General features: G+C 34.4%; 1 long non-coding RNA gene across 2 annotated transcripts; it reads left to right on the forward strand.

Moving 5' to 3' along the window:
- The first annotated feature begins 14,029 nt into the window (after positions 1–14,029).
- On the forward strand, positions 14,030–45,805 carry LOC141502087 (uncharacterized). 2 transcript variants are annotated; one of them, XR_012472395.1, is made up of 3 exons: positions 14,030–14,797; positions 19,920–20,114; positions 45,735–45,805. It is a non-coding gene; the product is annotated as an uncharacterized LOC141502087 (long non-coding RNA). The 2 variants fall into 2 exon arrangements; XR_012472394.1 differs by lacking the exon at positions 45,735–45,805 and adding an exon at positions 41,186–41,756.
- The last annotated feature ends 26,284 nt before the right edge of the window (positions 45,806–72,089 follow it).

Consider the following 72,089-nt stretch of genomic DNA (forward strand, 5'->3'; position numbering starts at 1 on the left):
TGTGTGTAAGTATATTGTTGTTCTGCATATTGTCTCCCCCATTGACTATGAGTTCCTTGAGATTAAGGATTGTTTACCTTTCTTTGAATCCTCATTCCTTAGAATAGTGCCTAGCACATGATATTTACTATTTATTGACTGACTAAACAGAGGTTAAGAAGACTGAGAAAAGACTAGGAAAATCCTCAATTTAGAGATCACTGATAACTTTAGAGAGAGCTTTTTCAGTTAAATGATAACTCATTTATCCCAAGAAATTGGCTATAGGAAATTTGGGAGAGGAAGTGAATAGAAGCAAAATAATTTAATATAGATGTTAAATAAATTTTCCCTAACTTCTATTAATAAAAGTGAGAAGCAAACTAGATAACTATGAAGAAACATAAATACATTGCACTTATAATGATTTTTCTCTCCTCTATAAGGGTGACTTCTTAGCATAAATTAACTAAATACTATCATCTCAATGGTTTTTTTTTTTTATCTACTAAGTTGTGATCCTTTCATACTTTGGAACTCAGAACACTTCTCCATAGAAACATGTGTTAAGGTTGTGCTGAGGTTCTCAGTTCAGTGAACAAAAGACCAGTGAACCCATAATGGACTTAAGTTTTGATACTGTTAGTATTAGCTTAAGTTCTGGGACCTTAGGGCTGGCATCCATTTGGTACAGACTTCAAAATAGAACAGAACAGCTTGAGGAAAAGGAGGAAAAGAAAAATAATCAAGTAAGTGAAGGAGTAGAGGAAAAGGTAGAGAAGCATGAGTTAAAAGAAGAGTATGACAGAGAGGAAAAAGAAAAAGGGGAAGAGGAGGAGGAAAAAGGAGATGAGGAAGAGGAGGAGAAAATAGAGGAAAAGGCAGAGAAAGTAGATGAGGAGAAAGTAGATGAGAAGGGAGAACAGCAGAATGAAAAATATCTGAAAAGAAGAGAACAAAAAGAATAAACAAAAGAAGGAAGAGGAGAAAGAAAACAGAAAAGTAGAGGAGATACAAGGGGAGGAGGGAGAAGAAAACAAAGAGGAAGATGAGGAAAGAGGAAGAAGAAAAACATTTCCTTCCCCTTTTCCTGTGTGGGGGAGCATTTTGAAAAAAGTATGAAACTTGTCTTTGGTGTATCATTTCTTTGTCTCCATGCCTCTATTCCAGCTCATAGAGTCTTATTTGGACAGTTCCTCATCAAACTACAGCACACCCACATTGAGTAAGTCTTTCCTACCATAAAGAGTTCTGCAAACATTCCTAAATTGAAGTTTCCATACCTTCAATGTAGCTATTTCAGTTAAATAATGAAAAGGGGGAGAGGAAATCCTATTTAATGAATTACTCATAAATTATTCCTGGAATATTTTCATTTTAAAGAGTTTGTCAACTAAATAAATATTCGATATGTGCAATTGTTATGGCAGCTTAAAGAATTGTTTCAGATGATGTCATAAAGATATTTTGGGATAGTGTATTCAAAATGTGGATGAAGTTGAACTTGCCCAACAAACAGTTTTTTGGACCAATATCTATTATGCTGAGCATAATATTAACAGCTTTCTCCCTCATATGCTTTCTTTTCTCTGAGTTTGTGTGCCTTTATTTTCTTGTTTTTCTTTTCTGTCCTCATGGTTCTTTCTCAGTGTTTTGATGGATTAAAAAAGATTTTGCAGATTATTTCTAGATTATTTATCCACCCCAGTATTTCTCTTTAGTACCAGTGCTAAAACACCAATAACCTCTTGAGAATTTCATATTGGATGCTTTGTAGCATCTCAAACTTAATATTTTCAAAGCAGAACTCATTAACACCCCCCTTAAAGCCACACCTATTTTCCAAACTTCTCTTTTACTAGAGAATCAATAACTAATCTTTTAATCAGTATGGTTTGCAACTTTGATGATATTTTTTGGAATCTTCGATTAAGATAACATATCTCTAATTTGTCTATGTCTTTCTTTCCATTCTCATAGAGGTCATTCTAGTCTAGCCCCTCATCACTTTTTACTTGGGTTATTACAATAAGTTAATTGACCTTCCTGTCTCAAATCTTTTCTGACTCCTTTTCATTGTCCATATAGCTGCCAAATTCATTTTATTAAATCTCTTTTGCCAGCCCACAATGTATTTTTCAAATCCCAGTGAGTCCCTAATATCATATAGGGTTAAATATAAATTCTGTTGGTTGACGTTTAAAGTCTTTTGCAACTGGATTCCTTTCTGCCTTTCTGGTCTCCTTATTTATTATCTTCCCCTACTCACTCTGCCATATAGTTATACTGGCCTATTTGCTTTCCTCACACATGTGCTATTGTGTACTGCATGAACCCAATGCCTGGAATGCTCTACTTCCTACCTCTTACAACTTCTTGTTTCCTCTGAGACTAAATGAAAAGGCCATTTCCCTCAGAAAGCCTTTCCCAGATCTCCTTCTCACCATTGAGCTGCTATTGCTTTTCCTTGTAATAAAACAGTACCTTTAATCTAGGAGTATCTTCCTCCTAAAGATCATCAGCCACCTAGAATTTTAATTTTTAAAATTGTATTCATTTTCCAATCATATATAAAACAATTTTTAACATTTTTATAAAATTTTGAACTTAAAATTCTTTTTCTCTGGTCATTCCCTTTCCCTTTCTGGAGGAGGCAAGAAATTTGATACAGATTATGTATATGTAGCCATGCAAAATGTATATCCATATTAGTAATGTTGCAAAAGAAAACAAAGAACAAAAATTAAACAAGATAAATAAAGTTTGAAAACTATTATTTGATACACAGTTATTTCTCTGAAACTGGATGGCATTTTTAATCATGAGTGCTTTGGAATTGTCATGGGTCAAAGTATTGCTGAGAGCAGATGTAACTATTATTTTTATTTTGATGTTGTTGTATGGGTTTTCTCTTCCATTTGATTTTATGTCTCCTGAGGACAAAAGGCCTTTTAATTAGAGTTGGTATCTCCAGTACTAACTATAGCACCTTGTACATTTTGAACTGATTGCTTTCTTTTCATCTTTACTTGGAATATACTGCTGCCCCCAAAGTATTTTTACAATTAGAAAACCAAGCATTGTTAGAGATAATATTGGAGACAGGAATATTGGGCAAACACATCAGGAATCCTTTCTTTTGATGTTCGATGATAGACAACTAGATAGATAGATAGCATAAGATATATTCATATTTGTATGGATATCTATTTTTCATATCAGAATGAAGATAAGTTAATATTTGAGAAAAGAGGAATGCAACTATTCCCTTCTGTAATTGTGCCTCTCCAGTCAGATTTGCAGAAAATAACTAAAGGATTCTCTTTTTTCTATGAGGCAGTAACTCTTTAGAATGGGAAGCAATGCTAGAGGGGATGAAAAATTAAAGCTGGACAAATGAGGTTAGTGTAGTGTGACTCAGACCATAAAACGGAAGAATATGCCAATGCCCATGTGATATGTTTCCCTTCATGCTGACTGAGCCCTAGAAATTCAGTCTATTGATTTCAGAGTGTCTGAGCTGGCTCAACTGCCAGAAAAATAGGGCACTGTTGCCATCTTTCTGAATAAGGAATATTCTGCTATAGCAAATTTTAATCCATCCGTATACTATGGCATGAGGGACTTTTGATTCTCTTGTCTATTAATGTACAGTTACTCTATGCAGCTATATTACAGGAAATGTCTAAATTGAGTATGATGGTAATTTCCTAGCTTCTGCTTCTTTAGAAAGGTACACCATCAATTACCTTCTGTAATTCACAATAGCTTCTACCCTGATTCCTAATCATATGATTTTAATCAGAAGCATCTATGTTTCAGGGAGATATTGAATCAACCATGTAACACAGAAGCATTCAGTAGCAAAGATAGAAGTTTTATACCTCTAATGAGACACTGAGGCATGCTGTTCATCTCCAGTCTCCATTGACTTTAATTGTGGGGATGCTATAATGTGGTCAAAGAACCTTGCTTTAGTAAGAAAGTTCAAAAACAGAGGTAGGAAGAGACCACCTTTCTCAATAATTAGGTCAACTGCTGCTCCTTTCTCCTTTAATGTTTCCATGAGAGCATTCATTTCTAGTAAAAGTAGTAGTAGTAGTAGTAGTAGTAGTAGTAGTAGTACAGCAGTAGTAGTAGTTGTTGTAGCAGTAGTAGAAGTGTGAAGGTAGTAGTAGTAATACAAGTAGTGGTGATGGTGGTGGTAGTGGTAGGGGTGGTGGCAATGGTAGTAGGCATAGCAATAAAAGTGGTGATAGTTGTAGAAAAAGTAGTGATATGAGATGGTGGTGGTATTAGTAATAGTGGGGGGTGGGGGTTAGAAGTAATATAGTAGAAGTAGTAGTCATTATTAGTAATAGTAGTGATACTAGTGGTAATAGTAGTACTAGTTGTAGTAGAGGAGTAGTAGTAGAAGGAGTAGCAGTAGTGGTTGTTATTATTGGAGTGAGTAGTAATACAGGTGATGGTGGTAGGTGGTAGTAGTAATTATAGTATAGCAGCAGCAGCAGTACTACTTAATGGAATAATTTATTATTTGCAAAGGACTTAAAAGGATACACATGTTATCTCATTTGGAGGATAGTGACTTACTGTAGTCTAGTATGTGATAGGCAAACCAGGATTCCGGGTTCAAACCTGACTTTCTGCCTGTTTTGTATAGTCAGGGAATTAAGAATGTTTTGTTTGCTTGTTTTACATTTTTAAATACTATAAAAATTTGTCTTAAAATGTAAAACAAGCAAAAACATTCTTAAGCGCAATAAAATTATACCAAAATGTTAAAAAGTGTTCTTAGTGATGGAAGGTCATAGTTTGCAGATCCCTGATTTAGTGGTAATATCATTTGGTAAAAAGACCAAAGATGGGGCAACTAGGTGGCACAGTGGATAGAGCACTGGCCCTGGAATCAGGAAGACTTTGAGTTCAAATTCAACCTCAAGCACTTAATATTTAACTGTGTGATCCTCAGCAAATCATTTACCTGCATTGACTTGCAAAAAGAAAAAAAAAGAAAAGAAAAATTCCAAAGATTTGGGTTTTATTCCCAGCTCTATTGCATAGTAATTGTATGGGTTTGAGGTAATCAATCTTTTTTCACATCAGTTTCTTTGCCTGTAAAAATGGGATCAGATAGTGCCATTGTGGGTATAAAATTATGAATATCTATATGTGTATATAGATATATCCATACATCTATATGTATATATATATATAATATAAATGGTTAATATATATATACATATTTATGAATACATCAATAAATTATACCCCAATCATTTCTGACATGTTTACCCACCTTCTCTGCATTCTTCTTCTGATGAAAGTAAGTAATTTGATGAGAGTAAGATTCAGGTGGTTCTCACCTCCTCACTTTTCCCCTCTATTGAAATAGGTCCTTTGTACCTCTTAATGTAATGAGGTTTACCCCATGTTCTGGTTTCCACTAGGTTGCCCTCCTTATCCCCCATTTGCATATACCTCCTCCTGCTCTCCTCTGTCCCTACCCTACCTCCATGTCCTAGATCTGTGTGCTGGTCTCCTGGTTTAGCACAGGGCCTCTTTCTGGCCTTTCTTCCTTCTCTACCTCCATAAGCAAATTCACAGTTTTACCTCTATGATCTTGATGTTTGTCCTTCATTTCCAAAGAAAACCATGCCATGAGGGTGGTGATGCCATGTCATGCACATGAACTGGATTTGGGTGAGGAATGCTGTGCTAAGTCAACAGTCTCACTTTTTTCCTACAGAGACATCTGGGTCCAATTACCAGATATGATTGGGACAACAGGAGATGGCCCTGTATACGAGGAAATGAAGGTAAAGTGATTTGTCCAGGTTCATACAACTAGTAAGAGGCAAGTGTCTGAGGCTGGATTGGAACTTCAGTCCTCCTAACTCCAAGGTCAGTGCTCTGTCCACTGCTCCACTTAGCTTCCCCATTGAAGAGTCTAGTCTTGAAAAGTGAGAACTCTCTATAGTTCATTCTTTGGAACATATATAACTGTAACCAATTAGCCTTGATTGGTTAAGATTCTATATGTCCTTGGAGTCTAGCCTAGGGCAATGTGCATTTGACAATGTACTAAAAACCTGATAATTTAGGAGGGCAAGAAAAGCTTAGTCAAAGATCAGAATGCTACTGGCCTTCAAGGAGGATATATGTCACCTATAAACTTTCTGAACTTTGGCAAAGTTTCTGAAACCTCTGAACCTCAGCCCGGTTATCTATAAAAATTACATTTAAAAAGAATGGCCTATCAAACTTGTGAGAATCTAATTTAAAGCACTGTGCAACCCTTAGAATTCCAAGCAAAAATTGATATTATAATTATAACATCTATTGTAATCTTTGATTATATCATTTCTCACAAAAACTCCATCAGGTATTAGAAAATAAGGCTGAATGAGACTTTCTTGGATAATCAGAATTCAAGTATTCTTTTCCCTAAATTCAGAAAGCTATTATACTGTTATATGAAAAATCCCTATCACTATCATATTAATTTTACTGTTATGATTAATTCTCTTAATAAGTATTAAGAATTTTAATGTCTTCAGGAAAATTCTAAGATTCTTTATGTTTGTTTAGTCAGGGTTTTTTGCTAGTTTGTTTTTAAACTGGAAGAATAACAACCAACCCAAACCAAGAAAATTTAGGATTGAGCTGATCATGGATGCAGATTCTGTTAACTCCTCTTCTGAATTTTAAAGGCAAAGTAAGAATGATTCAAGGTAATAACCATTCTAGAGAATGATTTTATGGGATTCAGAATACAAAAATTAGAGGTAGCTAGTATCTAGAGTATTCTTGGAACAGGGTGAATGAACTTTCAAATTTGTGAGAAAAAGTAATTGTTCGATTTTTCAAATATTTTCTGGGATGCCTTTCCTATTTATGTCACCAGGAAATGTGAATAAAAATGAGTTACAAAATGGTTCAAAGTCATAGCAAAAGCAATAGATAGATAGAGGTATATGGATAGAGAGATAGAGCAGAATTTATATTTGAATACATTTCTTTGTGTGTGTGTGTGTGTGTGTATGTGTAAAACTCCAAAGCAATTAGGTGAATCTTGGCAAACTCATGACTGCTATGGAAGAGGAAATTATTTTAGTTGGTTGCCTTGACCTTAGTCCTTCCTCTTGTGAAATGGAAAAGTCAGGGTAAGTGAAGTGGAAATGTGTATGGAGCTTCTATTTTGCTCAATATGAAAGTTTTTTTTTTATTGGAAACAGTTATAATATGAGTAGTAACTTTTCCTTATTTATCTTATATCCTTTCCCCTCACTTCATTGAGCGTGGTATCATGCCCATTATGAAAGAACAAGTGACAACTGACAAACAAAATAATGACTACTTTTATAATTTCTTCCTTGTCTTCAGAGTTGTTTTGCAGTGAAATTCAAGGTAAGATCAAAGTCACAGAGACAAATGAAGTTTCTCCAGAAGCAATGAAGCCCATCAGTAGGTACAGATCATCACACTACATCCCTGTATGCCACTTTCCCTTCTATTAGCAACAATAATACCCCTTTTATCAAAGTTATTTATTAATTTTGAATTTTACAATTTTTCCCCTGATCTTGCTTCCTTCCCCCCAACTCTCTGCCCCAGAGGGCAGTCTCTTAGTCTTTGCATTGTTTCCATGGTATATATTGATCTAAATTGAATGTAATGATAGAGAAATCCTTAAAGTTTTAATCCACTCTGCTGCTATTCACTTACATTTTAAGGGAGAGTTCATCACATTCACATTCAAAGTTATACTCCAGTATTTTGTTTCTGAGTACCACCACCTTCAGTGTGTTTGCCCTCCTATATCCAAACCCCTCCCCATTTCTTTCCCCTTTCTTATTGCCCCTTCTTCCTTCCCTTCCTTCTGTTGGTTCCCCTTTTCCTTCCGCCACCCCATTTCCCCTTGTAATACATGAAAGGTAAGATAAATTTCTTAACTTAACTGAGTGTGTGTGTATATATATATATATATACATATATATATATATATATATATATATATATATATATATATATATGTTAACTTTAAGTCAAATCTGATGAGAGTAAGATTCAGGTGGTTTTTCACCTACTCCCATCTTCCCTGCTATTTCAATAGATCTTTTGTACCTCTCAATGTAATGAGACTCACCCCATTCAATGTGCTCCATCCTCCCATCTCTTTACTGTCCCCCTCCCCCTTTTAAGGAGGTATTGTTTTTAAATCTTTTTATTTAAGTCACAGAAAATCATGAGTGTCCATCACTTCTGGCTAAATATATTCTAATGGAGTTACAATTCTCAAAAGTTATTAAAGTCTTTCTCCCAGGAAGGGATATAAGCTGTTTCATCTTATTGGTTAGCAGTTCTTTTCTTTACCCTTTTTTTAAACCTTTCCATGTGTCTCTTGAGTTTCCTGTTTGAAGTCCAAATTTTCTATTAAGCTCTGCTCTTTTCATCAGGAAAATTTGGAAGCCTCCTATTTCACTAAATGTCCATCTTATCTCCTGGAAAGGAAGACTCAAATTTGCTGGATAATGAATTCTTGGCTGCATTGTAAGCTCCCTTGCTTTTTGGAATATTACATTCCAAGCCATTCAATCCCTTAATGCTGATGCAGCCAGGTCCTGTGTAATCCTTACTGTGGCTCTTTGGTATCTAACTTGTTTCTTTCTAGCTACTTGCAGAATTTCCTCTTTAATCTGATAGTTCTGGAATTTGGTCTCAATATTCCTTGGTGTTTTCATTTTGGGATACCTTTCCAGAGGGGATTGATGTATTCTTTCCAAAACTCTTTTGCCCTCTGGTTCCATGATGCCAGGGCAATTTTCCATCCCCAAATATTAAGTCCAGGCTTTTTTTCTTTTCAATAATTTCAAGGAGACCAATAACTCTACTTCTATTCTCTAGGTCAGTAGTTTTGCCAGTGAGGTATTTTACATTTTCTGCTATTTTTTCTACTTTTTGGTTTTGTTGAAAAGATTCTTTATTGTCTCATGAAGTCATAAGTTTCCACTGTCTCCATTTATTTTTGAGAGAAGAATTTTCTTCATTTATTTTTTTTTTGCAACTCCTTTCCCAATTGGCCAATTCTATTTTTGAAAGAGTTTTCCATTTGACCAATTGAGGTTTTGGGAGAATTATTTTCTTTTTTGCATTTTTCCAATTATATTTTCCAAGGATTTCTTTTCTTGTTTCAAGGTAGTAATCCTTTGGGTTTCTTTTCCCAAATTTTTGAATCTATTTTTAAACTCCTTCCTGATTTCTTCAAGGAAGTCTTTCTGTGCTAGAGATCAAATCATATTCTCCTCAGAGGTTCTAAATCTCTCTGAGTTAGGGCCTTTACCTTCTAGGAATTTTTCTATGGACCCCCTTTACCCTGTCCTTTCTTAATTTCCTAAGATCTTGTGTTGAGGGAGGGGCTAATTTGGTGTTGGGATCCCTAGAGGTTTTACTCACTGAGTTTTATAACTTCAAATGGGGCAGCCAAGAGTGGTGCTAGAGGCTTTGCTCACTGAGCTTAATAACTCCAAGTGAGCTGGTCAGGAGGGGGATGAGGCCCTTTCCCTTGGCCTGGAGGGTGTGGGCGAAGCTGCTGGATACTTTTATCCTTGAACAATGTGGGCTTTGCCCTGGGACAAGATAATTACTCTCCCTATTCACAGCTGAGGGAGCTCTTCTGCCCATGCCTGAGCTTGGGGGTGGGGGTGGGGAGGTGGGCTGTTACTGTGTTTGTTCTGGGAAGAGGGTTCAGCTGAAATGAATGTATGGGGGCTGCTAGGTGGCCCAGTGGATAAAGCACAGGCCCCGGAGTCAGGAGTACCTGGGTTCAAATCCGGTCTCAGACACTTAATAATTACCTTGCTGTGAGGCCTTGGGCAAGCCACTTAACCCCATTTGCCTTGCAAAAACCTAAAAAAAAATCCCAAACAAAAAATAAATGAATGTATAGAGTCTGAGGTCCTCCAGACCAGAGGAGCCCAGTGGATTGATGTCTGCAGCTCTGCTCTGGAACTTACTCTCTAGTCCAGCCAGTAAGCTCCAGACCATCAGTGCCACAGCCAATGCCTCTGTGCCCCAGTTGGCTCTTGGACTGGGCTCCCACAGTCAATGCCTCTGAGGTTGATCCTAGGCTGTTTCTCACCCATCCCAGCAGGATCTCTTCTCTCTGTGACCTGCTCACTCAGGATCCCAGAAGACAAACCTTGAGGTAGACATTCTTCTCCTAGCTTCTTTTTCTGGGTTTTGTCAATCAGATTTCTGTTAAAAGGATTGTTTCATATAATTTTTAGGGAAAATCAGGAGACTTTAGCACAGTGCCTTTCTTCTCTCTGCCATCTTGGCTGGAAGTCTCCATAGTCCCCTTTTAAGAACTGTTAAGTTAATTAAAAGGGGCTTGAGCAAGGACCCTCTACCTAGAAAAAATTAACTCATGTATTTACTTTGAGCAGAGTTTTTAATTAAAAAGGGACATATCCCTATAAATGATCTATAAAGATTTCATACTGTGAGTGCTGACATTTGAAACATATTGGGGGGAGGTCTAAGATATGCAAGGCAGAAAAAAGAAATAACTTGAATAAAAACTCAAAATAGTGAGTAATGGGTAGGGATATCTATTCCTTGACAACTGCTATTTAAATTGAGGTGACAAGTTACTTAAACTTTTGAAAATATTAAAAAAAAAGAGCTTGCACAAGACCAAATCTAGATTTGAAATGATTTATCCTCTGAGTCTTCCATCATTCCACAAATTGTTTATTTGTTTGCTTGGGGTTTTTTTTTTGTTTTTAAATTGATAAAAATATTTTAGAAATATTTATTGATATCTCAGGTTAGTTCTTACAGCAATAAAAAAATTGAACCTCCAGAATTGAGTTAATAATAATACTAACAATAACTGACATCTCTAAAGCACTTTAAACTTTGCAAAGTAATTTATTCAAATTATCTATTTTAATTCATAAAACCAAACTTTATAGGTTCTATTATCCCATTGAACATATTAGGAAATTGAGGCTCTCAAGGCTAAAATAATTTCCCTAGGGACACAAGATCAGTGTCACAATTATTAAATATCAAAGGTGGAATTTATACCCTTGTCTTTTTCACTCTAACACTCTACTTTGCCACAAATATTAAATAATATGTATTTCTTTCTTTGTAACTACATCCTACAGCCTTGAGCCTTTTCATCCAAAATCTAGATCCCATTCAACTACAATCCAATCTTCTTGAGAGCAGTCTTTTTTTAAAGTTGTATCAACAGTGATTTGTATAGTGATTTGAATATAACTCTTAAAAATCCTTTCTCCACCCCTTCAACTCTTTCATATAAAACTCTTCTTCCTAACCCTGAGACTCCCTCCCTCAAAAATGTACATAAATATCTTTGAGAAGAGTGATCAGGAATCTTAAGGTTAAAGATAATGAAGCATTCATAGAGGGAACTCATGAGTCCAAGGCAACTTCCATGTTACTGCAAAATCGTATGTCTTTTCTGTCCTTGTAGACTTCTCACATTTATCATTCAATAGATATATAGTAGCTTGCTCCCCAACTATTCAACTATTAGATCTGGTTCTATGTTGAATGCAGAGTCACCTTTTTTTCTATGCAGTCCTATGTCTCATCCCTTGAAACTATTTCCTTCTGGGAATGCCCTTTATATTTTTTCTCCATATTGGAGTGTATCTTTTCTTTCTCATGGGTACTTATCAACTGTGTCTACCTCTCTAGAAATAATGAATTCTTGCTGTAGGCAACTGTAGGACTATCTTTTTAAGAACCATTTGAGACAGAAAATTTTGGGCCTAACCAATTTACTGGACCCCCTGTTAATTCACTCAGAAAAGTTTTTTGTTTATTTTTTCCCATACATCCTAAGGAAATAGAGGGGGGTATGCAAAATTTTGTACTTAGTTTATAACTTTCAAATCTCATAAATACATCCAAATTCAGAGAGATCAGAGATTGGTTCTTCATACCACTCTCTACACACTATTAATCTCTAATTCTCTAATATGCATGGTATGATGCCAGACATTCTGGAAGAATGCAAGAAAGTATACACAAATCCCTGTGTTCATACTACATGTATTCTACATATTTAAATCCACCTAGCTATTTATAATAAGCAACATTTATAGGGTCCATATGTGCAGGGCACAGATGTTCTGTTTGAAATGTATAGATAGGGGCAGCTAGGTGGCACAGTGGATAAAGCACCGGCCCTGGAGTCAGGAGTACCTGGGTTCAAATCCAATCTCAGACACTTAATAATTACCTAGCTGTATGGCCCTGGGAAAGCCACTTAACCCCATTTGCCTTGCAAAAACCTAAAAAAAAAAGAAATGTATGGATAAAATATAGTACTTGACCTCTATGGAATTTACAAAGTAAACACACACATTTCATTATAACATATATTATTGCATTATAAATGCATGCACATTTCAATATAAAGTGCTACATATAATCCAAAGCTAAAGATCATTTACAGTCAATGAATGTCAGGTCACATAAGGTCATGACATTTGAGTTGAGCTTTAAAGGATGGCAGGCAGGGAAGAGAGAGGATGGAGATAAAGTTGAAGAAAGCTACAGAGATTGAAGCCCCAGGATCACAAGCTGATAGGCATAGGAGTAAGAAGAATACTGAGAGGCCATGGAATCCACTCTATTTAAGAAATGAGAAAAGTAAACTTCAAGACGTTATTTGGCTGAGTCCACAAAGGTAGGGTCAGGAGTAAATTTGAACCCGAGTTCTCTGAAGGCAGAACCAATTCTCTTTTTACAAATAACTCTGTTGCCTCTTATTTTTTGAGCATTAAAGGTGTGAGAGAGAAGGAATATAACACCAACTTTGTACTCAAGGAATGGAATGAACAGTGGTAAATTTAGAAGAAAGAGGAAGTCAGAAAGAGGGAATGTTTAGGAGAATATGTTAAATTTTAGAATTAATGAATTTAAAATGAGGTAGGATATATTGGACAAATGCAAGGTCATCAAAGATGTGGTTCTGAAGCTCAAAGGAAAATTCAGAGAAACACTAATTTGGAAGTCATTCTGTTCAGAGTAGTTGAGCTTGGAGAAGAGGGAAAGGGAGAATGACATTATCAAGAGGGGGAGAAAAAAAAGCAATAGAAGCAGAGCAAGGAAGGATGAAGAACATCTACATTAAGATATGTAAAAAAGGATGAAAGGAAGAAGATAGAAAAACTGTTAGAAATAGCCAGAGACTAGAGTAGAGTCTCTGAACTAAAGGGAGATACACATAGAAAGAAGGGGCCCACAGGGTCAAAAGCAGCAACATGATTAAGGCATATGCAGACTGTAAGGGAGTCATTAGATAAAAAGAGTAGGAGGTCATTGATTAGGAGGTTCAGTGAAATGGTAAAATTTAAAGTGAGAATTCAAGAGACTGAAGAGATGACAAGGAAGTAAAGACTGTGTATAGATAATATTTTTTTCCTAAGAAGTTCATTATTCAAAGGAGTTTGGGGATAATGAATTTCTGATTTAGAAGGCATAATAAAAATGTTTTCAGCAATTATTTTAAAAACAGCTTTAAAAAATTCTAAAAATAGGGGCAGCTAGATGGCACAGTGGATAGAGCACTGTCCCTGGAGTCAGGAGTACCTGAGTTCAAATTTGGCCTCAGGCATTTAATAATTACCTAGCTGTGTGACCTTGAGCAAGCAACTTAACCCCATTTGCCTTGTAAAAACTAAAAAAAAATTCTAAAAGTAGGTTTTGGGATACTTGGGCACGTTTGACAACAAATAGGTAAGGAATTATTGAAAACTATCTGGTTTTAGGGGAACATATTATAAGTAGGAAACAAAACCTGAAGGAGTCAGGGAAGAATTGAAAATCCAGTTCACAAATTGGTCTTGTGATAAAGAAATGGATAGTTTTGCAAGCACTCATTGAGAGAAATTAATATGACACTGAGAAATTCATAGGAATAAATGTATAGAACCTCACTTGGCTCCTCCTAATCCTCACTAGTATTGGAAAGTTAGATTCCCAGAATTTGGGAATTCTAACACTGTCACTAATGAGCTTCCATCTAGTGATCTTCATTTCATGTTAACCATTTGATAATTTCCCTATATCAATTAGCAGCTGTTATTAAATAGCTGTAACAAAAGAAAATGTATGAGAAAGTACAGCAAGGAAAGAAGGAGGAAAACATACCCCTTACCTGAACATTCTTTCTACTCTAACTTTAGTAACTTCAGGTTGGGGGAGGGAAGGAAAGGGAAGAACATGTATTTAATAAGTACCTTTCAGGAATGTGCTAAATATGCTAAATCCTTTACAGATATGTCATTTGATCTGAAGATGATCATGAGAAGTAAATGATAATGTTTTTGTTAGGTAATGTTAGGGTTATGTGACTTGCACAGGGTCACAATTGGTAAGTATCAAGTATCTGAGGTACTATCTGAATTTAGGTCCTCTTCACTATAGGGTCCGTGCTTTATCCTCTCACCACCTAACTGCCCCGGCAAATGATATTATTGTCCATATTTTATAGTTGAGGACACTGAAATGGACAGAAGGTCCACACATCCAGTGTCAGAGACTGGATATGAACTGCTTTGAAAAATTTTGCCTACTAAGGAATAACAGTATCAAATATAAAGAAGTCAGTACAAAATACTCTCCCTCACATGGGGGATTGGTTTGGGGGAAGACTTCCTGGACCTGCTAATTTTCTTTCTTCCTTAGAGCACTCAAGTTTACTTTGCGGAGAGGAACAGTCAATATATGAACCCCTTTGCTCGACAAAACTGACTTTTTTCTGGGCCAGGTAAGCAAATCACCCCTTAAATCTGACTCCTCTTAATTGCTATGAGCAGATTCTAATAGATTGTCCAATTATTGAACATCTGGTGCTTCTGAACATTCTAAGTTCAAAAGGTAAGAATTTGATCCCTTCCATCTTTAAATATGTATTCATCTAGGTAAAAGAAAGAATAAAATCACCGAAAAAAGAAATCAGTACAATGCATTCAGAGACCCACTGGAGTTCAGTAGAAAATCAGATCCAGTTCCCCTCATCACCCATAAGCCCATAGTCGAAGTTTATTTGAAAGGAAGGCAGAGATAGTTTCTACATATCTTTAGTTTGGACCCTCAACTCTAACCTGGCAGCCAATTAAGAGAATTATTTTAATCACGATAATCACCATGCTATAAAGTGGGAAGAGAGATCCACTGTCACTATACATGTTCAGAAGAAGGATGATCAAACAAAATGGTTGCAAAAAAGGAAAGATTTATTGTGTTAGCTCTAATTTTTTGGTCACTATCTCATAACAGAAGTAACAGTTAGGCAGCCTTTTGTTATGTGCCGATAAATTTCTTAGTGAAGAAAAAACTTAAGTGGGAGCATTCAAAGTGAATTTAGATGTGATATATATAGTTATGTTAGTGATAATAGTTCCCTAGAAATTTTCATTTTATTCTAAATGTTATGAACATGGGAACTTAAGGCTTTAGAATAGATGAATTTTGTCAATTATACTTAATAATATTCTTTTCAAGTCTTGATTTCAAAGTATATATATAAATATAGTGCATAGCAATAATAGACTTTAAGCATATTGAGAAGGTTTGGTTCATAGTCAAATATATAAATTATTATTCATTAAAAGGAAAATTAATATAGACAAATAATTGCTTTAGGACTAAGTTTTAATATTAATAATCTCTAATTATGGAACATATAAATAATGATCAAGGAGGAAAAACACATACACAAAATGAAGAAAGGAATATAAATATGGCTAAATGTTTATTAAGAGGGATATAAAAGAGGAAGAAAGCAGAGTAAGAGAAACAGTAAGAATCTGAGACAAAGAAAGGACAGACTGACAAAGACAGAAGCCCAACAAAAATTCCTGAAAGAGCTAAAAAAATGATTTTGAAAAATCAATAGTTCTAAAGAATAGAGATAAATGAAACAAAAGAGGAAAATTATGAAAAGTAATTAAGAGCTTTGGAAATGATGCACAAAAATGTTGATGATAACACCCTGAAAAGAACAAATATAAAAAAAGAGTTAGATGAAAGATCATTCCTTCAAAGATGAAAATCATTCCTTCAAAATTAGAATTGGGCAAGTGGAAGCTAATGATTCCATTAATCATCAAGAAACAATAAAACAAAATCAAAAGAATTTTTTTGAAAAAATAGTTCAATACCACACTAGAAAAAATTAACTGATCTCATAAATAGATTAAGGAGAAAAAAAATTATAATTACATTACTTGAAAGCCATGATCAAAGATAAGGGCACAGGCATGATAGTTCAAGAAATTACCAAAGAAAAACGATTCCAATATCCTCGCACTAGTCTGTAAAAAAGAAATTGAAAAAAAGTCTACAAATTACCACCTGAAAGAGTTTGTAAAATGAAAATTTCCAGGAATATGATAGTCAAATTTCAGAACTCAAAGATCAAAGAGAAAATACTTTAAGGAGCCAGAAAGAAATCAGTCAAATATGGAGCTGCAGGGGAATTTAAGAATTCATCAAGTAACACATTAAAGGAATGGAGGACATGCAATATGATATTCTGAAAGGTTATTAATCTGAGATTGCTACAAAGGAAAATCTATGCAGAATAACAGGATATAATTTTTTCAAAGGAAAAATATTTTTGATACAGCATTTTCAAGAATTTTTGATGGAGACCATAGTTGCATAGAGGAGACAAGAAGAAAAGTGCTTTTACAGTGGAGGGGGAAATAGTGGGGGAGGGTGGAACAATGCTTGAACCTCTCAAATTTAAGTTGCTGCAAAGAGGGAAATATTTTCACATAGACATATGCTTTAGATATATGTGCATGTACATACTTAATTGATGATAGGAAATTATGTCACTCACCACATAAGTAAGAGGGGAAGGGAGCAAAAGAAAGGGGCAATTAAAAGAAAAGGAAGATAAAAGAAGACAGTATTAGAAGCAAAACAGAATTAGGGGCGGCTAGGTGGTGTAGTGGATAAAGCACTGGCCCTGGATTCAGGAGTACCTGGGTTCAAATCCGGTCTCAGACATTTAATAATTACCTAGCTGTGTGGCCTTGGACAAGCTACTTAACCCCATCTGCCTTGCAAAAACCTAAAAAAAAAAATAAGTAAAACAGAATTGAGAAGAGAAACAGGATAAAAAGGATAAACAGAAGAAAACAGGATGGAGGAAAATGCACAATTAGTAATCATGACTGTGAATGTGAATGGGATTAAATCACCCACCAATTGAAAGTGAGTAACAAAAATGGATCAGAAACCAAAATCAAACAATATGCAAACACAGACTAGAAAGAGATACACATAGAATAAAAGTAAGATTCTAGAGCAAAAACTATTAAGCATTGACTGAAGCAAACAATGCATAGTTATCATGATCTCACCCAAAATAAATGTAAAAATAGATCCAATTAAAAGGGATAAACAAAGAAACTCCATCTTGCCAAAATGACCTAAAAACAATGAATATCAATAATATTCAAATTCTTAAAGGAAAAGCTAAGTGAATAATAGGAGGAAATAGACACTAAAACAATACTACTAAAGTACACCAACTTTTCTGTATCACAGCTTGTTAAATCAAATTATAAAATAAGAAAAGAGATGAATAACATCTTTAAAAAATGAGAAACCTATAAAAACCTAGAAGTATGACTTCTCAGATATATAAGTCAGCTTTCAATAAATTGACCGTTTATTAAGGCAGAATGAGAAACTATTACAGAAAAGCAGAAATATTAAACACACTTTTCCCTAACCATAACACAAGAAAATTACATTTAATAAATGATTATAGAAACTTAGATTAATAGTTAATTGGAAATTAACTAATCTAATCCTACAATATAGTTGAGCCAAAGAACAATTAATAGGAAAAAACATCAATCATTTCATTAAAAAAAGAGATAGCCATGAGACAACATTCCAAATTTTTGAAGATGTAACTAAAAAAAGTACTTCAAGGAAATTATATAACTCTAAATTCTTATAATCAGTAAAAGAAAAAAAGAGCAAGTCATTAAATTGAGCATGCAATTAAAAACTAGAAAATCCTCAGTCAACACAAAGGTAATCCTGAAAACCACAGGAGAAATTAATAAAATTGAAAGAAAAAGAAAGTGAACTGATAAATAATCTTAGGAGCTGGTTTTATGAAAGGCAAAATCAGTAAAGAAGATAACATTGGTTAAAAGAAGAAAAGAAAACCAAATTACCAGTATCAAAAATAAAAGTGAATATATGACCAATGAAAAAGAAATTAAAGTAATAAGAATTATTTTGCCCAATAATTTGTCAGTAAATCTTAAATAAAATGAACACTTGTCAAAAAAGATGAGATTACTTGAAGAAGAAATAAAATATTTAAATAATACTATCTTAGAGAAAGAAATTGACCATTCAATGAGCTGCCTAAGAAAAATTCCTCAAGATTAGCTTTATAAGTGAATTCTACCTGATACTAAATAATCTATTGTGGGGAAAATAGTAAAGCGGGAGTCCTAACAAATCCCTATCATGATATAAATAAGGTATTGCTATCTAAACCAGGATGAGAAGAAAAAAAAACATAGAAAGATAACTTAAGACCAAATTCCTTAATATCTATGTGAAAAGTACTAGTCAAATAATTTAGTAATATATCAAAAAGATGTCCTACCTCTGTACAGGTAGAATTTATACCAGGAATGTAAAGCTAATTCACTATTTGAAAAAGTATCAGTATATCTGATCATATAATAACAAAAAAATAAAATCACGATTATGTTCATTTTTTCAATCATTTTTCAATTGCATCTGACTTTCATCCCCATGTCAATAGATGTAGAAAAAACATTTGAGAAAATATGGCACCCATTCCTACGAAAAACAATAGAGAGTATACAATTCAATAAAACCTTTCTTAAGAACATAAGTATTATCTTTAAGCAATAGTAAGCTTTATCTGTAATGGGGACAAATGAAGTAGAAAAAAGAATTCCATTAAAAATAATGACAGGCGATATAAAATACTTGGAAGTCTCTACCAAGATACTCAAAGGGGCTATATGAACAAAATTACAGAAACACTTTTCATAGAAATGAAGACTTATCATCTTGGGAGAAGCTAGGTGATAAAGTGAATAGAGCAACAGTCAGGGGACCTAAGTTCAAATTTGGCTTCAGACACTTAATTATCTAGTTGAGTAACCTTGGGCATGTCACTTAAACTGATACCTTGCTAAAAAACAAAAACAAGATATGAATACTTATCTAAATAATTAGAGAAATATTAATTGATTATTGTTAGACTGAGTCAACAAATTTAAAATGACAATTCTATTTAAGTTTATCTATTGTGGACCAGACTAATCAAACTATCAAGAATTATTTTATGGACCTAGTTAAAAATAGTAGCAAAATTCACCTGAAACAAACAGAATATCAAGGGAATCAATGGGGCAATAATGTGAAGGAAGGTGGCCTAGCAATTGCAGATTTCAAAATATTAAAAAGCAGTAATTGTCAAAACAGCTTAAAACAGGCTAAGAAATAGAATGTTAGGCCAATGACCAGATTAAGTATACAATACACAGGATTATATGACCACAGTAACCTAGTGTTTGAGAAATGACCAAATCCAACTTTTTGGGATAAGAACTTGGGATACAAACTCACACAAAAAAATGAGGAAATTAGAAAGAACATTGATAGAAACTGAGTATTAATTAATCTTTCACACCATATACCAAGATAACATCAAAATGGGTACAAAATTTAGATTTAGGCAGTTAGGTGGGATAGTGGATAGAGAACTGGTTTTCCAGTCAGGAAGATGGAAGTTTGATTAGGGTCTCAGACATGTGTTAGCTGTGTGACCTTGGGTAAGTCACTTAACCCTGAATAATCTCTCATCCAAGGGCATCTCCAGTCATTCTACTTCATATCTGGCCATTGGACTCAGGTGAATCTGGAGAAGAAAATGAGACTGGTGACTTAGCACAACACTTCACTGACATCCAATGCATCTGCTTCCTCATGGCGTCACCTCCCTTGATGCCATGATCTTCAATTATGAAGGACAGAAGGTTTGATCTTCAGATTACAGGACTTGGGTAAAGCATGGAGATTGGAGGAGAGGGGGAAAATATGAGGGACTTAATGAGGATGAACAGTATGTATTCCTGCATAGAAAAATGACACTGATAATACTCATATGAAACTTCTCAGTTAATAGAGCAGGTAGAGGGAGGTTTTATAGTTGAAGCACAGGAGAAAGCTGAATTCGAAGATAAAATATGGTGTAAAAATGGAGTCAATAGGAAAAAAAGGGAAATGGAATGGGAGAAAAAAAAGGAGAGGGGGAATAGGCCAAGATATCTCATATAATAAGTTTTTTTTCTTTATTACAACGAGCTATTGCAATGATATGGAAGGGGGGAGGCAAGGGGGAATGAGGGAATCTTTGCTCTCATCAGAGATGGCTAGGAGAGGAAACAGCAAATATACTCAATGGGGTATAGGCATCTGGAGAAAGGAGGGGGGAGCAGGGGGAAGGGGTGGGGATGTGAATAAAGGAGGAGAGGATAGACCATGGGGGGAGAGTGGTCAGATATAACACATTTTCTTTGTTACTTCTTGCAAGGGGCTAGGATTGGATGGCCTGTCCAGGACCACAGGGCCAGGTGGATTCTGGGCCTAAGGGGTGGTATGGGGGCTCAGGGCCTCTTGGCCCCATGACCAGGGATCTGTTTTTCTGCGCCACTCAGCATCCCTACAGCAGAGTCAGAGTGAAAGGAGAGAGAAAATATAGTATGTGGTAGTGGAGAAATACGAAAGGAGGGAGTTGTGATCAGCAATTGCAATGGTAGAAAAATATGGAAGTAACTTTTGCGATGGACTTAACCATAAAGAATGTGATCCACCCGCAACAGAGTTGCTGGTGTTGGAACAAAGACTGAAGCATATTTGTTATTGTTATTATTTGGGGGGGTGCAGGGCAAATGGGGCTGGATGGCCTGCCTGGGGCTGCATAGCAGGGTGATCTTTGGGTGTCTGAGGCCAGATTTGGACCCAGGTGCTCCTGGCTCAAGGGCCAATGCTCTGTCCACCACCCAGCCACCCCTACTATTATTACTATTTTATTTTATTTTGGGTCTTTTTTTTTCTTTTTTTTTCGGTTTTTGCAGGGTAGTGTGGTTCTGGTGGCTTGTATGTCACACAGCTGGGTGATTGTTGGGTGTATGCGGCTGGATGTGGGCTCGGGTGCTCATGGCTCCAGGGCTGGTGCTCTGGTCATTGCACCACCTGGCCATACCTACCATTATTACTATTATTATTTTTTAATTTTAATTTTTTTTTCCTCTCCCATTTACTTCATCGCTCAAGCAAGTCTATATTTATGGGGGTATTTCATTTACTCTTAAACAAGAATATTTTATTAAAGTAAAAATAACATTATTTGTACAAAAAGAGAATAAATATTAAAATCAAAATTATAAAGGACAAGCATAATCATCATCATCATAAAGAGTGTTAACCATTAATTAACTAGGAAACATGGAAATTTGTACCTGTCAGATATGTGGATAAGGGAAAATTTTATGGCCAAACAAGAGAGGATCACAAAAAATAAGAAGGCATAACCATGAATAAGAGAGGGAAAGGAGAGGAGGAGTCTTTAAAACAGTTTTGGGATGGGCTTTCAATAATTGGTAGCATTGGAATTAGAAAGGTTGATTATAGTATACAGTCTACACTTATTCATTTGTTATTTAGAATTTGCTACATATTGCAATTTTTCTTATCTCCATGTTCTTTCTCTTTAATTAAAATTAAAGTACTCAGATGGCAGGGATATATTTGTGTGTGTATGTGGGCAGTGTGTTGTATATAACAACAGTATCTTACACAAATGATGCACCTTTAATTTAAATTTATCAATGATGATAATAATGAGGTTGATCAGTGTCAGAAGGAAAAGGCTGATGGAAGTGGGGAAGATTGAGCATTTATCTAGTGCCTACTGTATATCTCATTTACTTCCTCACAATAACTTTGTGAGTTAGGTGCTGTAATTATCTTCATTATATTTTGCAATGTCAAAAAAATTATCACACTGAATATGTAGTAACAACTCCCAATGCTTTTGCAAACTGGCTCTAACATACTCTTGAATGGAATTATCATAAAATTTCAATAGTAGTAGAATTATGATTACTCCTATAGGAGAACAAGAGAACAAATGAACTGGAAAAATGATCAAAAATGCAGTTTAAAAGAAATAAATGGATGAAATTGAAAGTACAAATAAAAAAATTGTCATTAGGGACTGAGAAGAGAGGTGAACATTTAAGTAGCAAAAAATAATAAAAGTTCTTCGACCAGGTCATTGAATTGCTATATTGCTCCTCTCTTTCTGTGGCACTGTGACCATTCCTGGAAGAACTAAGACACGCAGCTTTGAAATTGTGTTTCTAGGCCTATACTTTAATGATAAGTGAGGAAATGAGTGAAGGCAAACTCATATAGTTCATACATATATGTGAATGTAAGTCTGGGTATACATTTCTCTGCTAGTTGAATGTAGAGGACTTAGAGATATGGTTGGTTTTACTTTTTTCACCAAAATAAATTCCCAATATTCAGTATAGTGTCTGACACAAAGAAGACACTTAGTAAATGCATTGTGTTTGGTTGTTTTAAGAAATAATTAAAAAGAACTGCCTCAGCTATTAACTTGAGGATTAATCTTGGACAAATCCCTTTATCTCTCTGGACATCCATTTCCTTGAGTGTAAAACAAGAACTTAAATATTATTTATCTTATAAAGCTACTGTGAGAATCAAATCAGATACTAAAAAGAACATTTATAAACCTTAGAATACTAGTTAAATGTGTGATGATAGTAGCACTGATGGTAATAGGAATAAACAAATGAAGGGATTGGATTAGATTAACTCTCTGCTCCTTTCACTCTTTATAAGGAAAAAATCTTCCAGCATTCAGAGGACTTTGACATAATGGAGACAATAGATACCATCTAGACTCATCTTACTGATAAAATGAGTTGGAAGAAGCTAAATGACTTCTTTTTGTTCACACAGGTGATAAAATAGAAAAATTGGAATGCAAACTGAGTTCTTTAGATTGCAAAAACAAGTATACCACAGGCTTATCTTCAGAATTAATCCATTTACAGTTTATTTATTACAATCAAAGTGAAGAACTAATGATGAACTGTTGAAGGAAATCTTTGTTTCCATTGACTTTTTGTACTATAGGCCATAGAAAAGTATAAAAAAATTAATTTTATTATAAAATAAATTGAATGGGTATTTTAGTCAAATCCAAGTCTCAGTGAATTAATACCAGCTCTTATAATTAAAAAAGAAGCATTTGCCCTGAGTTACTCTTTTTCTTCCCTCCAAGTTTGTTCATGCAGAAGGAAAAGGGACATGTCAAGATACCTTTTCTTTGCTATATGTGAAACTGTGTTTCATAGGTACCCTGCAGTTTCCAGATGTCTAAAGGGCAATAAGACTGTATACTGATGAAACAAATCTGAGCACTTGGGAAATCTCCAAAGGAGAAGTCCCCTGAAGGAAATGAATGTGTGGTTACACTTCTGCTCCATAGCAGGGCACTCATGGAGTCATTTCACAATTGACAGTGACAGTGTGTTGTAATCCCTGTGGTGTGTTCCACCAGGCAGGAGGACTATTTAGAATATATGTACGTGTGGCAAAGTCAGATCCTATGTATCCTTGAGACTCAATCCTCAAGGACATTGGGAAATGAAAGGATGGCCTGTTTTTCCCACTATAAATTTCTTGGAGTCAAAGATAATTCTAACTAGAAATAATCAATTTTTAATGTGTTCTACCAAATACAAATTCAAAGACCAAGGTAGACATTAGGTAATGGGGGTAAATAGGAGACATTGCTAAGTTAATCCTCTTTAGTTTAAAAAGAGATGATTTGATAACTTGAACAGTCTTTATTATTTTTAAAATAGTCTATGAATTCAAAGTGGTTCTAGATTACAGAGCTGCTTAATCAAAGGTTGTTTTCTTCAAACAATAAAACCTAGAATAAATAAAGAATAAGAGACAGTGTAGATTCTTTTCCATTTGGAACTCTCAGAAAATGCAGTTTGGTACTTCTGCAAGATGTAATTTTATAGAGTTGGCCAGAGCACTGAAATTTTAAAAGACTTTCCCAGGATGATATATCCAGTATGTTTCATCTGAAATCATTTCCTCTTGATTTCCAGATCAGTTCTCTATCTACTATGCAATTCTGCCTTCAAACAAAATTATATGAGTGAAATAATTTTGTTTTATTCTCAGCCAGTAAATGTGTTCTAACTCCAGAGTCAAACTCAAAAGTTTAAATTTTTATAAAATAATGTTGATAACAAAAGGCCATCAGTGGAAGTAAAAAGCAAATTTTCAGAAATTTTAATGTGAGACTCAATCAGTTCAGGTCTTGCATAAAACATTTAGAGATAATATTAGAAGGTGAACAACAAATGAATTAAAGAAAATCTGTTCTTCATAAATGACAGTGGAGTTACATTTGAGCTCAACATTATATTCCCTTATATGTTAAAGGAGGATTTTGGAGTGATACTAATGGAAATTCTTGATGTATTCTACTTCTATTAAGTTTCAACCAGTTTCATTGATTTCTTTATTTTTCTTGAAGAGATCTCTTCCATTTCCACTCTTGTTTTCTTTAAGTTTTTTTTTGTAATGTTCACAGAAAGAAAACTGTATCTCTTCTTGCTATTGTCTAGAATTTAGCATTCAGTTGGTGATATCTTTCCATTCCTCCCTTACATTTACCTTTTCTTCTTTCCTCAGTTATTTATAAAGCCTCATAAGGCAACCATTTTGTTTTCTTGCTTTCTCTCTTTAGAAAGGTTTTCCTTGTGGCCAAACCTCTGACTACAGATCTTTGAGTGCTCTATCTACCAGATCTAAACCTTTAAATCTATTTATTACTTTCAGTTCATATTCAGAAGGGATGTTACTTAGTTCATACCTATATGGCCTAAAGATTTTCCTTACTTTCTGCAATTTAAGTGTGAATCTTACCAAAGAAGCTATCACAGTCAGATCCAGGTCTTGTTTTTATTTACTGTATAGAGCTTATCCACCTTGGTTTCAAAGCATACAATCAATATGGTTTTGATATTGATATTGATATGTGTTGTCATGTATAAAGTCACCTTTTGGGTGGCTGAAAAAGATTTTTTTATATATTAACAGAATTCCATTAGTCTCTTCCCTGTTTCATTTTGTATTCCAATTATCTTTTGATTTCTACTTTAGTATTTTATTATCCTGTGATGAATGTGACATTTTTTGATGTTCTTTCTAGTAAAAAGTTGTAAATCTTCTTCAGTATCAGTGGCTGGAGGACAGATTTGTATTACAATGATATTGATTAGATTTGAAGAGATATCATTCCATCATTTTAGAGATTTTTACCCCAGTACTACTTTTCTTACCTTTTTATTAAACATGGGGGCTATCCCATTTCTTCTAAGAGATTTTTGCCCATAGTAATATATGTAAATATCACCTGAAGTAAATTCAGCCATTCCGGTAAAGTTAAGTTCATTTAAATCCATCTTTTTATCCCCTATTTGTTCACATCCAATTTACTTTGGCTCATTGAAGAAGAGCAATGAATTAAATTACCTTAAAAGTCTTTTTTTTTCTTTTCTATCATCCCTTGAATCTCTAGTAACATAAGTACTTTAGTAAATATTTCCATGTGCTATGGAATATATTTTAATATATTTCTGTGTGCATTATATATATATATATATATATGTACATACATGAAAATACATTCTTTTTTGTTGTTTCTTATTAAAGGCAAAAGAGAAATTCAAATTTAAGAACCATCATTATTCTAACCCCTTAGTAAATGTCTAACCCATTAGTAAAGATCTATGGATAAGCACTCTTTTTATCGTCTTCATGTTTTCAATAATAAGGTAGATATTTATATTGCCAAACAATATAAGATAAATAACAAACAGTATTTTCCATTCGGTGATGTTCTGTTAAATGAATATTTATTATTCATGGTTTTACACTCTAACTGTGTTATGTTTAGTTATCTAAAGTACTGATGCATCTTTTCCTCTTCTTCCACTACATCTCCTTTCTGGGAAAAAAAATAAAATGACCAAAGACTCCATCTTAATTATAAGGAAACTTCTGATATACTTAAATGAATAACAAAAAAAGGCATACCCTTGATATTTTCATGAGGGGAAAGCTGCAGATATATACAAGACATTTATCTGTCTTAAATCAAGAAGAGAAACACAACCCTAAATTAAGGCAAATAGTTCCCTGAGCTATAGCACTTTGTAAGTGAAATAACTGATTACTTACACTCCTAAACCATTTCATATGACTACAAGGAATCACAATGCCACCTCTGGTCTTTATGAAGATGCTTTCTGTCACGCATGATCATTTTCTGTCTTTGTGTGTAAGCATCTGCTATGATAACATCTTTGGAAATGCATACACATGAATCAGGCCCAAAATCAACAATGCAGAGAGGCACTTTCCTTAGATGTGATATCAAGTGCCTAATAGAATAGCATCTAAGCAGTGGGAACTCAATAAATATTAATTGAACTCACTCTTTTAGATCATAAAATGCAAAATATTAATTTATTTTGGGAAATATTTTCAACCATGAATTAGCTTTACATGTCTGTATGATTTTTTTGTGTTTCTATCTATTTTCCTAGTGCATTGAATAAAATAGATTCAGTAAGACTCAAAATGTAAAATGCTTTGTTTTTCATGCAAATGATATGCTTTTCTACTATTGTCTATCCAAAATTCACATAAGAGCTCACATTTCTCACTTTTGTCTTTGTAAAGCTTGTCTGATAATGCCTTGAATACTCCTTCTGTCTTTTGGAATCCTTTCTATTCATAGTTCAGATAAAATATCATGTTTTCTGATTGTTGAGATTTGCCCTCATGCTCCCCCCAACTCTACTATCTTGCTATTTTCAAGTATATATTTTATATTTACTTATCTATATGAACATTATTCCTGCCAATAAAATATAAGCCACTTGAAGACAGAGACTGGTTCCATTCTTTTCTTTGTATCATCAGTTCTTTCATTTTTGTTTTGTCTCCTCAGTTTATACTAGCACAAGTCTTCCCTCTCCATAATCTCCCTCCCCACATGCAAACATTTTAGCTCTCTTTTTGTATATTGTCTTCTCATGGGCAATCGAAAGAATTTTGTTGGAATTTAATTAAATTTAATGTAAGACAATGAAAGAGATACTCTTTAGAATTTAAGTTTTGGGAGATAGCAATATGATTACTTTCTCCAACACTTCATCAAGTAATAATTTATTTATTGCTCTTGATGAGGTAAAATGACTTCCTTTGAGACACATAAATCCCTTTTGCCTAATTAGAATTATTGGGATTTTGTTTTTTACATCAATCAGGAATTTGTCTATCTTCCATTCATAGCTTCTGACTCTGTGGGTCTGCAAGAATAAAGGAATTTTTAATATAATATGTTTCAAATACTTGAACAGAATTATCATCTTCCCCTTAAGTTTTTTTGTCTTCCCCTAAATTTTTCAACTAATCTATGTGTGATGAGATCTTTGATCCCGTCATTATCTTCTTGGTCATGTTCATCTCAAAAATGTATTTGCCAATTTCCTTCCCAAAATGTGAAATGCAGATCAAAGCTCAACATTAGAGACTAGAATAGCAAAATTATCAACTACTCTATAATGAAATCAATGCTTTCCTTATTGTAGTCTAAAATTTGGTTAATTTTTCCAACTATTATATCACATTGCTTAATCATAGTGATCTTGCAGGTACTAAAATAACCAGACTTTTATCATGTTAGCTATTGTCTATTCGTGATCACTATATCTTAGCCTTTTCCAATTCATTATTTCAACCTAAGAATTAGACTACTCTTATTCAAATTTATGTTCTTTAAGCCCAACATTCTAGCTTTACTTATATACTCATTTGCACATTCTCTCTCTATATCTATCTATCTATCTATCATCTATCTATCTATCTATCATCTATCTATCTCTCCCTCCCCCATCCCCCCTCTCTCCTCCCCTCTCTCTCCATTCATAAATATATTTTATTGCTTGTATTGTATTGTATTTTATTGTATGATTTATTCTCAATACACTGAAGTTCTATAGGACAGAGCCTTTTTCTTATATATTCAATATTGCATATAATCTAATAATGAATGCATGCATATTTATATATTATTACAAATAATGCCATGCAACATTTTAGTTATTCCCTATACATTAATGTTGCTGTTAAATATGATAAATTACCATCTATATTCATTCAAGTTAGCAATGAAAACGTTATAAGGGTCTTCTTATCACCCTGCCACATGTTGCAATAGCTATAGTCTACTGTGGAGATTTTTTTGTAGTACCTTACAGGTTAAAGAAGCTACAACATAAAAACAAATTTAGGTAAAATTCTATATACTAGATTGTCACTTTTGCTTCTATACATAGCAAATCACACTATGGAAAGTCAGGATTGAATTTGTATAGCCATTGCCAGAAGCAAAACCTTTAAACATTACCATTCTACAAATATAAGGTAAGGGATCCAAGATTAAATTCTCACAAAATTACTTTCCTCACCCTAGAAAGGATGCGTTAAGGAATTCTACATGCAAAATAGACACAAAACTTTATTCTATCCCTTGAAAATCCTGATCATTTAACAGATTTTTGTGATTCACAGTCAAGCCATTTTATTTCTCTTAAAGGTAATCTTGAGACATTTAATCAATATTCATCATTTCACCCCATTATTCAGTAAAGTTTGATAGTTCTCTGAAATCACTGTGGAAAAGAAGCCCCTCAACTATAGTCTTTAGGGTTGGGATGTAGGAATTTGGTGATAGAGAGACTTTTGTAAAACTTTGCATCAGGAAATTGCTAGTCTTTCTCATCTCAGAGAGATATCAGAAATGGATGGGTACACTTTGAGCAAAGATTTATCTTGTGCCCTTCCAGAAGCAGTTTGAGATAGGAGATTAACCAGCTCCCTGCTCTGTAAATATATTGCATAGTAATATGCAATTTCTGGCCCACACTCCAGATCCACAATTGGTGTTTCTTTATTTGTCATTGGATCAAGTACCCACTAACTCTCTTTCCCTCATTGTTGGGGAAGTGAATAGTAGTACTCTAGTTCCATTAAGCATATATTATTAGATATTTTTAAGAAAGGGATATTCTCGTCAAAGATAAATATGAGGAAATTTACATATGGGGTCTAACTTTCCCCTATACCATCTCAGTCTAGGTGTTATAGGCTCAAAACTTAAGTCAAATTCCACATAACAGGTCTTACTAAGTAAAGTGCAAAGTTCTCATCAGTGTCAGATGAATACTCATTATTACCCATAAAAGAGAAATATTTTATACAGTACTTGTTGTTTGCTCTTTTTGTTCATCATTCTTGAACTGACTCCATAATCAGTCTAGACACTAACTCAAGAATTCCTGCATTCCTTTCTTGAAATCTTTTGGAATGCCCAATATTAGAGCTCACCCTCTCATCACATCAAATACAAAAGAAAAAAAAGCCAAGGACCAAGGCTTGTACTTGGACCCAGGACTTCAGAGAAGTAAAAGTCCCAAGACTTTTCACTTTACAACATAGTTTTTCAATGTTCTTCAAGCCAAGGAGTTACCAAAGGAAGTTCTATGAGGTTTAGGAAAAAGAGGAGATAGCTGGCTCTATCAGTTATTTCTGAATGTTTCTGAAGCCATTCAAAGCCCATCCCTTTCACAATAGAATTAGCCTATCAGAACTAGTGATAGAATGTATGTGTATATATATATATATATATAATATATATATATATTATATATATATATATATAGAGAGAGAGAGAGAGAGAGAGAGAATGTGTGTGTGTGTGTGTGTGTGTGTATGCTCCATAGTCTCTCCAAAGCACTTCGCTTATAATTCATCATTATTCTTTAAAATACAAATTCTCTAGCAAAGAGGTTGTATTTGACCTACCAAGCTAATGTGATTGTTACATGTGACATTTCTATTACATAGGATATCGTTAATTATACATTGCTGTTGATGATGATGATGTTTGCCCTTTATTCTCAAAGAAGACCATGACATCAGGATGGTGATGCCATGACAAGCAAGTAAATTTGATTTGAATTGAGGGTGTTATGCTAAGTCACCAGTCTCTTTCTTCTCTGGAACCATCTGGATCCAGTGGCTAGATATGAATCAGGAAATCTGGAGAATGGTCCTGGATGAGAGAAAGTCACTGTTAGGAAAAGACTTATCCAAGATCATATAGCTAGTAATGATCAAGGATCTGAAGCCAGATTTGAGTTCAGGTCCTCCTGACTCCAGGGCTGTATCCACAGCACCATGTAATCTGACATTTTATTTATATGTTTCATATATATATATATATATATATATATATATATATATCCTTACATATTTTATGTATATATATCCTATATATATATATATATATATATATATTTATAGCTATCTTGTAATAGACTAGGTTTATCACAGGAGAAATGAACACACATGTAGAACCCCAAGAGCTCATAAGCTATAAAGAAGTTTGCATTTTTGTAGCAACAGGAGAAAGGAAGGAGGAAATACCAGAAATCTTTACCTAGAGGAATGTGGCTTGGGAGGGAGAAAGGTTCAATAAAGATGGGAAAAGGACAAAACTTCTTCCAAAGGGGAAGAGCAAAGCAACAGGAAAAGCTATATTCTTTTTTCTTGGGAGCTGTTACAGCATGAAGATGGCATTTTCCTTATCTACAAGGATCTCAAGCTGCAGTTTCTCAGTCTAGTGCATACTGACTGGAACCTATCTTTACTTTCAAGGACACAGGGAGGATAGTTTGGAATGCAAACAGCAGTCTCTAGCAATTGGTAGAAGGGGTGGAGGGGGAGAATAGAGACTTGGTCCTTGACACATTAAGGGTCTCTGTCAAGCTCTATTTAGGGTCAGTGATTCTGGAAAATAAGGCAACAAAAAAAAAAAACAAGGTCAGGGAGTTCCTTAACAGTCCTTAACCTATAAAATAGAATAATCCCTGGTATTTGTACATATCAATTGGATAATCAAACAGTTATTCAGAATTATTGGATTCAAGGGGGGGTGGAATGAAGCACTAATATTTCATAAAAAAGTTTTTTTAAAAATTTAAATTTTAAAATAATTAAATCAGATTAAAGGAAGGGAATTGTGATATTGTTGGACTGTGAATCACTAAAGGCAACCAATATTTGGGACTATAAACTATAAATTATACTTTTTACCCTTCAGTCACTGTTCAATTACTTTTCAGTTCCATTCAGGGTATTGTGATTTGGGCTTTTCTTGACAAAGACACTGGAGTAGTTTGTCATTTTTTTCCTCCAATTCATTTTACAGATGAGGAAACTGAAGCAAACAGTATTAAGTAACTTGCCTAGAGACACACAGTAAGTATGAGATCAAATTTTAACTCAGGAAAATGAATTTTGCTCACTCTAGGTCTAGTACTCTATCTAAAACACCACTTAGCTTGTACCATGAATTACACAGATCAATTTATGGAATCATAAAATTTTGGACTTGGAAACAATCTTAGTGATCATTTAGGCTAAAATATACCTGGAAAAAAGTTTATCCAGACTCTTTCTGAAAGACTTCCAATGAGAGGGACATGATTATCTTTTGATTCATTTTATTTTATTTTTTATTTTTTTAGATTTTTCTAGGCAATGGGGTTAAGTGGCTTGCCCAAGGCCACACACAGCTAGGTAATTATTAAGTGTCTGAGGCTGCATTTAAATTCAGGTACTCCTGACTCCAAGGCCAGTGCTCTATCCACAATGCCACCTAGCTGCCCCATGATTATCTCTTGAAAAGTTATCCCAGTATTGTACTATTTCCCTGCAAAAAGGTTCTTAGTAATACTGAACCTAAATATACTTTGCCATACTGTCTTATCATTGATTCTAATTTTGCTCTATGGGCAGATCTTAATTTCTCTGTCCTATGACAGTCATTCCCATTCACTAAAATTGCCCTCATGTCTTCTTCAGGTTAAGCATTCTCAATTTTTGTAACTAATTTTTCTATGGTGGTATGATCTTGAACCCTTGGATAGTCTATTCCTGCTGCTCCTGATGCTCTCAAATTGATTTATTCCCCCCCCCCCCATTGTCACCTAACCTGAGCAGAGCACAGAACTCTCCCTCATTCTGGATATTTTGTTTCTCTTTTTGAGAAAAAAAATACTGATGCATTTTCTTTCTATTCTACAGATGCTACTGAATAAACATTCAAAATTCTTATATATTCTTCTGAAATGATTAAAAATCCTACTTGTGTGTGATTACAACTTTATTTAATTTTCCATCTTTTCTACACTGTTGTCTTTAATTCAGTTCAAGATCTCACATTCACTTTTTTCATTGACTTATCAGATCTTATAATCCACTAAAACTCCCAAATCTTTTTTCAGATAATACCCTATAGGTATAGTTTCCTAAAATGACACTTAATTTTTTAAATTATATATATAATACATATTATATTTCATCTCATTAATTATTCTGTCCAAATTTCCAGATTTTTTTGGACTTTGTCAGTTAATGCAGGAACTATTGCCCTCATTTAAAAGTAAAATTATAAATTGTATAAGCATATTTCTTGGATGTTTGTAACGTCCATATTTTAATGTTTGGTTCTATCTACAATGGCACATTTCAAAGATGGTAGTTACTGATATATCTGATTAGTTTCCTTTCCTTCTTATGATATTAAAACATGAATCAATAAGACTCAGTCTATGTTCCTTCAAGTTGATCACCATGATGGGACTCCTTTTCCCAATTTCAAATTTAGCTAGCTGTGTGACCTTGGACAATTTACTTAACCCTGTTTGCCTCTGTTTCTCCTTTTTTATATGAGTTAGAGAAAGAAATGGCAAATCCTTCTAATATCTTTACCAAGAAAATGCCTAAGGGATCACAGGAAGTCAGACATGACTAAAAAGACAAACAACAGCAAAAACATCCAATACCATGCTGCCCCATCTATGCTTTAGCCTATAGAATTTTTGTTAGTTATTGCATTACTAAGAAGAGCAAAATACACCAGAAAAGTGGATGGTTTATTCCCATATGAATTCCAAGGAGTATATTGATTAATCATATGAAGATCGGAAAAAAGAACAATGCCCACTGCTTAATGTTTTTTCCTTTCTCAAAACATTGTTAGGCTTAGATTTTGTTCTATCTTCATAGAAATATGTACTCAAGGCTAAATTACATCCTAAAAAATGGAAATTTATGTGGGGTAGCTACAGGACACATGAGAAAATTGGTGCTTGGAGATATTTAATGACTTGTGTGAGATCACAAAACTTTTACATATTTGAGGTCTTTGAAATACGGGATCTTTAATTCTAAGACAAGGAATATTTCCACTGGACATTGCAGACATAAGAAAACCACATTTTCATAAAGAAAACAGAAAAAATCCGAAAAAATCCTATATAACATAACTATAGTAGACTCTTGATAGGCCATGTAACAGACCACCTCTTCACCTCTGTTCTAACAGTCTTCTTCTTTCATTGGTTACATGACCAGTGCTATGGCCTCTTTCACTGATTATTGTTCTCAACTCCCTCGACCTGCATTTATGGAAAAAATTACCCCAGTCATCATCATGCTATCTTGAAACAATGACACCTCAGAACCTTTATATTTCTGGTCTCCTGATATATATTCCCTTTCCCCACATCTTGATTTCAGTTCCCCTTAATGTGTTGTCTTCCTCCAAGTGCCTTGATGGCAAGGACTATCTTTTACCATGTATTTGTATCCCTAAGTGTTTATTAGCACAAAACAAACTGTTGCTGCTGCTTGATCCATTCAGTAGTATCTGACTCTTCATGACCGTATTTGAGGTTTTCTTATAAAGGGTACTAGAATGGTTTGTCATTTCCTTCTTGAGCTCATTTTACAAATAGAAAACAGAAGCAAATAGGCTTATGTGTCTTACCCAAGGTTATATGGTTAGTATTTATCTATCTTGAGTACTCTGGTCTAATTATACTGACTATACTGGGTTCCTTAATTGAGGCTCAGTATATTATATTTCACCTCTCCCCAGAATTTTCAGTACCCTTAAAGTATAGACACTTTATCAATGACTCAAAGTCATTGTTTCCTCAATGGTGGGATTGGGTCTTATGAATTCCAGTTCCATTTAACCATTAACAGATTTGCTTTTACAAAGATTTACTTAAAATACATACTAACAAATATACAAATAACTTATCCCACCCCACCTTACCTTATCCCCCAACATGTGGGATTAATCCCCTTTCCACTACCTTATATAGCCTCAGTCTTTCTGTGTCCAGTTTTAATAGAGGAAAGTCCCATGTTCCAAGTCCAAAATTCTCTTGGGTTTGAATCCCAGGTAAGCTAGCTTTTCAGAGTTTCCTTTCCATACTGATTGATTGCAGCATCCCATCTGGAAGACTGGCTCTTAGAATCTAAGATTGCTGGCACCTGAAACTGAGGAGGAAAACAAAATAGAGCAATTAAAAAAAAATAGGCCCATTTCTTGGAGCTTGAGTAAAAAAAAAAGAGGGAATAGTAAAGGTATCCTACTTCCCAGTTCAGTTCTTGTAATTTATGCTATGGGCAAACTTTGTTTAATCTTCACCTCTGGAAACACAGGAAAAAGCTTCTAAGAATGAAATTGTCAGTATCTGTCCGTTTTTAAAAATAAAACTTGTTCTGACTATGCACACAAGTAAAGGAGGCTATTTCCAACAACATGGTAAGGAAACACAGGGAAGCAAGTTAACTGCAAATTACAAAGCAAGCCCTTTATCTAGCTTTATCTATCTATCCAGCCAGCCAGCTAACCATCCAAGCAACTATCCATACATCCATCTATCCATCCATCCATTCATCATCTATCTTTATCTCTATCTATCTGCTTATATATTTATCTGTTTATCTATCTACCTATCTCTTAAGGATGGGGTGTAGGGGAGTGTACAGAGAAGACTGCTATCACTGGTAGGAGGGCTGCCAAAATCTTTAAAGGACTGTTTTTCAAACTTGCTGTAAATCTGATCCACCTAATTCTTAACCTGTGTCTCCAAGAAGCTGTGGTATGAATAGCAGCCATAGCATTATTTAAAAAAAACAGGCTAAATCAGCTTAAAGATTAACCAAAGAGTTTCAAACCTATTTTAGAGGTAGGGGAGTATCTACCCCAAGATTGTGGAGACTTCTGGTGGTGAAATGGCAAGATGAGGGCATTTTTTTTACCAAAGTTCATGAAGGCAGCTGAAGCAGGTGACATGGAGTGCTTGGAGCTTGGTTAGATCACTTACTGGATTTTGAGTTATCACCAGTCATCTTCTCTCTGTCCTACCATTGCACTGTTATGACTGAAGGAGAGAGTTAAGTAAATAACTTCATGCAACTCTGCCTCATTTAAATCTAATATACCCATGAAGCAAAATGCATTGCCTATGTCATTTAAAGATTTTACCTATCTCAAAATCCTGTAGGATTTTGTACTGATTCTATTCCATCTGAGATTTAAAATGTGGGGAGTTTCATTGCTTATACAAAAGCTTACTGAAATTTTCTGATTTAAATGGCAAGAGGAGATCATTCCCCAGGAGTTCTATGACCCCTCCATTGTCCATCTCTATAAAGGCAAAGAGAATAGATTATCCTGTGACAATAATTCTATCTCTTCATCCTTGCAGGCAAGATTCTTGCCAGAGTCCTCCTTAATAGACTTATTCTTCACCTAGAAGATGATCATACAAGAGAGAACCAGAGTAGCATCAGAAAGGGTCAAGAAAAACTTAATATGTTGTTTGCTATTCAACAATTTCAGAAGAAATGCCAGGAGCAGACCAAAGAGCTATGCCCAACATTTTCAGATCTGAGCAAGACCTTTTATTCTGTCAATAATGAGGTTTATGAAAAATTATATAAAAATTTGATTGCCCAGAGAAGCTCATTTGTATTGTAGGCCAATTTCACAGGGACAGACTTTGCCCTGGTTCTGGATAATGGATGATGTTCTTGCCCTTTCCCTATTACCAATGGAGTGGAACAAGGCTGTGTCCTTGCTCCTATGCATTTAAGCATAATGTTTTCAGCTATGGTATCAAACACTTTTAATGAGGACAAGCATGAAATCAAGATCCTCTATCACACTGATGGCAAATTCTTCAACTTAAAAAAGGCTACAAACCAAGACCAAAGTGGAGGGAGTGTTGGTGCATGATATTTTTGTGTTCTGGTAATTGTGCACTTAATGTAGTTTCTAAAGCTGAGATGTAGCAAAGCATGAATCAATTCTCTGCTGCTTGTGCTAAATTTGACCTAACAATTAACAACACTAAAAAAACACAGGTGCTCCATCAGTCAGCATCACACCCTCCATATGTGGAACCTTTGGTTACAGCCAATAGAAAAGTATTGAATGCTATGGATAAATTCACTTACTTGTCAGTATACTTTCTAGGGATGTATACATTGATAATGAGGTTGGCACTCACATTGCCAGAGCCAGTTCAGTGTTTGAGAGGTTCAGAAGAAAAGTGTGGGAGAGAAGAGATATTAGACTGACTACCAAATTGAAGATGTAGAGAGCTATTGTGCTGACCTGATTGTTGTATGCTTGTGAAACCTGTACCATGCATGCCAGGAAATTGAATCGCCTCCATTTGAATTCTCTAGGGAAGATTCTGAAGATCACCTGACAAGATAAGATATCAAATGATAAGTTTCTTTTTTCAACTAAACTGTGAAACATTCAAACTCTACTTCAGAAAGCACAACTCCAATGGACTGATCGTGTTAAATGTACATTTGCTAGAAAGACTATTTCATGGATAACTCAAACAGGGAAGTTCTCACTTGGTGGTCAGAAAAAGTGATACAAGGACACTCAAAATCTCTTTTAAGAATTTTGGAATTGGGGGGCGGCTAGGTGGCATAGTGGATAAAGCACCGGCCCTGGAGTCAGGAGTACCTGGGTTCAAATCCGGTCTCAGACACTTAATATTTACCTAGCTGTGTGGCCTTGGGCAAGCCACTTAAACCCATTTGCCTTACAAAAAAAACTGAAAAAAAAAAGAATTTTGGAATTGATTGTGCAACATAGGAGACTGGCACAGGACTACCCAGGATGGCATGTCCTCATTAGCAAGGGTATTGTGTTCTTATGAGCAATGCAGAATTGAAGCACCTAAAAAAGAAATGATAGAGGTACATATTTAAAAAGTCCATAACAAATGTTTACATGGTCTATTTTTGCCCAAGCTAGGATAGAATATTCCGAGCTCTGGTCTGGAATTGTTCTGATCAGTCACAGTTGTATACATTATAATTCTACCTAACATGTCATTTTGGTCCTCTTTGAGAATTAAGGAACAACAAACCAAGCAACCAACTCATCTGTTAAGTATTGGTTTCATATCCTTTTTTTAAAAAGTAGATTTTATGTGAAATATTTGTGAACCAAAAACATGATACTAAAATTTCACTTTCAATTTCTAATCCACTGAGTTTTGGGAAAGTCAATTGTAAAACAAAATCAGTCTATTGAAGCACATAGGCTAAGGTAGAATAAGGAAAAGATTGTTGGAATCAGGATAAGCCTGGGTTTGAATCCTTCTCTGACAGTTACTAACACTGGTTAAATAACATAACCTCTGTAAGTCTGTTTCTATATCTGAAAACTAGAGATAATAAATATGATGTTCCAGGGGTTTCTGTGAGAATCAAACATAATGAATATAAAAAAATCCTAAGTATTTAGTGAAATGTTAAGTTGCTAAAATTTAAAGCAGTCAAAGAATAATAAAAAATTTATTAAGTACTTTCCATGCATTAATCACTGTGCTAATTGCAAGAGACACAAAGAAAAGCAACAGACAATCTTTGCTCTCAAGGAGCTCATAATCTAATAGAAGAGACAATAAACAACCAATAAAAAACTATGTTAAAATTATCTAGAGGATAAATTTAAAATAATTAAGAGAGGGAAGGTATTAGAGTTAAGGGAGATGAGGAAATGCTTCTTGTGAAAAGTGAAGTTTTAGCTGAGACTTCAATCCAGGAAGCAGAACATTTTCAGGAATGGGAGAGTTTTTGAAAATGCTTGGAGTAATATGGTTGTCTTGTTCAAGGAAGAACTAAGAAAACTGAATCACTTCTGGATTCCAGAGTATGTTTGGGAATGGTAGATATAAGAAAACTGGAAAAATGGGGTTGGGGGCAGTTTATGAAGGACTTTGAACACTAAGTTGTTTTATATTTGATTTTTCCATTCTGAAGGTGATGGGAAGCCACTAGATTTTAATTGGGGAGTGTGAAGTAAGAGTCAGCTAGGGAATGATATGATGATACATACTTTAGGGAAATCCATTTGTTAGTGAATTAAGGATGAATTGGAGTAGGAGAGAAGTAATAAGATCACCAAGTGAGAAGTATAAGAGGAGGAAGAGAAGAGGACTCAGAACAGAGTCCTTTGGGATACTCATGGTTAGCAGGAATTATTTGGATGAGGAGAGTCAGACTGATAAGAAGAGAACAAGTTGAGAATAGTGTTGTGAAAATCTAGGAAAAAAGAGACCTTGCAGGATAAGAAGATGGTAAACTGCCAAAGGCTACAGAAAACTCAAAAGAATTTAAACCATGAAAGCTGAAAACTTTTGGGATACTCTTATCACACTTCACACACTTCAAAGTTACATGTGAACTCGAATGCCCCACTATTTCTGTCATCTGCAATGTCATAATGTACTGGGAATATTTGGAATAGTTGGGGTAGAAATCATGGACAATTTAGGAAATCACTGGAAAACATGTATTGTAAAAATGAAGCCTCTTGGTATCAAGTGTTGCTGCAAATACTTTCTGAAATTTTCCAGATTGTTTATTAGATTACTGGAGACACAGAAAAAAATATCATGAAAAATACATATTACCAAAAAAGAGAACTCCAGATAACAACCTTGCAGCATTGCAACCTTACAATTTCCCTCTTTGAATTGTTTATTCATACACTTAGATTACAATTGCATTTTGTATTCAGAGAAGATCTTTGGCAATATTTTCTATAAATTCTATGTCAAGAGATAATCTTAGTCTATAATCTTTAAAGAGAAAAATTTATGCCTAATCCATCAACTTTTCACAACCCTACCTTATCTGAGAAAGACAACAGGGTACGAAAAGGATGAGCAGTTTGAAAGTACAATCAGGGTTATACTTTTCAGAAGATTCCTGTTCTGACTTTCTTACTCTGTGGAAAAAAAAAGAAATGCTCAGAAGTTTGAAGTGTCTTCTCTTTTGGAAGCTTTTAAGCTGTATAAGCAGCAGGTTTTTCCTCTGAACTCCTTGGTCACTCATAATCCCTTGCTTGTTCCACATACAGAAACTTGGGTTGGGGTCAAACTGTTGTTGGGGAAAACTGACCATTCTTTGGTAGACCAGTTGTCAGTGCTCTTGGTGGTGCTGTTAATAAAAGTTTAAATTGGAACAACTTTTAACTATCTTATGTCAAAATGCCCTCAGAAATGGAGTCATTATATGTTTCATGAGGTAATGACTTTTAGGAATATGTTTCACAAAGGTATTACAATACTGTGTCTGCCAAACATTAAGCAGTCTTTATGACCCTTTAAGGACTTTAAATGACATAGGCTAATGTAGATATGCTTAGGAAAATTCTGATCTGTAGTAAATGCATGCTGGGTTAAGGTAGCGTATAACAAACTAATGTGATAGCTAATAAATACTTCTAGGCAGCCTGAGTAATTCTTTAAAAGTCTTTCTGTCTTATTTAGATGAATTAATCTATATTGAAACCAATTATCTATTACTAACAAAATAGGTTTTAGGTAAATGGAAATGTTCTTTCTGTTTGGTCCCAACAAGGCTTCATGATTTAAAAGGGCTTCCCCAAACCACAAAGGTCATACAGTGATTCGTAACAATAGTTAAAACTTCAGTAATAGTTCAAAGATTCAGCGGTAGGTACAGAGTGAATATTTGATAAATAACAACTGACAGATTTCAGATATTCTATATTTATATTTCACTATGGAAGAAAGCTAAAGGTAGGCATTTGATCTAGTCAGTAGGACAATTATAGGAGTCTTTTGTTTATAAATTTAGAAGTCGCAATTTTAATATTTTAGCATCATGTTAAGAAGTTACCCAAATTTTCCACTAATATGGACTTTTAATTTCACTATTTTTTTAAACTGTGATTGGGAATCCCTCAAAGACAATGTATGGCCCACATAAATTAGGTATTATCTTGAAGTCTAACTTCCAAAGGTAATGTCCTCTCTCTGGCTTATTGATCCTATCTGGAGTTTTTCTTTAAAAAAAGTCATCTAAACATTGCATTTTAACTATTTCTATATTGCCTCAAATGGGGACAATAGGGTTTGAGTTCTTATATAGTAAAAATAGCAATGCTTAAGGGCAGCATGTCCATTTTATCACATAGAATAATGCTGAAGATGATTTAAGAGCCTATAAAAGAAATACTTGAAGTACTCAGAGAGATTGCTTGCTCCATATGAAAGAATCTAAACAGGTGTTCACTAGAAAAATTATTTGACATTCTGGTAGATACTAACCCTTATTGATAGAGTCTTGCACCGTTCTTAATAGAATATCAGTCTGAAGTTTGGATTAACCTCAGAAGGTAAACACTTCAGAATGCTGAATAAGCACTAGCCTTCATATCTGACCTCCAAATCTCACTAGCTTTATTCCTCAAGTGAGATGATTCTTAGGAAATATGTGGGAGATCCTGTTCTTGCTCCAAGAACACAACATAAGGAAATATCTTTTTTTCTCTAGAAAATCTGATTCCCAAAGTTTCGAACTTTAAAACTTTCAAATTAGCATCAATGAGGTAATATCCAGGACTATGACTATCTAACATCTAACACCCTCCCCCTAAGAAAAAGTTCCTAAAATATATTTTAAAGTATATTAATCACTATTTACATTTTCTCCATCCTTTTCCTAGATGTAGACAACCAAGAAAATAATAAATCAAATCCTGGTTTGAAGCATTTGCCAATTTTGAAGGCATAAATGCACACACTGAGCATTTAAAAATTAGCTCTCATCATCTGGTTCAAGCTAGCTCCAGGACGCTGCTGGACACATCCACTTTATGACTAGAAAACATGTTTCAGTATTAAATTGCTCAGAAAATTGAAAATTCCTCCTATAAACAGAAGTTTGGGATTCAAGAACACTGCCTAAGAACCAATTGCTCAGAGAAGATAGACATATGCATTTCTTCCACTTTTACATTTCTGTGGAAATTCTGTCAGTGATCTAGGAGCTATCACCTCATGGACTGAGAAAGAACATGCCTAGATTGTCTCCTTTAAGTCACCTTCTAAGCAAATATTTACCTGTTCTTCAGGGCAGAACTTTGCCCCTCCTGGAAGGAAGAACTCTATAGTAAGAAGTATGACTATGCTAAAGATAGAATTATGCAAGAGAGTATCTTCCCTCATTCCCATGGCCAAACTCATTGTGTTTCATATTGGCTATCTTCTGAAGCATGAATGAAAAATAAATGTCTAAAAGAGAGCCAATTCCAGTCTGTTCGATTACTTTCATAGGCCACAGAGGGTCATGGTTCCCCTTCCTTAATCTTAGCTAACCATTCATTTTGATGGTGGTGTTGTCCAGTGGTGTCCTACTTTTCATGACTCCTCTGTCATGAAAGAAGCTATACTTACTATCCATGGGGTATTCTTGGCAAAGATAGTGGAGTGGTTTGTCATTTCCTTCTCGAGTTGTTTAACAGAGGATAAGTTGCCAGGACCACACAGCTAGTAAGGTTCTGAGACTTGATCTGAACTCAGGTCTTCCTGACTCATCCCAGTGTTCTATCCTCTGAACAACCCAACTACCCTATTCATCTTGAAGTTGACTCTTGAATCACTAGGAATCAATCAGAAATTCTATGTCCTGTCAGTGAACATTCCAACACCACTAATAAGAGGTGCCTTTCAGATGCATTCAGAGACTCAGGCTCTGAACCATGGTCAGATTGATTAGGGAAATCATTATACTGATCAGTAACTACCCTGGAGTCAGAGGACTCTGGTTCAAGTTCTTGTTCTGCCATTTATTTACTAGCCATGTAACCTTGTACTAATTTTATAACTTTGTTGGCTTGTTTCTTCATCTGTATGAGGAATTTTAATATTGAACTGAGATCTAAATATATCATCTACAATTCTTTGAAACCATTTTAAACATTAGTTTGTCTTTCCTCCCCAATAGAGAATCCTAAAAAGAATTAATTTGTGTCAATACCCCAAATAAAAAGGTAAAAGTTTAAGTGAAGCTTTATGAAACACTTCAGCTTAGAAAAAATGTTCATGATCATTTCATCTCCTGAAATAAGTAGATGCAGATGTTCTGTTCCACTAAAAATAGATGTGTTTAATTTAGAGACATTGAACATTTAAAATGAACAGAATCAGTTGCAAAGAGATTGACTCTATTTCTCACCTTATGGGAATATTTCCTTGATTTATCAAATCTTTATTGCCCTCCTTGGTTCTGTTGGTTGTTATTGGATCCCCTAATACTGGAACCAATTAAATTTCCTCTGAATGATATGTGAATGTTGGTTTTCTCAAATGAGAAAAGGACAGACCTTGCTTAGGTGAATTGTAGCCGTCAAAGCCTCATGTTAACATATTAAAAGTATCTAACTTTCTTTCTGTTAGGACATTTCCTGAGAAGGCTATTATTAGGTACGTTTAAATACAGTTGGACTAAATTAGATTTCTAAAAAGAAATTATATAGTTTGGTGTTGTTTGTGTGGCTTTAAATTAGATTCTTTTGATAGGGCCTTTCTCCTAGGACAGTATAAAGGGTACCTGGAACAGTTCATTAGGTAAATGGTCTTCTATGTCATTACATATATGATAGCATTGATTAGCTTGCTTTCCCCATATGGGAGAATGAAATTGCTTCTAACTAGTTCTCCCTCCAAATACAGAAATCTGTAAGTTCCTTGAGATACCCAAGGAAACATCTGTAGCTCAGTGCTGCTATTAAGTCAAAAAACAATTAATGAGGCTGACATACTATTAAGAAAATATATATATATATATATATATATGAAATCTGATACTGGCTTCTAATGTTTTATCCTTCCTATTTTTGGACTACTTAGAAGAATGAACTGCCAGCACTGAACATGTGAAACTTTTTTAGGGTTTAAAATGGGAAAGCAAATAGTTTTTTTCTTCCTATGGCACAGAAAATATCTTCCCTTTATTGCAAACAGATTAAGGATAGGGACTAATTTTAGTTTATGTACATTTTTATGTTGCCTAGTGCTAAGTTACAGAGATAGAATTTAATAATCTGTCAAATATGAACTTTAATTATGAAAATGTTTTCTTTGAATAACCAGGATGTTATCCCTTTGCCTTTTCTATGTTCTGTGGATATCATACAATGTAGTCTTTGTACAATTATCTCTTCAGAAAGAAGCTTCATTTTTAGTACCCAAAGGAAAAATGTTCTTGACATATGGGGATTATATTTGCACTTTGATTTTTTTTCTCCATTGAGATGTCTGCCAACTTCACTAAACAATCCTGACCTAACTACAGTCTTGATCCAAGCTTTCAGTATCCATGTACCAAAGTATTTATCAATTCTAGAAAGACAGAGGGTATGCTGAGTACAATCCACAAGAGTAAATAAATTTGACATGGTTATTTGTCTACAAGGAAGATACCTTTGTTTTTGTTTTCTGTTTCTCTATGAGATAGAATCATAAACTTTAGTATCAATATTTCCCATGATAAGCTTGGGGGTGAAAGGTCTGAAGAATTAAAAAAAAAGAAATTCTCATTATGTAATATAAACTTAAACATAGTCATTATTATGATAATTTGATTCTAAAGCTAACCAAGGAGAAAGTGACTTGCAAAATAACAAGTGAGAACAATGACAATATGTATAATGGAGAAAACTTTTGCATAGTGAACAATAAATTGATGGTAATTTTAAGGATTTAACTATAGCCCACCTACCTAGACACACATTTGATAGGTATGAGGGAAAGAAACAGACCCTGACAGTATAAGAAGGGAAAAAAGGTAAAGATTTATTTAGACATAAAGTTATTGGTCAAAACACCCAGAGATAATGTATTGTCACAAAGAATGCAAAAGAAAAGTTGATATATTAGACAGAGCAGACAGTTTAATCACCAGGAAGCAAATAAGAATCACAAGGAGTTCAGGTAATCCAAGTCTAAATATAGAGCACTCACTATAATGATACTTTGGAGCTTAAACATAGCCATTTAGTTAAGAATAAATAAAATAATCACAGTTGGGTAGCCCACTGGAATTTGAATCTGACCTCAGACACTTGACTCTTACTGGCTGTGTAATTTTGGGCAAGTCACTTAACCCTGACTGACTCACATTCAGGCTCATCTCCAGGTGTTCTGATTCATATCTGGCCACTGGACCCAGATGACTTTGGAGGAGAAAATGAGACTGGTGACTTAGCCCAACATCTCCCTCACTCAAATACAATTCATGTGCTTATCATGGCATCACCTCCCTGATGCCTTGATCTTCAAAAATGAAGGACATTCTAAATAACATTATAGATCCTAATACATTAAAGAAAATATATCACAGTATAGATACATAAATCTAAAGACACATTCTCCCATCAATACACTTAATAGCTAAAAGTGTAGGTACACATTTAATAGAAATCTTGTAGGAACCATCTGCAAAAAGTAGATTAATACACTTATTTCTCACACGTTTCAATGTCATTGGTTCATTCAGGAACATCTGCTCCAATTTAAACTACTCTGCTCACAGATTAACTGCTCTTCAGTCAGAGCTCACAGCTCTTCAGTGAAGGAGATCCTCTTCTCTACAGGGACAGCCTTTATAAATTATTTCAATAAGTGATCATCTTTAAAATGACATTTAGAAAATGTTAATTTTTGATGTGAATACCAGTTATACAATTGACTCAGTAATTATTAAACACTTACTAGATATCCAGAAATGGAAATACAAATTCAAGTAGATAGTCCTTAGCTTCAAGGGGCTTATATTCTATGATCAATTTTTTTAGGTTTTTGCAAGGCAAATGGGGTTAAGTCGCTTGCCCAAGGCCACACAGGTAATTATTAAGTGTCTGAGACCAAAGGGGCTTATATTCTAATAGGGGAAAATAACACAGGAAAGGAAGTAGAAAGGTGGGGAGGCGTCAAAAAGATAGCCAGTGTAGAAGCATAGTAGAGGAAGTCTAACATGTAGGTTAGAGAATGAAACATGGTTAGTCCAGATGCCCTCTTAAATGGAGATTCTGGAAAGAGTCAACGAATCTCAGGGAAGATTCAGGAGTGCAGCATACTTCCAATGTATAGATTCCAGATGTGGAGTGAGACTTTAGGATAAACATCTGGTGCATGGTAGATGAAAGTCAGTGGGCAGTTTGGAGAAGAACATTCAAGATAGCAAAGTCTCCTTTTCTTTCTTTTCTGAACTAGGTGCTGCAGAGAGTAGTAAATGCTTATGACAAGCTTCAGTTTTCTCCAATATTAGGGGGTTCAAAAGAGCAATAGCTCTTTCAGGAGTTTCTGGTCAATGATGGAATTCTCTTCAATCAGCAATCACTCATCTGAAGTCTCCTGAATCTAACTGCCACAGGTTCAAGAAGATTTTTGTCTACACTCCATATGCTGTCAATCTTTAAACTCTTCTTGTTCCTCTTCTTTTCCTAGTATTCTTTGGAATTAAACTTTTCTTGTCTTCTTCAACAGCTAAATTGAGTGACTTTTTGATTAATGATTTAAAATTGCATCTCTTCAAATTTCACATCTTTTGATTATCTTTTGAAAAACATGTAATTCAAGGGAAGAAAAAGATGAAGCAAAAACAAGTACTTGCCTGAACTCTTCCCTCAAACCACTCCAAAACATCTTTGAATAATGACTCTAAACAAATTCTAGAGCAGTAGAACTCACAAAAAGAGTGAAATAATTTTATTGCCCAAAAAGTTAGGCAAAAAAAATTCTGTTGGATCAGAATGAGTGTGCAGTGCAGACTGATCCCAGTAAACTAGATACATGCCTCTAGGCTTGGTTGGTTCTTGTCCTTCATTATCGAAGAAGACCAAAATGATATCCCTATATTTGAAATAAATTACTGTGTGTCCGACTGTGACTGATCAGACCAATATGAGCTCAGAATACTCTCATAGACTGGGTACAAATACACCATGTGAACACCTCATTACAGTATTCTAAACTTATGGATGTCATGTCTTCTTTGAGCTGCTTCAGTTCTGCCTTCCTCATAGAGTGCAGCACCCTCGCTGATGAAGGCAAACCATGCTGGGTGTTTCTGTGGTAGTGACTCCCATTCTGTACAATCAATTCTACAGTTTTTCAATGAGACCATCAGGTTGTCTCAGTATTGCTTCTTCTGACCCCCTTATGAATGCTTGCCCTGTGTAAAATAGTAAAATAGTCTTCACAATATAGATTTTTTTTTGACAAGCGTACATATAACAATGTGTCCAGCTCATCAAAGTTGCATGCTTTGTTGTACTGTTGCAATGCTTGCTAGTTTAGCTTGAGAATGGACTTCAGTGTCTGGTATCTCTTCCTGCCAGATAGTTTACAGAATCTTCCTAAGACAATTTAAATGGAAGCAATTCAGTTTCCTGGCATGGTGCTGGTAGCTTTTCTAGGTTTCACAGGCATATAGCAATGAGGCCAGTACAATGGCTCTATAGACCTTTAGTTTGGTAGTCAGTCTAATACATCTTTTTTCTCACACTTTCTTTTGGAGCTTCCCAAATACTGAGTTAGCTTTGACAATACATGTGTCAACCTCATTGTCATTGTGTACCTCCTTGGAAAGGACACTGCTAAGATAAGTGAACTTGTGCACAGTACTCAAAGTTTCTCCATTTGCTGTAATCAACAACTTCACGTATGAATGATATGGTACTGACTGATGGAGCACCTGTGCTTTTTTGGTGCTAATTTTTAGACCAAAATGAGCACAAGCAGCAGAGAATTGATCCATAATTTGCATCTCAGCTTCAGAGGTTGCTTTGAGTACACACTCATCTGCAACAGAAGATCATGCACCAACATTCACTCCACTTTGGTCTTGTCCTTTTCAAGTTGAAGAATTCACCTTCAGTATGGTAGCTTACTTTGAGATCATGTTCATCCTCAGAGAAGACATTTGATAACTTGGCTAAAAATAGCAGGCTAAAAAGTATGAGAGTAAGGACACATCCTTGTTTCACCCCATTGGTGACTGGGAAATCTTGAGAACATAGTCTACTATCCAGTACCTAGACATATATGCTATCATGAAATTGATATATAATATTGATATACAAAATTTTCTGGGCAACCAAGTTTTGACTTAATTTCCCATAAGCCCACACAACTGATTGTGTCAAAGACCTTGGTCAAATCTACAAATTTTGCATACAGACCTTCAATCTGTCCTGGCATTTTTTTCCTGCAGTTGTCAGGCAGCAGACACCAAATCAAATGTTCTGAAGTCATACTGACTCTCAGGGAGGTTACTGTGTTCCAGGTGAAGAATCAGTCTTTTGAGAAGGATTCTGGCAAGAATTTTACCAGCAATGACTAACAGAGAAATACTCCTGTGGTGTCACAGGAAAATTTATTCCCTTTATCTTTATAGAGATGGACAATGGAGGCATCCTTGAATTCCTGTGGGAAAATCTCTTCATGTCATATAACCTGGAAAATTTCAGTCAGTTTTTCAATGAGAAATGGACTCCTTACTTTGTAGCTGGAAGGAAATCAGCATCTGTGCTTTGTCACTTGAAGCCTAATGATGTTCAATACCCCTTCTTCAGTTAGAACTTCAACTAGGGCCTGATTGACTTCAACATGAGGAAAATGGTCAATAGCTTTTGCCATTTGATTGATGATATTCTGTTAAGAACACTATGTAAATGTTCAACCCATCTTCCTAGGATCATGTATCTATTGTTAATCAATGTGGATCTATCAGCACTGAGTAGTTGAGATGCATCATATGTCTTTGGTGCATAAATAGCTTTCAGGGCATAATGAAAACATTTTAGTTTGTTCTTGTTTGCATAAAATTGAATTTCATCTTCATTCTTCCTGAGCCAAGAGTCCTGCACCTTTCTAAATTTTGCTTGTACTTTACTTTTGATGGAATTAAATACTGCCTTCTCAGAAATGGATGAACTATCTTGCTGGTAAATCCTTGTTTTTCATTTAGCAGTTTCTGTATTTACCCATCATTTTACTCAAACCAGTCTTGGTATTTGGGAGTATTCTGGCCCAGATGAGCAAATACAGTGCTGTATATTAAATCTCTGAAAGCTGCCCTCTCTTTTTCTGCTACACTATTGCCAACTGTGTGTTGACTCAGTTTTCCTTGATCCCTCTCTGAGAGACACTCTAATCTCTTGAAATTAATGCTTCTAGAATTTTTTTTCCTTGGGGCTGCTTCAGTTAAATATGAATATTTAGCCTAGAGAAGATGAATCTGTGATCAGCCCAGCACTCTGCACCCCACATTGTCATATTCTGTCTATCTCTTCTCTTTATAATGACATAGTTGCTATGAGGATGCATCCAGGAAGCTTTATTGCATTTAGGAAAACAGAAGACAGTATTTATGATGAGAAGATCATGAGATGCACAAGTCTTCAATAGTAGGTGACTATTACTGTGGCTGTTTCCAAATCCATTCCTCCCCAAGGACTCCCTGCCCTATCTGGTAATCTGAGTCTACTCTAGACTTAAAGTTACACAAAATTATAAACTTATCTTCTTTTGGTACCTTGATGTTAAGAGTTTCCAGGTCTTCATAAAATTTTTCTTTAACTTTATCAGTGTTTGTCATGGTGGGATCATAGGCACCAATGGTGGTGGAATGGTGTTTTCCTGGAAGTGGTAATCTCATTGTGATAAGCCTGTAGTTCACTCCTTTTGACAGGAATTCAACTTGTTGAGGACATTAGTTTTTATTGCAAAACCTACCTCAGCTTCATGGTGTTCCCCTTCACTGCAGGCACTCTAGAAAAATGTGTATCCAACTCTGACTTTAGTAAGCTGACCTTCATTTGCAGCCTTGTTTCACTATATGATACTTGTTGAGTTCTCTTGAAAAAAAGAGTTGTTTATCTTTCTTGGATTGTCTATGAATGTGCACATGTTCCATGCACTGATGGGAAGTGAAATCTTTGAATATTTTGTAGATTTTTTTTGTGTCTCTATTTCACGGTGGGATTCCCTGCCTACCTTGGTAATCAGGCCAGGGTTGGGTAAGCAAAATATTTTTAGGGAAACCTTTCTAGTCCCTTCCTTATGTCAGGAAATGAGCAGTTCTATCCTTAAAAGGGCTAATCAGGCACCCAGGGGACTGCCAAATCTCATTACTTCTTTCAGTGGGGAAATGACTCTATGGCATAGGCTGCCTTTATGTAGGGTTGTGACTACAGCTCCCAGTGTATCCACACCTGCTGCTTCATCACTTACCTGTTGCCACAGGACTTTGAGGAATGGTTATGAGTGATGTCTTTTGTTGTGTGGGTAAATTGAATTTAGGTGAGGCAGAGCTATACAAAGTCATCCACCGCACTCTCTCTTCTAAAGTTGCCATGATCCAGCTTATCAAGACAGAGTCAAGATAACTGATAATAGCTTTAGATGCAGTGGCTGACCTTAGTGTCTTTGATGTCTCACTCTAAGCACTCTACACCATCTTTTTCAGCTGTCTTCATGGCCATTGGAATGAATTGTTCTCTTCTGCTCATTCCACCAGTGGAAGATTTCACATGCTTGGGGTAGACATTACCCACAACTCACTGAAGACCTTGAGACTCCCCAGGTTACCCTGAACCTGGTTTAACCTGCCTACCAAAAGAGTTTACCAGGGTATGGCCACTGTGCATGTTACAACTTCTTGGAGTCACAGGTGAGAGATAGGTGGTTCAGGTGGACATCAAAGGTGGAAAGCAGTCCTGAAGAGGGCAGCCCGCATACACCAAAATATTAGTCTTCCTTGAACACATAGCCTACAGCCCCACCTCTGGGTTAATGAATCAGTGGCAGCAGAGGATGCTTCCAGACTTGTCAATTAGAGATGCCAAAGACATCTTTGAAGGTCAGCAGGAAACATCTGTCTCATCTGGGTAACAGTAGAGCACAGACCAATGCAGACTGGTCCTAGGAAACTAGGAGCAATCAATGGGAATCACTGAATCATCACCAATAGCACTGAGGCAGGACTCTGTTGCTTTGCTGACACTCAGATATGGATCTGAGCCCTGGTTGGTTGTCCCAAGCAAAGGAGGAGCAATACATATCATAGTTTATAGCTGAAGAGGAGTGATGACCCTCCTTGGGGTTCCAAGGCAAAAAAAAAGTGCTTGTGGTTACTTATTTTTCAGGTTACATGCCAGAAAAGTAATAAACACATTTTCCTTAGAGCATAGTACCTTGAAAGATATATCTATGGAAAGAGTTGCTCAAAATCCTTCAAGCTTGGGACAGTATGCCCTCCACCCTGGAAGCAGGGGCCTATTTTAACAGAATTAAAATCAAATCATAGCCTGAGAATGTAAGCAAACAACAGAAAAAAAGTAACTGACCATAGAAAGTTACCATAGTGGCAAGATCCAAATACCCACTCAGAAGAAGATAACAATGACAAAGCTCCTCCAACTAAAGCTTCAAAGAAAATTATGAATTAGGACAATTTGGGGCTTTGAGCTCAGAAAGTGCTCAAAATCAAAAAGGATTTTGCAATGAGAGGTAGAGAAAAATTGAGAAGAGCATTGAGAGTAATACAAGAAAATCATGAAAAAAAAGTCAACTACCTGGTAAAAGAGGCATAAAAATATTGAAGGAAATAGCACCTTAAAAAACAGACTGGGGGCCAGCTAGGTGGCGTAGTGGATAAAGCACCGGCCCTGGAGTCAGGAGTACCTGGGTTCAAATCAGGTCTCAGACACTTAATAATTACCTAGATGTGTGGCCTTGGGCAAGCCACTTAACTCCATTTGCTTTGCAAAAACCCAAAAACATACTAGGTCAAATAAAAAAAGGAACAAATGTCAATGGTATAAAAACACTTTATTTATTTTTTCTTTAGGTTTTTTTTTTTTTTTGCAAAGCAAATGGAGTTAAGTGGCTTGCCCAAGGCCACACAGCTAGGTAATCATTAAGTGTCTGAGACCAGATTTGAACTCAGGTACTCCTGACTCCAGGGCCGGTGCTTTATCCACTACGCCACCTAGCCGCCCCTGAAAATACTTTAAAATAGAATTAATTGAATAGGAAAAAAGGTATAAAAACTCACTGAGCAAATTGAAGCCAATGACTATATAATAAATCAAAAGAAACAACAAAACAAAACCAAAGGAATTAAAAAATTAGAAGACAATGTAAAATATCTCATTGGAAAAGCAACTGACCTGGAAAATAGATCCAATAAAGATAATTTAGAAATTAGTGAACATATGAAAGCCATGATTTAAAAAAAATAGGTTAGAAATCATCTCTAAAGGAAACTCTCCTGATATTCTAGAACCAGAGTGTAAAATAGAAATTGAAAGAAATCACAAAATGAAATCTCCAAGAAATATTATAGCCAATCCCAGAACTCCCAGATCAAGGAAAAAATATTTCAAGCAGACTGAAACAATTCAAAGATTGTAATACAAGCAACCGGATTCTGTTTTTTTTCCCCCTCTACTGTACATAGCCATGGATGTGTGCTATTACCTATGTGAAAACAAAAAAATATGTTTTTAAAAAATCATGTGAATGTTTGAAATCAAGAAAGTTGAATGAGTGAATGTAAAGAATTGACTATTTTAGCAATTTTAACTAAAAGTTCTTTTTATACTAATATTAAATATCAAAGTATTCATCTATAATAACAACAAATTTTATGTCTTTTGACAATTAATATAAATTTCCTCCTTTACTGATACCCATATTTAAATAAAATAGCAATAAAAGTATTTTTTGTACTTTCAGGATCTTAAATAGACAATGGATCTTAACAATTACTTCCAAAAAGCTAATATTCTAACAAAATGCAAAAAGGAATATATTCAAGATTTGTAGAATGAATATTAATAAGTTAAATTGAAGTGGTTATTAATGTTAATGTAATAGAGGTCTGGTGCAATATATATACGTGTGAATATTTTGAATATATATGAACATTTTATAACTTTTTTTAACTTGCTAGCCACAATATAAAGAAGATTGACTTTAATTGACTCATTTTCATTCTTCCCAAATTGAAAGGAATTGTGCTTTCCTATAAGAGCCTTGGAAAAATCCCATAATAAGGAAATCACCAAAATAATAATGACCAACACATTTCTACTTCCTTTCATAACATAAACCCTTTCTCTACCACTGCTTGCACTGCCCTAGAGCTAGAGAGACTATATTGCTGTTAAAACTAGATGGATTAAACTAACCAAACTGTGATAAATCTATGCTTGAGACTGGAAGGGAGAAAAAGCAAAGGAATTGTAACTCCTTCTTAGAATGATTAATTACATTCTAAATCAATATGTGTGTGTGTGTGTGTATACACATATATATATAAAACTATAGTAGGCTTGCATGTATATATATATATATATATATATATATATATATATATATATATATATATATATATATATATATATATAACAACTATAGTATGTGCTGCAACTACAATGACATGTTTCACAGTATTTCCCCTCAAACAACTTACATTCTACTGGTTCTCAGCAGTACCACCCTAGAATGAATTGCCACTTCCCCTACACTTCCCTGACCACCACCACCACCATGACTACCATCACATCCCTCCTCCAGAGAGGGTCTGTGTATTAGAAAACATTGTGGTTCCTGCCATTCCAGTTAACTCTAGCTCTGCATAATATATAAACAAAGCAGAGTATCAAAGGTTTATTATGAGTGTAAGCTGAGGTTGTCCTAATGCTGACTAAATGTATCATACTGTTGTGTGCCTTAAGAATAGAAGATCTGAGAGCAGAGATTGTATTGATGATTAGTACACCAAGAGACAGGTTTGGATATCCTGGATTATTGAACTCTGTTACCAGAAATCATATACTGGTGATTACTTGGCATTGTTTGTGCACCCAGTTACCTTGCTTAAATAGAAGGAAGAGAAACCAATTCAATGGCTAAGAGACTCCTACAGCATCCACACCATCATTATTATTCCTGTTTCCTACCAATTAGGTCATAGGGTGGAATGGTTCTAGAAAAGGCAACTCAGAAGTTTATCTTTGCACAACATTCTCTTAATTATAATATACATAATTATACAAATAATGTCATCAAGTAGATATAGACATAGTTGTCTTCCATTAGAAAGAACAAACATCATCATCATCATCATCATCATCATCATCATCATTCATTTCACAATATAAACCAGAAAGCACATTGAAACTGAAATCTTATTTAAACCTTTAAATTTAAATCTTTCCCTAATCATGTATATGAAATGCTAATCTAGGTGAATAAAGCCAATTAATCACTAGAACTCTTTATCTAGGATTTTATTAGGTAAGGTGAAGAATGGACCTTGGCCTCAAGAGCATTACAATCTAATTAGATAATCGAAACTAATCACATTTCAATTCTGAATGTAAAAATTTAAATACCTCTTGGCTCTCCAGTTCACAACTTCCTTTAGCGTGCAATTGGATACAACTTTTAATGAAGTTTGTGGAAATAAAATGAATAACATAGCCTTGAATTCATCCAAATCTTCCCATAAGACCTGTTAGTCTATTTGGAATATTCTTTGTTCACTTTATTCACTTCAGAGAAGGTCTATTTTCTGTTTGACTCTCATTTCCATCAGGAAAATGAAGTAGTGACAGTTATGTGTTTCCAACTGGGAAAAAATTTTGAATAAGATCTCTGCTCTTAAAATGCTTTGTCAATCTCTAAACCTAAGTGTTAAAGACTTTTTGCTTGTTTGTTTGATCTGAAGTAGAATGGCTTTTAGTGTTACTATGAAAAGTTGTAAATACTGTTAGCAAGCCCTTTGCTATTGATTCAGTTCCAGAGCTCCAGGTAATCTGGTTTAATGATTAAAACTATTCAAGTGTTTCTTTTGTTTATGTTGCTTGTTGTAGAACATTAAGAAAGAGAGAAAAGGAATGAGTACATCAAAAAAATTTACCTTTTTTCTTCCTATTTTAAAAAATTGCTTCTTTGAAGAATATTTTTGAATTGTATATATAAAAAATTTTTTTCTCCTCTCTTCAATGTGCACTTTTGATTCCAGGAAGTAACTTTTTTTTGATGATCATCTGAATGAAAGATCTATCTTTAGTTAGACATTGGTTTGAGATTTTCTTTTTTAAGCTTGTGTTTCCTGAGGGAAAAGTTGGATCAATTCAATTCCAGATGATTTTTTTTATAAAGTGCATTGCATATCTTCTACTTCAGCCATATGATACTTTATTAAGTCCTCATGTCAATGGAGCAAACATCTTTAGTTGTCTATTACGTGCATGCCATGGTGCCAGGTGTATATGTCATATTTTACCTAGGAAACAGTTCGAGCAATGGGCACATCAGCATTATAGCTGGCAAAATGGGGAGATATCTTGGCAGAGGCTTCTTTGCCTTAACCTCTTCAAAGAATAACAGCACTTCTTCCCTTGCTTCATAAAACCAACTTTGGTAGGATATATAAGAATAAGAAGAGAATTCTTTATACCTGGTGGAATGAACAAGTTGAATTTGTCAACCTCCAGGATGCTCTGCATCCAGAGAAATATTGTCAGACTTCTACCACTCACCCTCTATCTAAATATCCCAGTACTTTTCTCCCCTGGCTTACATGAGCTCAGTCCCCTGGACATAGGTTGGAATATCAGTATCAATTTGAATTTCTCTAGAATCACTTCTGGAAAGAAGCAACAGCAACACTTATGGATTATGGCCTTTGTTTTCCCACCTGCCTGAAAAGCAGGTGTTTCTCTCATGTTAGAGAGAAATAAAAAAGCATGACAAATTTAGCATCACACATAGATATTTAGCAGCAAGTAAAGACCAACTTTCTGGTTTCCTGATTCTCCCCAATTTTAGACTGACTAGTTACAACACATAATTTGCATAGTATATTATTTCACAAAGAGAGTTGAGTGAATTATAGACTAGGTAAAACAGATTATTATACTCCTAATCGTTCTGTCTTCCTAATAATGTGTCTATCACTTGGCAATATAAAAACTGCTGACCACATTCAAATTAATGAATGAAAATAAATATATTAGGGAATATTATTGACTAAGCACTGTGCTAGAGGTTCAGGATAAAAATGCAAAAAAGTAAAGGCTATGCCTATCCCCCAAGGAGATTTTATTTTAATAGAAGATGACAAGTGAGAATGGAGTACAGGAATTTTTAAGAGAAATATGTTCTATACCCTCTGCACTGACCATGTACTTTATATTAACACTGCCACTGCCTGCCCCACTTCCACTCCCAATCGCATTGTCCTATGAGATAAGTTAATGAACTTTTAGAAAAGTACTTTGTGCTTCCCTGGCAAAAATTCCCCAGCCACAAGACAATACACTATCAACAAAACAAGGAATCCCTGCCTTAACCCGAAAGGATTAAGTCTTTGAGTTACCACTTCTCATACATATATTGCTAATTACCTTATTAGATAAAATTAGCACTGAGAGTTACTGTCCCATCTACACATACTAAATTACCTCATCTTCCTGCCCCTCTAAAAGTTCACTCACTCCTCAGTTGGGTTGGTCTTGAGGAGCTTGATCCTTCAAATAACCTCTCATGCCCCAATACTTTTCCTTACTGGTTATCCTCCCATGGATCTCTCTCTCTCTCTCTCTCTCCTCTCTCTCTCTCTCTCTCTCTCTCTCTCTCTCTCTCTCTCTCTCTCTCTCTCTCTCTCTCTCTCTCTCTCTCTCTCTCTCTCTCTCTCTCTCTCTCTCTCTCTCTCTCTCTCTCTCCTCCCTTAGTTTCTGCTAACCACAGCAATACTTAAATACATCTTTTTGTCCCTAAAATTTCTTTTGGATCAGAGTCTGTCTCTTACTTTAATTCTTTCATGTTCTTCCCAAACCTTTGGCTGGCTATATTTTTCCCCTGCATTGAAATTAACAGGCATGGGGAGGGGACCGCAGGCATGTAGATTGGCATACCCTTGAAATAATAGAATATTGGAATAATGAAATCTTGGAATAATGACAGAACTGATTTGATCTTAATTGAAAGTCATAGAATAAAGAGTGTTAGCAAAGAAGAATGAGTATGGGTCCTCATTTAACGTTGTTGACAAAAAGGTTATAGAGGACTTTGGAGAAGATGTGTAGATGAAGTAAAGCATTACTGGAGCTTTCATGAAATAGTAATAAAGGAAAAGCAGTCATCAATCTGGAGATTAGTACCCCAAGGGCAGTGGCTCTTCAAGAGAATGGTCTCTAGGGAGTACAGCAACTTGCTGGGCCATTGGTGATTTGATAGAACAGATCACAAGACAGATGAAAGAGGACTCAAATTTGGCAAGTTGCTTGCAATTTTTGAATATATATAGTTTCCTTTTTCTTTATTTTTTTCATCCATATGCACATGTATAATTTTAAGTTACAAAATTTCCTTCCACCCTCCCTTCCCACCCCTCAGCAGGGAACAGTCAGGTTAGCACTGTACATACATAGCTTTGATAAACTTGCTTACAGTTTAGTCTATGGCTAGTTACATAATTGTGGCACTTAAAAAATCTATATTTGATTTTTCTATAATATATTTTAATCTTAGTTTCTAGGCTTCCACTGACCAACAAATATGTACAGGGACATACATTTTTAATTGATGTTTTATTTTTCCAAATACATATTATGAAAGTTTTATAACATTCATTCATATGCCTATGTAAATTTTTTATGTTAAAAAATTTCCTTCCACCCTCCTTTCTTACCCACCTCCCCTCAGCCGTGAACAGTCAGTAATATTTTAGTACATATCTGTGTTAAGCATGTTTACAGATTAGTCATTTTCAGTATTAGAAATTAGGATTAAAGGGAAGAAATACATAAGATATTTGTTTAAAAAGTGAATATGGTGTTCATCAGATTCATCAGCAGAATTTTTGTTTTGTTTTGTTTTGTTTTCTGCTGGAAGGGGATAGCATTGTCTTGTTGGTGTAATAAGGTTGTCTTAGTTCTCTGAACTGCTGAGAGTAGCTGCATCCATCAGGGTTGATCACCTCACAGTGCTGTTAATGTGTATGTTGTCCTCTTGGTTCTGCTCACTTAGCTCAGTATCAGATCCTGTAATTCATTGCATGCTTCTCTAGAGTTCAACCATTTATGGTTTCTTATAGAACAATAGTATTCCATAATATTCATGTATCATAAATTGTGTAACCATTACCCAGTTGATGGGCATCCCCTCAATTTTCAATTCTTTACACTACAAAAAGAGCTGCTATGAATATTTTGCAACATGTGGGACTTTTCCCATTTTCAAAAAATTTTTTCAGAATATAGGCCTAGAATTGGAATTGCTGGGTCAAAGAGCATGAACAGTTTTGCTCTTCTTTGGGCATAGTTCCATACTGTTTTTCAGAATGGTTGGAACAGTTCAAAACTCCACCAATCATGTGTTAATGTCCCAATCCTCCCACAACTTCTCCAACACTGATCATTTAACCTTTTCATCATCTTAGCCAGTCTGATAGGTGTGAAGGTTTACCTCAGAATTGTTTTCAGTTGCATTTCTCCAATCAATAATTTGGAGCACTTTTTTCCTATGATTATATATACAGCTTTAATGTCTTCATATCCTTTGATCGTTATCAGTTGGGGAATGACTTGCAAGATTTAAATCTGATAAAGTTCTCTATATAGTTTAGAAATGAGACCTTTATCAAGATTCATTGTTGTGAAAATTGTTTCCCATTTATCTGCTTTCCTTCTAATTTTGACTGCATTGACTTTTTAGTGAAAAACATTTTAATTTAATATAGTCAAAATTACTTATTTTGCATTTCATAATGTTCTCTATTACTTATTTGATCATAAATCAATCCCCTTTTTTTAGATCAAATAGACAGAGTATTTTTTGGTCTATTAATTTATCTATCTTATCACCTTTTATATCTAAATCCTGTACCCATTTCAACCTTATAGAGTGTGAAATCTGGGTCTTTGCCTAGTTTTTGCCACATTCTTTTCCAGTTTTCCCTACAATTTTTGTCAAATAGTAAGATCTTATCCCAGAAGCTGATGTCTTTGGGTTTGTCAAACAGTAGATTACTATAGTCATTTCCTACTGTTTCTTTTAAATCCATCCTAATCCACTGATCCATTACTCTTTTTCTTAACCAGTTTTGATGAGTGCTATTTATAATTTTAGATCTAGTAGAGCTAAGTCATCTTTCTTTACATTTTTTTCTATCAGTTTCCTTGATATTCTTGACCTTTTATAGCTCCAGATGAATTTTGTTACTATTTTTTTCTAGCACAGTAAAATAATTATTTGATAGGTTGATTGGTATGGCACTGAATAAGTAATTTAATTTGGGTATAATCATCATTTTTTATTGACATTTTTCCAATTATTTAAATCTGACTTTATTTGGGTGAGAAGTACCTCATAATTATATTCATACAATTTCTGGGTTTGTGTTGGGAGCTAAATTCCCAATATTTAATGTTTTCTATGGGTACTTTAAATGGAATTTCTCTTTCTATCTCTTGTTCTTGGGCTTTGTTATTCATATACAGAAATCCTGATGATTTATGTGGGTTTATTTTATATCTTGCTACTTTACTGAATTTGTTATTTGTTTCAAGGAGGTTTTTTTTGGATAATTTTCTCAAGTTCACTAAGTCTGTCATCAAATCATTTGCAAATAGTGAAAGCTTTGCTTCCTCATTGTGAATTCTGATTCCTTCAATTTCTTTTTATTCTTTTGTTGCTAGAGCTAACATTTCCAAAACCACATAGAATAGAAATGGTGATAATGGATATCCTTGCTTTATCTCGATCTTATAGAAAACGCTCCTAGTTTATCCCCATTACATATATTTATTGATGGTTTTAGATAGATACAATTTAGTGTGTTTTTTTTAGATTTTTTTTCTGCAAGGCAAACAGGGTTAAGTGGCTTGCCCAAGGCCACACAGACACTTAATTATTAAGTGTCTGAGATCGGATTTGAACCCAGGTACTCCTGACTCCAGGGCCGGTGCTTTATCCACTGCGCCACCTAGCCGCCCTCCACTATGCCACCTAGCCACCCTAATTTAGTGTTTTAAGGTCAACTCCATTTATTCCTGAACTTTCTAGTGTTTTTAATAGGAATGAATGTTGTATTTTATCAAAGACTTTTTCAGTATCTATTGAGATAATCATTTGATTTCTCTTGGTTTTGCTATTGATATGTTCAATTATATTGAATTCTTTCCTAATATTGAACCATCCCTGCCTTGCTGGAATAATACTACCTGATCATGGTGTATTATTCTAGTAATAACATTTAAGATTTTTTCATCAATGTTCATTAGGGAGATTGGTCTATAATTTTCTTTGTTTTGATTCTTGTTGGTTTAGGTATCAACGTGTCACAAAATGAATTTGGCACAACTCCTTCCTCTCCTATTTTTAAAAATAGTTTATATAGAATAGTAATTAGTTGTTCCTTTAATGTTGATAAGAATTCATTTGTAAATCCATCTTGTCCTGAACTTTATCTTAGGGAGTTTATTGATGGTTTTTCAATTTCTATTTCTGAAATGGAGTTATTTAAGAATGTTTTTCCTTTTCTGTTAATCTGGCTACCTTGTATTTTTGTAAATATTCATCCATTTCATTCATATTATCAAATTTATTGGTGCACATCAGCAAAGTACCTCCGAATTATTTCTTTAATTTCTTCCGGTTGGTGGTCAGTTCACCCTTTTCATTTTTGATACTGGTTATTTGGTAATCTTTTTTTTAAATCAGAGTAACCCAATACTTAGCTATTTTGTTGGTTTTTCATAAAATGAACTCTTAATTTTATTTATTAAATCTTCCTTTCAATTTTATTAAACACTCCTTTGATTTTCAGAATTTCTTATTTGGTATTTAATTGTGGATCTTTAATTTGTTCTTTTTCTAGGTTTTTCAGTTGCATACCCAAATCATTGACCTCCTCTTTCTCTATTTTATTCATATAAGCATCTAGAGATATAAAATTTCCATTCAAAACTGCTTTGGCTGCATTCCATAAATTTTGGTATGATGTCTCATTATTATCATTTTCTTAGTTATAATTACTGATTATTTCTATGATTTGATGTTTGATCCACTCATTTCTTAAAATTAAGCTATTTAGTTTCCAATTACTTTTCATTTTCTTTTTTCCATGACACCATTACAGCTAATCTTTATTGCACTATGGTCTGAGAAGTATGCATTTATTATTTCTACCTTTCTGCATTTGATTAAAAGATTTTATGCCCTGGCACATGGCCAATTTTTGATATAGAACCCATGTACTTTTATAACTGGTTAAATTTTCTCCAGAGGTCTTCAGAGAGTATCTAGCTTTTCTAAGATTTCTTTGACCTTCTTAATTTTCTTCTTGTTTATATTGTCATTAGATTTATCTAATTCTGAGAGATGGAAGTTGAGTTGCCTATTTTTAGAGTTGTGATTTCTATGTCTCTTTATAATTTACTCAACTTTTCATCTTGGAATTTTGATGCTATAGCACTAGGTGCATACTTGTTTAATAAAGCTTCATTACCTATTGTGCTTTCTAAGAAGATGTAGTTTCCATCCTTATCCCTTTTAATGAGATCTATTTTTGCTTTTGCTTTATGTGAGATCAGGATTGCCACCCATGATTTTCTACATCAGCTGAAGTATAGTATATTTTGCTCCATCTTTTTATTTTTACCTTTTAAATCTCTGCTTCAAATGAGTTTCTTGAAAACAACATATTGTAGGATTATGTATTTTTCTCTTTCCTTTTATATTTTATATTTATATTTTTCCTCTTTCCTTTCCTCTTATTCCTCCTCCCCAAAGTTTTATTCACTTTCCCCTTTAAATTTTCTTTTAAAATTTCACTATCAGCTTATTCTCATTTATACTTCTGCCTTCCCTTTTATCAGTCTCTTCTTCCATTATCTTTCTCTTTCCCTGACCCCCCCCCCTTCCCTTAATAGTAAACCAAGTGGGAATGTATCTTCTTCTCTTGGCCAAATCTATTGAATAAAATTTACTCAGTGTTTACACCCTCCCTTTTTCCCTCTAAAATGATACATTTTTGTTTCTCTGTACTTGGTGTTATTTATCACTCAGGTACTATTAAACATGTATAATCAAACATAGCTTGATGAACTGATTCCTTGATAAACTCAAAATGTTATCAAAGTACAATCACAGACTGATTGATTGGTTGCTTGATTGTTTGATAATCAGAATTGCCTCCAAGTCACTAAGAAACCTTTCCTCTTCTGTCTCATTAGAAGTATACTGTCCAAGAATCTTGAATTGTCTTCAATTATAATCATTTTTTCCTTACCCCTTTTCAAGTACCCTCCAAGGACACACAATCTCATGAGTCAAAGTACGTTTCCCATAAGTATACTTTCTCCCTCACTTCCCCCTTCTCTCCAGAGTACTTAACCCTTTGTTAAGTCAAGTATTAATTAACTCCAGCTCTGATCTAGTTAACTATAAGAAACCCATGAACCCAGCCCTCACCATCCAGGGTACTTAACCTCTTGTTAAGAAAAGGATGAATTAAGTGCATCCTTGATTGAATTAATTAAAGAATCTCAAATGGGCTCTAAGTACAGGGATGCTCTTAATATTTCACTTGAGAACTTTATAATTGATTCTAAATTATAGGAGACACTAACTCAGGACCTCCTGGCTTATGATGCCCTCTTCAGAGAAAGTGCTAAATTTTGTAAGCACAGTAAAATAAGAGTAGGCCAAAGGAAGCTGTAAGAGTAAACAGGTCTGCTTTTCATCAGGGTTTTTTTCTTTTGTCTCAAACATACTGATGTCCAATTTCAATGGAGATATGAGATCCAACTAATACCTATATCTTCTAAGTCCAATCTCTTCTATTATATTTGACCCTTTAGTTATCCTAACAGAAGTACAACTCTCAGGAGTTGTTATATCTCCCCTTTTAGGGAATTTGATGGTCTTATTAACATTTGTTTTGTTTTGTTTTGTCCTTCCCCTTTTCATGCCTCTCTTGGGTCTTCTAATTGGGGATTGAATCCTCTGTTCAGTTCTGGTTTTTTTTGTCAAGAAATTTTGAAATTCCTCTGTTTTGTTGAATATCCATCTTGACAGTATATGCTGAATTTTTCAGGGTAGTAAATTCTTGGTTGTAATCCCAGATCCTTTGCCCTCTGATATATAGTATTCCATGTCCTCCAGTCCTTCAGTGTTGAGGCAAATAAGTTCTGAATGAGTATGACTGTGTTTCCTTTGGATTTAAATTATTTCCTTTTGGCTCCTTGCAGAATATTCTCCTTTATTTGAGAGTTGTGTAATTTGGTTATAATAGAACTTGGAGTTTTTATCCTGGGGTCTCTTTCTCAAGGGGTTCTGTGTATTCTTTCAGTGGATATATTGTCTTTTTGTTCAAGCAGATTTGGACAATTTTTCCTGTTAAGTTCCTGCATGGTGTTTTCCAGGTTCTTTTTTGATCTAGGTTTCCTAGTAGTTCAATTATTCATAAATTATCTCTTCTAGATCTATTTTCCAGGTCATTTCTTTTTCCTAAAAGGTACTTTATATTTTCTTAAATTTTTTCAGGCATTTTATTTTGTTTCATGGAATTTTATAGTCTCATAGATTCAGTGATTTCATTTTTCCAATTCTAATTTTTAGGGTTTTATTTTTCTTCAATTAACTTTTCTGTTTCCTTTTCCAGTTGGTTATTTTTACTTGTAATAGATTTGATTTCCTTGGTCAATTTTTCAGAATTTTTCTGCATGGATCTCATTTCTTTTTTCAATTTTTCTTCTTCCTTTCTTTTTTGATTTTTTACATTCTTTTTTGAGCTCTTCTAAGAGCTTTAGGATTTAAGTTCAATTCATAGCCTCTTTTGAGACTTCCCATGTGAGTAATTTTTCCCTGATTTCTTCTTCTAACATGGCAATGTTATCATCTTTATCTGCAAAGTAGTTTAATATAATGTGTACACTTTAAACTTTTTTTGTTCCTCTTTGTTATTTTAGCTCTGATCTTGGGGTAAGGGGTATCGAGATGCAAGCTATTTATGCTAGGTCTGGGGTCTGATTCCTGGCTTGTCGTTAGTTAAGATGTTGCCTGTGCAGTCTGGATCTTGCCTTTGCAGAGCTTTATTTCCTTTTCTAGGTCCACGTTTTTGCCTATGCAGTGGTTTGTTCCCAACCCAGTTCTGCCTTGTTCTCCAGTATTCCCTGCTTCAAATTTTGTTTGGGTTTGTGATCCTCCCTGCTGGTTTGCTTTCTGACTGCTGTGATCTATGCTGTTGCCAAGCTGTCAAGACCTGGACTGATCTGTGACTTAAAACCTCCCACTGGCTTTCCCCCTCTTTAGCCTCACTTGCCTTTACTTCTCTTTCCCCCCCAAGAGACAGACATTCACTGAAGACCCTCCATGATGTCTACAATTGAAAACTTCTTTGAATCCTCTCTTTTCTTGATGGGATCTGTAGTTTTAATGTCCATGCAGAGACTTCATTTATCTTTGGGAGGGTAGCTTCATGACATCTTGGCTCCACCTCAGAAGTCTCTCAATATAAATTTTGTCTGGGGACACCTCTGGAAGTCAGGAAGGTCTGAATTCAGATCTAGAGTCAGATACTGACTTATTATGTAACACTGGGCAGGTTATTTAAAACCTGCCATTATCTAGTAGAAAACAAACAAATTTAAAAAAACTGACCTTTGCAAAATATAATTAGCATTAGATTATAGTGGGACAATCACTGGAGGGTAAATCAGTCACAACACAGGTTAAGTTAGTGTCCATATGACTGTGACTACTTCAGTATCATTCAAATTCCAAAATATTCAGTTTTCTTATGTGTCAAAGGAGAGCATGAAACCTGATGATCTTCAAGTTCTATTCCTTTCCTAAATCCAATGAAACTATGAATAAGGGAGAATTCATTAGAACTAAATTATAAAGCAAGGTAACATTGAAACTAAAAGGAAGGAAGAAATATTGATATCATTCTTATCTTTTCATAATCATAGTCAACTTAAATATTCACAAAGTTTTAGTGGTCCATAATGCTATGTTTTAAAAAGTCCTATAAAATATTTCAGTATGTTTATATTTTGATCACTAGTTGAAATTGTGATTTCAATAATGTGATTATGGCAATCAATAAATCAACAAATATTTATTATGCACCTAGTATGTACCAATTTCTATCTTCAACAAGGGGGTACAAACAAAAGCAAAATAGCATCTGCCCTCAAGGAGCTCGTGTCCTTTCAGAAGGAACAAGATATATTCATTTATTTAAGTTTTTTATTTAAGGCAATGGGGTTAAGTGACTTTCCCAAGGTCACACAGTTAAGCAATTATGATATGTCTCAGAACATATTTGAGCTCAGGTCCTCCTGACTCCAGGACTGGTGCTCTATTCACTATGCCACCTAGTTGCCCCAACAAGATATATTTATAAAGGTAAATATAAGCATATGAAGAATGCAACACATTTCTGGGGATGGGTCTGAAAGGATTATATTAGTTCAGATTTGAATTTATATTGGAATGAGTCACTTTTAGGTGATTTAATAGTTAGCCAAGGAAGTTTACTGAGCTATAGTGACAAAGATACTCTGATACTTAACTTGGTAGACATGGCTCTAGTGAGCAGAATCAATGTGGCAAAATTATGGCAATTTATCTCCAACTCTGTGTAATTTTATATTTATTTTTCCACTAAGGTAATCAGGAAGTCATTTAAACCCAGCCAGAGGCTACCAAGAAACTTCTTCAAGAAAGGTGCAATTTAAACTAGCTTCCAGAGGTAATCAAGTCTCAGGAACCTTGTTACCTTTTAGGTTAAAAGTAACCTAATCCATGTTGTATATATAGTAGGAAAATCTTGGTAGATTTCTATATGTAGCTGCAATCCTCTCTGCAAGCAGTCCACACAACATTCTAGGAAATTTCTTCTACAGCTCTTCTAAATCAATGGATTGCACAAGCTGTCAGTCTGTTATCTCTCAGTCTTACTGTGTCTCTATGCCCTTCATATGCCTCGCAATAATATTTTAAGAGGGTTTAGCACTATTTCTGATGCAAAGTTTCACATTAGTGATTTCAAAGATGCAATATTATAGTTGCTTTTATTGCTGGTGCACTATCTGATATATATATATATATAATGTATATGTATATACATATACATAATATATATACATAATATATATATATATACATTATATATATATATATATATATATGTATATATATATATATATATATATATATACTGGCTATGTTACCCTAGCCAAGGTCCCAGCAATCTAACACTACAAACTTTAGAGAAGGTACTAATCTTTATTGTTAGGTGGAACTTTATACATAGGACTCCTTTGTAATATTGTTAATTCAAGTTGAGTCCCTCTCCCCATATTTTCTGGTATAGTGCACTCTTCTAGACAAGTTATGGTGTTATGTGATGAAAAGAGTACAATAGTAGGTGGTGAGTAGTGGTTTCTAGTCCTGTGAGATAAAATCTGCTTTTGAAATAAAATCATCTCAAACAAGTCACCTCATTTTTCTGAGACTCTGATTCCTCATTAGGACTAGATGAAATCGAATAAGCCTTCCAGATTTAGTCTTCTACAATTTAATGATCAGGCTTGAGGCAACTAGTACTTTTTGAAGAACACAAAACATTAAGCAAATGAAGAATGAATTATTTTATTTTACTTAATTAACATTGATCCTTCATGGCCCAGTTCATTTTTACATTTAGAAATTCACCAAAAATTTGTGATTGCAGATAAGTTATTGTTTATTTATATTACTGAGGAGCCCATTAATTTTAGGAGTTGTTACTTTTTCCATTTGTGAATATACAAAATGAACTATGCAATTAGTTTTTATGAGTAATGATTTTATTTCTTTTATATGCCCAGAAACTTGCTGGGTACCATTCAAGGTTCTATAATGTAATGGGTATCCAGGAAAAAAATATTATCAGATGGTATGTAATGTAATTAAATATTGTATTTGGGGGTGAAGAGTGCAGAAAAAGAATAGATCTACTTGAACTGAAAGTGTTAGCCAAGATAACAGTTCACAGAAATAGAACATGAATTATAACATATAGGCATGAAGTTGATCGGCTAGGAAAGGGAATTATGATGCCTGGCAAAGTCCTTGAATTTTATTATCTCTCTTAAAAGTTTATTTTGATTTCTATCTTAGACAGCTGTCTTGATAGTGATTGTTATCTTTGTTATGGCTCTCCATTCATTGTGACTCAGCCTTTAACATTTAGAAGTATGGCAAATAATTTTGCTACAGATATAGAATGCATTTAATCATACTTTTGTTAATGATAAAATATTGTTCTTAAAACACAGATTAGTAGAAGCCCAAATAGTGGTGGAAACATAACAAAATTCTTTATAATACATATCTTCTGTCATCATATTAAAACAGGGTAGTATGATGGGTAAAATTCTGGATTTGGATACTGAAGACCTACATCTGAACCTCAGTTCTTGCACTTACTAGTTGTATTGCCTTTGGTGAGTCATTCAATCTCCTGAGATCTCAATTTTATCTATAAAGTGAAAGGATTAAGTTAGATGACTTCAATCCTAGTATCCTCCAATTATATATATATATATATATATATATATATATATATATATGTATATATATATATATATATCTGAACTTCTGCCTAGATGGTTATCTAATGTCCTTGTACTATATTTATTTCAGTGTTGAGCCCAAATTTCCACATGTTCCAGGACACAGTCTTTAACTAACAATAAATTTGAAAAAGATGACTAGATAAGAATAGTAAATTCAAGACTATATTGATCATTCTTAAATTGACTGTAGGCACAACTGGCATTCCCTACTATGCCTATATAAAGAATAGAAACTGAGGCAGAAAGAGAAATTCAAGTGATAGTCCTAAGAGAAATGGAGGCAAACATTCCAATTTTTCCTAAAATTTCCTATAATATATTCATGAATTATCCATCTAGTCTCATCTTATTTCTCCCAAAGACCATAATGTAGCACTCAATGTGATCATAAGTGCCTTTACCAACCAGTCTTAAATTTATTGTAGTATATATTGTTTTAAGTTTTCCTTATCTCTGGAATTTATCTTCTTTTTATCTTTTAGTAGGAGCTATAATTCTTCTTACCATTATTTCCCCCCACAGTTCTTTCTCCTCTCTCAGAATAGTCTTTAGTGGTAGAGCACTGATTTTACCTAATAGTATTATCACTCTAAGGTGATCACCTAACCTCTCTGGGCCTCATTTTCCTAATCAATATATAAGAGGGCTGGACTTGATCATCCATTCAAGTCTAAGTATAAATCTATGGATTTCTTAGTGATATAGTTGAATATTATTCAAGTCAGTAAAAGAAAAAAAATCAAAGAATTCAACAAGGTTTCTCTTTTCTTAACCATACACGTTATTCAGTTTACCCTTGTAGATAGCAAACATATCTAAAAGGAAAATGTCTGATTCATATTTTTACAACTATGTTATTATTTGAAGAATCTTATAATAAGGGATATGAAAAATAAATTGATGAAAAAGGATAAATACGTATGGTGGCATTTTGATAATAATAGTAATAATAGTAAAATAGTGCTTTCCAGCATTTCCCACATGCTTCCAATTTTGAAAAAAAACAAACCATCCTTTTATATTGAGTCATTGTTGGCAAAGAAAGGGCAGGCATATGATCTTGTGTACCTAAAATTTAGCTGCCTGGACAGGCTCACATTATTCTTCTATATTTGTTTTTCTAAGACTGGAGATGGGGGTAACTCATTATTATTATTATTCTCTCTCTATCATTTGGCTTTATAAAGCACAAAGCGGTCACTTAAAGTCTCTGGGTTCGTATTTCCCAAATCACAAAATAATTAAATTAATTTATGTGATATTCCTCCCACGGATGTTATGGATGGTAATATCTGCTATACATACTCAAATCCTTTCTATTATGTTAGTAATGACACTGGCCATCTGACATGAGGCTAAGGATCAGGTTACTCCATTAAGGTGATGTTGTCTCATATGCTTCTGCTTTTTCTTATATACTGTATCGTTTGCAAGCAATATTTGTGGGCATTAGCACCTGCACATTGAACAAATTACAAATTAAAGATGTAACAAAATTTTCTCAATGTGGTAAGCAATGTAGGGATTGCATTTCCTTGCAATGAGGAAAGGCCTGGGACTACAGATGGTGAGCTACGGGAAGTAATGCTGCTTTCCAGTTCTCCACAGGATTCACTGCTGAACAACAAGAAAACAAAGATATTAGAATATTGTATAAAATGAGATCATAGTCTACACAAAGACCACAAAGACATGCAGGGACAACTAACTGACATCTGGTCCTGGAGCCTATTGCTAACCCTTTGCTAATTCAGACTACCTTCTGAGCGAGATTTCGAAATGCCAGATCACACTGAGTTAAATATATACATATATACATATATAAATATATATATATATATATATATATAAAAGATACAACAAAATTCTCTCAATGTGGTAAGCAATATATATGTGTTCCATAAAAATTTTAAATAAATTCTGTATAGATAAATGCAAATCAAAATAATTACTGAGGTACTATATGACACTCATCAAATTGATCAATATGACAAAAAAAGGGAAAATTATAAATTTGGATTGGATGTGGCAAAAATGAGAAAATAAAGCTCTTTTGGTGGAGTTCTAATCTTATCAAATCATTTTGAAGAGCAATTTGGAATTATTCTCAAAGGATTATAAAACTGGGCATACCCTTTGATCCAGCAATAGATCTACTAGGTCTGTATCACAAAGAGTTCATAAAAATAGGGAAAAAACTCACATAAACAAAAATATGTATAACAACTCCTTTTGCCTTGGCAAAGAATTGGAAATTGTGGAGATGCTCATCAATTGCGAAACAACTGAATAGATTTTGATATATGAATATTGTGGAGTTCTATTGTTATGTTAGAAATCATAAGCAGGTGGGATTTCAAAAAATCTGGAAAGACTTGCATGATTGAAATGAGCAGAATAAGGAAAACACTGTAAACATTAACAGCAAAATTGTGTGATTATCAACTGTCGTACAACTCTTTTCAGTTGTACAATGTTCACAGACAATTCCAAAATAACTCTTGATAAAATCTAGAGAATGAACTATGGAGTCTGAATGCAGACCAAATCATTATTTTCATTTTTTTAAATTTGTTTTATGTGTTTTTCCCTTTCTCATGATTGTTTTCTCCTTTTGTTCTGATTCTTCCTTCACAACATGACAAATGCAAAAATATGTTTAACAGCATTGTACATGTATAAGCTCTATAACATAACTCATTGTTAAGGATAGAGGAGAGGGAAGAAAGGGAAGATGAAATGTGGAACTCAAAATCTTACAAAAATGAATTTGGAAAACTATCTTTACATGAAATTGAAAAAAATAAAATTTATAATAAAATAAAAAATTGCCTTTACTAAAACTAGAAACTCCATACCACATTTCAAGTAACAGTAAAGAAGAGGAAGAGAGACATAAACATTCATACATAGACATGATAACAGAGAGCTACAAATATAGACCCAACCAGAGTCAAAAGCATAGATATTTTTAACTCTTCTATACATTTATATTCATACAAGGAAGGTAATATTTGATTGTGATACTGATATCCTATCATTGTACTTCAAAAACTTCAGGTAATGAGATAGGAAGGGGAAAAGAGACTCACATACACACACACACACACACACACAGACATATATACAAAAACAGACATTTACACATTAACCAACCAGAAAGTGAAAAAAAGTGAAAGAAAATGCAGTACAGCCTAAGTCTCATGAATTGATCGCTTCCCTAGTCATTGTTTTAGAAAGTTTTTCATTGATTTGTTCTTGACATTATAAACATTTATAAATAATCTCTACTCTGTGATAGGTCTCATAGCAAAGGAAAGCAATAAAGTTAAAAATATAATGACCATATCTAAAAATAAATATGACACTCCATTCTGAAGCTTCCTCCAACTCATTTTATTTTAGTTTTTGCAAAGCAATGGGGTTAAGTGGCTTGCCCAAGGCCACACAACTAGGTAATTATTAAGTGTCTATGGCCGGATTTGAACTTAGTTACTTCTGACTCCAGGGCTGCTGCTCTAACCACTGTGCCTAGCCGCCACCAATTCATTTTTTTAAAAATATTTTTTACAATTTAAAAACAAATTTATTTCCTCTCTTTCCCATACCATCCCAATGGAAACAAAAAGAAATCTTTGAAATTAATTGGCATAATCAAGAAAAAGAAATCCCCTTTTTGATTAATTTAAATATTTGTATATATTCATGTATATACACGAATTTGTGTGTATAAATGTGCACATTTACATATATGTCTCATTATTCATTCTGCACTCTAAATATTTCACTTCTTTGCCAGAAGGTGGAGAATGTTTCATCATTATTCATCATCATTATTTTACTGGAATCATAGATGATCATTTTATTGATCAGAGTTCTTATAGCACTCAGATTTATTTGTCCTTAGAGCATGGTGATTATAATATAAATGGTTTTCCTGGTTCTACTTACTTGATTCTTTATCAGGTTATAAAAATGTTCAGATTTTTAAAAAAATAATATATTGATCTTATTCTTGTTGAGTAAAGTAACCCCTAAGTATTTGGATTGGCATGGCATTGCTCAATGAGGTGTTTTTGTTCATTTGTTTTAACCCTATGAAAGAATTCCCTCAGAGCAGTTCCTGATAAGAATCTTTTCTTTTCTCTCTAGACTTTAGAGTAATTCTTTCACTTTCAATTTTGCCTTTCAATTTCATCCCTTGGGAAATTTGGATCAAGTTTACTTCTTATCTAAGAGATTAGTTATTGTTATCTGGATTATTTTAATGTCCTTTGGAGCTGAACTTAACTGTTTCTTCTACTCTGCCATCTTGGGCCTGAGAAATCATCTTTCCTATTCATTCCTAAAGAATATGCATTAGGGAAAGAAGAATGTAGATGTATTTCTGTATCTTACAGGAAGAACCAGAAGACTTCTCTATCTTTTCCTGTTTGTATTTTCCTATGGTTTTTTGAAATTTTTGAAATTTTTAAAAAGTTAAATAAAACAAGCAAAGCAAAGACATTACCAAGTGCACAGCAGAACATTAGAGAGAATTCAATATAGAACATTAAATTGCTATGCCAAGAAAACCTATATAAAAAATCCTGTACATAGTTTTCAAAGCTGCCCAAATTTTCTTTCCTCTGTTGTAAGCTTTTGTTGTTGCTCTTTGCTGTGTATTATTAACTTCATTTCCCCCTTTCTTCTTCCTATCATACTAAAGAAAGCTTCATTAAATGTGGAGAAATATATGTATATATATATATGCATATTTACATACATATTCAAGCACAAATTCATATACATAGTTATCTATGAAGATATACATATGCATACACATACTCTCAAACATATATTAAGACCAGTAAGCTTATTTCTACTTATCCATTTCTCAGCATCTTCTTTCAAATTTCAAGCATTTCCATTT

This window comes from Macrotis lagotis, chromosome X, assembly GCF_037893015.1.
Source record: "Macrotis lagotis isolate mMagLag1 chromosome X, bilby.v1.9.chrom.fasta, whole genome shotgun sequence".
Lineage (NCBI taxonomy): Eukaryota > Metazoa > Chordata > Mammalia > Peramelemorphia > Peramelidae > Macrotis > Macrotis lagotis.